Source organism: Rhyacophila brunnea, unplaced genomic scaffold, assembly GCF_057557595.1.
Source record: "Rhyacophila brunnea isolate RB1 unplaced genomic scaffold, BYU_Rbru_1.0 scaffold_11, whole genome shotgun sequence".
Lineage (NCBI taxonomy): Eukaryota > Metazoa > Arthropoda > Insecta > Trichoptera > Rhyacophilidae > Rhyacophila > Rhyacophila brunnea.
This window is the reverse complement of record NW_028232763.1, coordinates 13,034,506-13,096,476: the sequence shown is the minus strand read 5'-3', so window position 1 is coordinate 13,096,476 and position 61,971 is coordinate 13,034,506. Positions and strand designations below refer to the sequence as shown.

General features: G+C 33.8%; 3 protein-coding genes across 3 annotated transcripts; 1 reads left to right on the top strand and 2 right to left on the bottom strand.

The window, feature by feature from the left end:
- Positions 1–2,176: 2,176 nt before the first annotated feature.
- Positions 2,177–4,771, top strand: TBC1D23 (TBC1 domain family member 23). The gene is made up of 2 exons (XM_085958970.1): positions 2,177–2,377; positions 2,503–4,771. Exons 1-2 carry the CDS (start codon positions 2,349–2,351, stop codon positions 4,544–4,546), a joined length of 2,073 nt encoding a protein of 690 aa, XP_085815096.1. The 5' UTR covers positions 2,177–2,348; the 3' UTR covers positions 4,547–4,771.
- A 5,119-nt stretch (positions 4,772–9,890) lies between these two features.
- Ced-12 (engulfment and cell motility Ced-12) lies at positions 9,891–14,976 on the bottom strand. The gene has a single exon (XM_085958959.1). It carries the CDS (start codon positions 14,813–14,815, stop codon positions 12,614–12,616), a length of 2,202 nt encoding a protein of 733 aa, XP_085815085.1. The 5' UTR covers positions 14,816–14,976; the 3' UTR covers positions 9,891–12,613.
- A 2,032-nt stretch (positions 14,977–17,008) lies between these two features.
- LOC147078370 (cytochrome P450 4c3-like) lies at positions 17,009–39,791 on the bottom strand. The gene is made up of 9 exons (XM_085956895.1): positions 39,336–39,791; positions 25,288–25,403; positions 24,561–24,677; positions 22,372–22,531; positions 22,199–22,268; positions 21,184–21,502; positions 20,039–20,279; positions 18,883–19,062; positions 17,009–17,247 (listed from the first exon to the last, which is right to left on the bottom strand). Exons 1-9 carry the CDS (start codon positions 39,559–39,561, stop codon positions 17,081–17,083), a joined length of 1,596 nt encoding a protein of 531 aa, XP_085813021.1. The 5' UTR covers positions 39,562–39,791; the 3' UTR covers positions 17,009–17,080.
- Between the last annotated feature and the right edge of the window lie 22,180 nt (positions 39,792–61,971).

The following is a 61,971-nucleotide window of genomic DNA, read 5'->3' as shown; positions in this document are numbered from 1 at the left end:
CGTGTCAAAACATTGACCCAGTATTCTGGTTACGGAAACTCGTCTGCATGTCGAACCCAAGGAGAGGGGAAGGTGGGGATATTTCGGAATTATTTATATCTTCAAGAGGATCACCAAAACCAGCCACCAGGACAGTTATAGGGAATTGGATAACGTCAGTACTGTTGGAAGTAGGAGTACAAGAACCACCAGGCAGTGTCCGCTCAGTGGTGGCTTCCTTAAACTGTAAATATACCCAATAGATGATATCTTAAAGAGAGGTAACTGGCGTAGTGAGTCGACATTTCACGACAACTACCAGAGAACGATGGATACACCACCATCAGAAGGGGAATTTTCCATTTATCGTGTCCGGGATCACACCGCTCCTTTCCAAAACGTTGCAGCGGAAACCGCCCTGTCATTGGCCTTCAACAGGTCCTCCTCAACACACTCAATCCCAATTCGAGGGCAAACCAACATATGCTTCGCATCCTGCACCTCCCCACACTCGCATGAGACATCCTCGCCAGTTAAGACACCCCACTTCTTGAGGTTTGTCTTGCACCTTGTGACACCGACTCTTAGTCTGTTCAGTGCCTCCAGACATCGAAGGGAAGTTCGTGTCCCGGCGAGGGTTCCTCTGTTGGCTCTATCCAAGGATTGCAGAGTCTTTCTTTCCATTTCTGGATACGACTCTCTTCTGGGAGGCAATCCACTTCCGTTGTCCTTTTAAGGAAGCTTTTTCTGGACTTGAGCCTTGAGGTCTCTGCTTGATGTCCATGGAGTGGGTGTCTGGGATCATGCGTCTGCTTCCTTCTTTTGACATTCGCCGCTACTTCTCTTCGTATATCGGGAGGAGCTATGCCTATGATGGGGTATATTTTATCAACGAAGGTCGGTCGCAGGCATCCCGATATGATGCGACCTGTCTCGTTGATTGATACATCCACATGTTTGGCATGCACAGATGCGCTCCATACTGGTGCCGCATATTCTGCGGCTGAGAAGCATAGGCTTAAGGCAGACGTGCGCAGGGTATGTGGTTGCGCTCCCCAAGATGACCCGGTTAGTTTCTTTATAATATTGTTCCTCGCGCACACTTTGAGTTTTGTATTAATGCAGTGTTGCTTGAACGTCAGTGTGCGGTCGAGGAGTACACCCAGGTATCTCGGCGTTGGGCAGTGGTCGAGTTTATCGTCTCTCCACGTAACACGTAGTTCTCTTTTGGCCTCTTTGTTCCGAAGATGAAATGCACATACTTGTGTTTTCCGTGGGTTCGGTTTGAGGTGGTTGCTCTCGTAGTACACTGAGAGTTTCTCCAGCGTGACGGATAGTTCATTTTCAACATCTTCGAAAGTCTTGCCTTGAGCTGCTACGGCCGTATCATCCGCGTAAATAAACTGCCTTGTACTCGATGGTGTTGGCTGGTCGTTTGTATAAATATTATATAGGGCTGGAGCCAGCACACTTCTTTGAGGCAGGCCGTTTTTTTGGGATCGCCATCGGCTATTTTTACCATGTAATGTTACGAAAAAACGTCTATTTTGCAGAAATGTCCCTATGAGCGTCGTCAACCCATTAACTTCTCTATTCAACCATATACATGGAAAGTCACGATGGTCTATACCTCGTCAATGAATCATTGTTACATACAGGAATTTGGCATACCCAACACCAGGTGATAACAAACAGACATCTCAAGGACTTCAAATTCAAATTCGAATAATGAAAGGAGTTTTACCTACCAATAAAACTCTTATTATTTATGTTGATTTTAAAGTCCAGGTAACTTCTACCTGATTCCTTGAGTCATATCATAATAAAGACAAAAGGATCCCAAGCTCCATAGGTACATAAAAAATTGACGCGCGGGAAGTATACTAGTCTATGCGCGCGGGTATGACCAGTAAATAAAAACGGAGGAATGACCAACGACAAGGAAAAGGAAAATAAATTAGTAGAATATAACCTCACGCGAAGAAGAAAGAGCAAACCCTATCTCAAGGACTTCAAAGTCAACATGAATAATAAGAGTTTTATTGGTAGGTAAAACTCCTTTCATTATTTACTTAAAAGTTTTAGGTATGTTCTCGCTATTCAATCAGCTTAAAAGTGCAAGGAATTGACTTGGGTTTTTTTACAAATGTAAGGAAAATGTTTTTAAATACCAGGAAAGTCAATTTATAAGACTGGCAGTTCTGATCTGGCCATACTTATCAAAAATGACGTTTTGACATTGTCAGTATTGTATTGTCATATTAATTATTTTATCTTGCAATAACTATTTATTTTAACTTATCGACGAGTCTTACAAAAGAGCATACTTATAGAACTATAATATAATCGAGACAAAAATAAACAAAATCATGCCGTTAGAAGAAGATGACTCTACTTGGTTGGTATACAATATAATATCAATGACAAATCAAAATAACACTCGAAATAGATCCATGCCTAATTTCATTTATAATAAATACATTTAGTATAAATATGTTATCGTGATTGTTGTCAATGTTTTAGGATAATAGAACTGGAATCAGTTCTATTGGACGATTGCTCTGCCAGTGATATTTATGCTGTCTGCAAGGGAAAATCAATTCCTGAAAATATTCGAGCTGACGTGTGGCAAGTGTGCCTAAATGTGCAAGAGAAAGGAAACCAAATGCTGAGTTTCGATGAAATATTCGATCTACCCAATCAGCACACTCTGAGAGAGGATGTCACTAAATTCGTGGAAAAACTAGGCAATGACGAGGACGATAAAGTTTCGGTGACTTCCGACTTAGAATCCGTACTGACGTTCTACTGCAAGTCGCGAGGGGTGAAGTACGCCGCGGAAAATGGTTGGATTGAATTGCTTCTGCCTCTGCTCAACTTAAAACTGCCCCGTTCGGATACATACAACCTATTTGAAAAACTTCTGGACTCATACGTGCCAAAAGATTGTAACAAAAATGGTACCCCTTTTCACATATTATGGCTGCTGCTTCAGTATCATGATCCCGAGCTGTGCTCCTTTTTAGACACCAAAAGAATTACGCCCGAGCAATATTGTCTTGTGTGGTTTCAGAGCCTATTTGCGGGAACTTGTGCATTGCCGGTTGTGCAAGCCATGTGGGATCTGTATTTCCAGCAAGCCGATCCTTTCTTTGTTTTTTTCTTGGCCCTAATCATGATTGTCAATGCCCGCGAGCATATTTTGGCCATGAAAAGCGATACTAAAGCGGTCATCATAGAACATTTGATAAACATGCCGTGCGCTCTGGAAGCGGAAGACGTGAATGACTTTTGTGCATTGGCACAGTATTACGCGCACAAAACTCCGACATCTTTTCAGGCGGATATTTCTACTTCCCTCTTTGGAGTGGACGCTTTGAATATGCAATCCAAAATCGTATCGCAAGCGCTATGTTTACCGGTGTCCGTTCATGAATTGGTGGAAAATGCCACCATGGAAATGTCACCCGATTCCGAAGGCGTGCGCTTCTTTTTGGTGGATTGCCGTCCTGCGGATCAATATAACGCCGGTCATCTTTCGACTGCATTTCACTTAGACTGCAATCTCATGCTCCAGGAACCATCTGCATTCGCGACAGCCGTTCAAGGCCTTCTCAGTGCCCAGAGGCAAGCCCTTGCTGCTCATTCGCTTGCGGCCGGAGAGCATTTGTGCTTTCTGGGTTCAGGAACGGTAGAAGAAGATAGCTACACTCATATGGTTGTTGCGTCATTCCTTAAGCGCAATATCCGTCACGTTTCTATGCTGGACGGAGGATACACGGCAATTCATGACTATTTTGGGAATCACATGGTTGACTGTTTAGAAGAGCACGATTCGTCCCGTTGTTTAGTTTGCGCTCCCAATCGAAAGTTGGAATCGACGGAGAGGCCTGTTCAAAAGGTAAACACTCCATCGGTAGATCTATTCAGCAAACTGTCAGCAGCGATGCGGACCAAATCACAAGAGGTGAAGGGGCGGTTAATTGACTATATCGTTAATCCAAATGCCAATTCCCCACTTTTAGAAAGGCACGTTTCTAAAAATGACAAAAATGGAAAACGATATCGCAATGTTGCTCCAGTTTTTAGCATAGACGATGAAAACGACGCAGTGCTGGAATACGAAGAGGTGACCACCGAGGAAGACAGCTCCCAGGAATCAGTATGTTTAAGCGTTTGGTTGAAAGGTTCTAATATAGTCAATTATTTCAAATGTCAAGAAGTCATGATGAACGGCTTCATGTACGATGCCTACTTAGTTATCACCGCCGGCCATTTGATAATACTGCGCGACGACGAGAGACGAAAAGGCTACGCGCAGATTATAGTTCGACGGTCCCTCTCGTCGATTGTTAAAATCACTGCCAAAAAGCGGCATCCAGAATTGATCACCATCAAATATGGAGTACCCGACGGGGACACTCTGGTAATTAAAGATATGGACAGGTTCCTTATACCCAATGCCAGCGAAGCGACAAAAATTGTATCAAATCAAATTATCAAATATTTAGATCAGCGATATTCAAATTCTAGCCTTAATTGTTTGGCAGACAAAATGAGCCCGTAAGGTATTTATATTATAATGGCATTTTTAAAAATTATTAAACATTCTTTTCAAGTCATATATTTGAAATTTGTTTTTTGTGCAATGACTATGGTATGGTTTCCAGTTTTGTTGAAATTAGATTCATGTCTATTATGTATTATGTAGATTAAACTATTTTTTCCATTACATTATATTATTCATCATTTATAAATTATGAGTCATCCAAATTCAGACTCATATCTCTACAAAATAAAATATATAGTAATTCATAAATAATAATTAAATCAATTAGTATATTCAGGGTTATAGAAAATGACCTTCATTGTTTTTTTTATAGATAATTAGGACAAAAAATAATTTTCATTTGGCTAAATATGGATGTGTGATGAAATATAGAGAAATGAGTTTGAATATGAGTAATCAATCATTGATTTGCAGCTACAATGGCTGTTTTTAATTTAATACAATGCTTTTAATCAAAAACACAATATTCTTCATTTTAATTATCAAATATAATATTAGCTGTAATATGTATATAATATATTATTCACTTTCCCACATAGTACCTCAGAGGTAAAAGAAAGATTATTTTTTGCTTGCTTTTGGTTGTCTTAAAAATTGTGTGGTCCACAAAATATCCACTCTGAAATAGTGGTTGTTAAAAATAAGGTTGACATAACGCTGATTTAGATAATAAGGTTGAATAATTTTTTACATTAACTGTATTATGTGAATAGTTATTTAATAGATGCCTACTTAATAATAATATATGTTTTTGTTAAAATTGTAATTCCATGCAGTCTCTCGAATAACTTGACGTCTAAATTTTGAAGTCTTGCCATTGAATTGATTTACTTTTTATTTAGTTATGCTTAATAATAGTACTACATATTTATCTATTGTTTCTAACTTGATGCCTTGTCTGGTATTTCTCATAATTATGTGTTTAATTTTTTTTTCATTGTCTCGACAGTTTCCAAAATATCTTTATCTTTATCTGTAATTCCTAGAATATTCATAAAATATAATTTTTATTGAAAATCAAACTTAAAGCAAGATTAATCATTTTTTTTAATGTGATATGTTGAGTTATTACCTACCTTATTTGTATGATATAAATTGAAGGCAAGATAAGATATTTTTTAAAGTGAATGATGAGTTATCATTTCTTTAGAAAAGTTTTCCGACATTATTCATTTCCAACATAAATGGTCAATTATTGTGTAATAAACCATAATTATTTTACAGTATTATAATAATAATAATATTTGCAAATGAAGAAACAAAAAAATTAATTATAATAAAACGTGATAACTTGACTTATGACGTTTTTTTTGAGAACCTTCGATATGATAAAAATGCACTAACTTTACATGGGCATGTTACTTATCATTGTCGTGGTTGTGAACTGACATACATTTTAAAAATGGTTTTATTTAATTAAAAGACCAAAATGCTATGATCTGTTTTTATTGAAAAATATTTTTTATTAAAATCATTGTAAAAAATAGCATTTACAAACACCCGTATGAGGCGTTTATTTTCAAAAACTATTTTTAATTTTAAGTAGCAACCCTAAATAACACAAAATACCTTTTTGAGAAATTAAACCCAAATCAGTTAATTATAATCATCATCATCAGTCTGAATCTATCCACTGCTGGATGAAGGCCTCTCCAAACTGATTACAATACTAAACTTACGTATTATTTACAAGTGGGTAAATTATTTGGAAACTTATTAAAAACTTTATTTTGAAAAGCATGCTTTATTTTTGCCGATCTCAACAAAATATCCGGCATCTAGAGATTGAGGAAATCAATCTAGGAAGTAAGGAATAAGATGTCGTTTACCACATATATTTTAAATGTGGTCTTATTATGGAAAATAGACGCCTCATATTGTACAATAATTGTGAAATAGGTCAGTTCACCTCCAAGGTAATTCTGTTGTAACAAATAATACTGATTTTGTGAAATTGTTCAATGAATACAGAATCTGTATGACAAGAATTGTGATAAAAGGTGTGATTAAGTATTGTTGATTACTTTGATAATTGATGCAATAGTAAATGGTTTTGATATTATTTCAGTTTCATGCCATTTTAATTTCTAACTACTTCGCATCTCAGTGCTTAGAACACGGCTAGTCATCTGAAACTAATGCGTTTAAAAAGTATTAATGCCAGGTGGGAGGTGGCGTTTTTAATGTACAAAATATTAAATTATGTTTCCTTCTTCCAGTTACCTGTCTAACAATTATTATACATTAATTATCATGTTCCGAGCATTCTAGATATTACCATTGACTATATACGATGTATGTTAATATATTTTGACTAACTCCTGTTTCATAGTGCAATCTGCTTCATTTATTATAATATAGTATTTATAATTTAAGTAGAGAATATATTTACCAGTTTTATAAAATGATTGAACCTTTGTTCATTAATAATAGTTATATAAATTGACACGATGGTAAAGCGATTACGCATCAGGCTTATAATGAGGTGCTGAAGATTAAACAAGTACACGTGACATAATTGAACAATGAGTTTAGAGCAGTTTTCACACACTTCTTGGTCGTTCCTCGTGACTACCTTGAAATATTGTCATCTTTTGAGTAACCAAGACTTTCCACCCCTCTCGATTCTCTGCTTCTCTCAGGGCTGCCCCCAGTCAGCTCCAGTATGCTGACGCTCTTCCTCTGCTTCGCCTTCCCTGGAGGTTATCCAAAACCAACAGTCTCTCCAGGTTATCCAAACACAACACACCAATTATACATGTAAAACAATATTGTAATGTGCAACTGCTTTGTATGAAAACTTAGCAATTTTACCTAATATTTTATTTTATCTTATGGGCGTGGTGTGGTTTATAAAATATTGGTCATTATTTGCTTAACAACTAGACGTGCGTCGTTCATGCACAACTGACTTGAAACATGCGAGTCAGAGGCTGCCCGTGAAACAATCGTACACCAAGTTTTATACACATGCTTCATGACTGATTCAGATGTCAAGGCTCAAAACTACGTTTCCATCCAACCAACGTCTTTCGTGAATGCTCTGAAGTTGGGAGCGAGTCATTTGGTACTTTGTGAATGCTGTGAAAGCAAGAGTGATTTGGACGGTACATAGTGAACCCTCTGAAGACAGAAACTAGTCCGAAGGTTCTCCATGAATGTGGCGAAGAGAATTTTTATTATTTGTGTCTCAAATGACCTAATCAGTAACGAGACATGAAATGTAATTGACGCAAAAACTTATGTTCAAATTTAAGTGACTTGTTTCCCATGACTAAAAATTGAAAATATTAACTTACGAAAAGTTTTTTTCTTGTAATATTAATGGATCATTTGAAAACGAAATCTTGTTTCCAGTGATATATTTAACTTTGAAATCAATTTACCTAACTCGCTCACCGGTGTACTTGTATTTGTTCAATCCTCAGCACCTCAAATATTTGATATACCTACCACATTGAAAATATGGGATGGGGGGCAAGCAAGACAAACCGATATGGACATGAGAAGTGATGTAAACACTGCTTGCAATATAGTGATCAGACAATACGCAGATTAAGCCTAACTTAATTGATTGTGCACATTGTTTTCACTGTGGTACCACATTGTCTTTGATTAAAAATGACAACTAATATATTTTTTTCTATTCGTATTGATTCCAAAAATATTTTTTTTAGTAACCATATTATTTTGTTAGATAAGCATCGTTTGCCAGAGGCTACGCTATCCATGGAAGAATAGACACATTGAATAATGATTAGTTATGAATAGTTTCATATATTATGTATTTATGTAAATTGACCTAAAATAAAATTTTATTGATTGAATTTGTATTTTGTTTTACCATTTGACCACCGAAAGAATTCATTCCATTCGTTTTTGTAACATACCTACCTTTGAAACAACAGAATGATAATTTTTTTTTTAAATATTAACATAACAGACCACGATAGCATTGATTACGCAGTATTTTTCAACCTTATTGAGTTAGTGACACACTTTAAAACTAACGACGCAATGGGAAACACTGAATTACAGCAATGAAGCACATTACATAAACACCCAGAAAGCTAGAGAAAATCACCTAGATGTATTGTAATCTCACCGGTAGTCAAATCCAGAACCCTTAGTATGAGAAGCCAGTGCCTTGCACATTGACTATGAAAAGAAATTTGAACACTTTTAAAATAAACCCTTGTGAATATAGTGCAAGCGGCGCCCTACTATAGACATTTTGTTTGGATTAGTTATTGTAATTATTTTAGCCTTGTAATACTAATTTCTTGCTCTCGCTCAGGCGATGTGAAGATTCTCAACGAAGGTTCAGCGAGCTTATGCCGGGGATCTGCGAGAATTTGTGAAAGCTTGGGAGAAAAAAATGCAATTCGAAACCTTTGTTTTAATTGAGTAGAAAAAAATTATCAGTATTCACAATGATTGAAATTTCACACGACTCTTTCTTCGACCATGTCCGATCCTAATAGGATCATATGGGCCTCCACAGAGTAGAGGTTTGTATTAACAGATTTTGTTTTTACGAGAAATGGATGTCAGCCATTTGCTCAACCTATTAAGTCCATACCCTGACCCACACACATATTGAAAAACAATATGTGTACTTGCCAGACCCAGGATTCGAACCTGGGACCCACGGCATGATAGTCCAACGCTTATAGTTAATAATACGCGACTAGTTAATAATAAAGCATTTTCATAGTTTAGCTTGGTTAGATATTTGTTGTAGGGTTTTAGGGTTCCTCCGACCAAAAAAGTTGGGGATTCACTGGCATTGAAGAAGTTTTTTTTTTATTTTAACTGAGAATTAGGTGCCGATTATTCATTACAGCAGAGGCTGTCGGCTGGGAGTAGCCTTATCAGTATTGCTTTGAAGCTCATGAAATAGAGATTCCAATGTTGTAGAGCTAATAGCTGTGGGTGTCGATAGCCTGGTGATTACGGCTTCATTCCGTCACTCAATTGATCATGAGATATAAAATTGAATGTCTACTTTGACATATAGAAAAAATAATATATACCAACTTGTGTTTATTTAAATAGGAAGTGACATCTTTTGAAATCATGCAAACCTCATGATTATTGCAGCTTACTCTACGCATATAAAATCTAAACAAACACGTTGATAATGTCACAAATAATATTCAAAGTTGATCGGGTGAACTTTTTGATAAACTCATTTTTTACAGCATTCACTGTGGCCCAGTGGGTAAAAAGTCTTTGAAGCTATAGATCGTAGGATTGATCCCGCATCTGATCAAATAAAAGTTCATCTTGTTTTTTTTAGTAAAATACCCATTTAAAAGAAGAAAAATACAATATGTTCAATAAATTTTATTGGTAAAATACTGAAGATGAAAGAAAATTCAACTTCAAATCAGTAAGGGTCCTCTTAGTAATATTTTTAGGGTACCCATCGCCTACCTCCCTCTTCACCACAGTGGGAGATTATGGAAGGTAGATGAAAAACACGTAATTTTCTTTCAGTTTAATGATTAAAATATATTTCACTTTTAGATTTACCAGTAAAAAAATAATTGCGATAGATCATGTTATTAATAAAAAAAAATACATTGCAGTGATTTGGTAACGAAGTATAAACTCATAAAAATATCAAAATAATAGTTTTATTATGCAGACAGAATATTAAAAATGTCATAGTTAATATTGTAGAATTAAAATAAATAAAACGCATAACCATATTCTAACATTCCATATCTAGTTACATAGATACTAAATATCGATATTACTTCTATGAGAAGGCGATTTGATATTATAACCATGACTATTAGCATGCATGCAGATTTAAGGCCAAATGCATAGACATAGATAACTGGATTTAAACATTGCTTACTTACGTCACCAAAATTGATGACATAGTGAAAAGTAAGAAAAATAAGCTACGGTTTTAATTATAAGTATTCTTATTAGAACGTCTAAGTGATCATAACTTGACATCTCTGCATTTGGCCATTAAGTTTTTCTAGAACTAGGGACAACACATTATTTAACTTAGATATTTCATGAGGAATGTTAAATAATAATTTTATTAAAAAGATGACATCACTAGATATGCCAGTCACGGCAATACTTGATTATATTTAACAATAAAATAATATACTTCGATTAAATCTAAATAATTTTAAGAGGCCCATTTAAGAAACCTGTAAATTTCATTGTTTTGGTAATACATTTTTGGTACAATATAATAAAATGGTCGACATTGCACGCAGCGATTTTATATTACGATACATATTATTCAATTAATAGCCCGAGGCATTTAATTCTCGAGATATTTTCAATATAACAAAGTATTACTTACGTTTTAAATATCACTAGGTATATATTTAGTCACAATAATCGAGATTTTTTGAGCATGTTGACAGTAATTTTCAGCCAGTTTAGAGATTATTTTAAAGACATCATCTCCGGCGAAAACTACATACAAAAATAAAATGTATTTTTATGCTCCGTAGGAATTATGTTTGTATATTACTTAAATAAGAAAAATAATTATGAGTGTACCTACATACAATTATTACTTACAACTGTTTACAATATTTTTCTCACCATAGTTGCTTTGAGATTTAAAGTTTAGTCTTTGTAAATGTTTACAGATATAGAAATAGTTTTTACATTGTTTTACATGTGTCTATTTTCAAAAACCGATAAGTCCATGGTGTTTCTGGTCTCATGCGTAACTGGTCGGTTTTTTCCATTGAATTTTATTGCAAATTAAAACATGCCCACCAGACCAAAGAATTTGGTATCTATACTTACCTATAGGAATTTTATATGCATTTCGTGTTAGAACTTTTGAAGGCAGTTTGATTTTCAAATCGAAGAATTGTACGTGTAGTTAATATAAGTTCATTCTTTAATTGACAGGCCCAAAACTAAAATGGCGGCTTCCATTCTCGTTCAAAGTATGTTGCTGTATTTAGATAAACTATGTACCTATGCATTTTTACTTTAAAAATAATTGTCGAGGAAGTATCATTGCATGAAATTTTATATTCAAATGTCTACTTTGATACAGAAATGTTATGTGATATGCATGAAATGTCAAATAGAAGTTAAATTTAATTATACATTATCCAATCCGACGAATTTAAGTATTTATTGTTTATTTTGGCAATAACTGCATATTATAGAATCATGCGTGGAATTAACTAATCGGGTGTATACGAAACTATTGTGGAATGTCATAGAAAAAGTGTGTAATTCTCTTCAAATGAATATGCAATGCAAAGTCACTTTGTAGTTAATTTAATCAGTGAACCAGAGGTCTTTATTTAGTTCAATTTCATACATTTGGGCTCGATCTTTATAGAAGGTTTTTTCAACATCATTTTTATAAACCAAAGTGGTTGTGATAAGTTATTATTGTATTTTGTATGAGTTTCGGGGGAATTTAGAAGTTAAAGATCACAATATATGTATGAAATTAGACATAAACTGTGTACATATTATTAGTTACATTTTGACTACTGTCGAACAAGAACTTGTCCACGTGTTAAAACTGCGAACTTACAATCTCCTCCAGTGTTCACACTTCCGTTTTCAAATGAACGCCTCCAAATTTATGCTCCCGTGTTGTACAGAACTGTCAATTATAAAAATATGTCTAAAACGATCCGGAGTGATGTTAGAATTATTATTAGTAAACTCTTGGTTTATTGCGAAGAAGAAAAAGAGTAGCATTTAAAAGGAGAGCCGATACATTATTTAAACATACCTGTAGCACGCATTGCCGCCATGACAGGTACGTCACTAGAAGTCTTCCACATGCAACAACAGCGACTTCCTGTTATCGGACAATATATGTGTGAATTATTGATTTTTGAAAATAGATGCATCACATATAAAAACGCAGCCAAAAATACAATACTGTACAGTAAGACGAGACAGTATTACTTATGCATATTTACAAAGCATACTAAATATTTTGTCGTAGGGTAAATTTCAAATCACTTCGCTTGGTTGCGATCTGCAGCCAAACGAGAAATGTCTATAATTAGATATTATAATAATGTAGAGTCGATTGGATTATTTTAAATCATAGTAAAAATCATAGTTATCCGGTTCTGGCGGTATCGGGGGGGGTTCCTGGGGGATGTCGATGCCTTCCGCATCTAATAGTCTCAGCTTGATATCCATGGATAGCAACGTTTCTAGATCACGTTCGCACATCTTGCTGGACATCTTGTTTCCGAGAAGAGCATTGATCCCGTCCGTCCAATAATCGAAGACCTGCTCATCAGGAGCGACGAAGTCCAGAGATGTCATGCCCACTGAGTCGATGGTCACAGAGAACGCCAGCTGGTGGGTGGTCTTTCGCCCTCTCAGGTCTTTCATATGCGGACACTCTTTGCCGGTCATCAGACCTTTGCAGTCGGCAACGAGAAGTTTGCTTCCCAACTCTTCCAGACTGGGGTTGCTCTTCTCGTCGCAGTCGCCATAGTGAAGGATTTTATGATTGGGCGACAGGCGGACAAACCAAAACTTATCCTTTATCCGCTGGCCTCTTGCGGAATATTTGGTGAATCTCGTTCCGTTGATGAGCGAGCCAAGGCGCTGCTGCTTTATAAGATCCATTATCTCCGGGGTAATTTGCTCCTTCAGTTCCACGATGGGCCTCGCGTGAGACTCCCACTCTTCCCTGTTGGTCCTCTCTTGTTGCCAGATTTGCGTGATCTCCGCGTATGTCAGCTGCTGAATCTTCTGACGAAATTTGTCCAGAGCCAGAGGCAATGAAGAGAGGGCTCGCATTATTTGCTCCCTCACCACGCTGAACACTTTGACGAAGTCCTCCGTAGTCGCCCGCATCTCTTTCCACGTCTTATTGAGCAGAACGATGCAGATGCAGAAGAATTCTTCGAATGGATTGTCGTGGGTGAAGAACATGGGATGGTAGGTCTGGCCCTGCTCGCTGGGGGACTCTTTGATTCTCAAAATGTCGCACATGAGCTTCACGAGCTCAATACTGGTCCGCCCGAAGGGACACTCGTGCTCGTCGGCTCGGCAACTGTTCTCCAGGACCACCTTGGTGTACGACTCCGTGTGGTTCCTGGCAAAGTAGATCATACAGTCCAGGGCCAGCGTTCCCGGAGAGTGCTCGTCAAAGTCTGAAACGGGATTCACATCGTCGGAGAAGCCCAACTTTTTGTAGTCCTTGGCGAATCCCGGCTGCCGTCTGGCTGTTACATCCGAGCCGGCGTTAGTCCCGTCGATTTCGAACGCAATGCGCATCAGCTCGTTGATCTTCGCCAGGGCGTCCTGATCCTGGGGATCTATCTTCACAATTCTCTGCTCGAGCAGACTCAGGCAGAGCGTCTGCAGGACATAGAGCTGATGAGCCATTTCAGTACCCACATTCGCCGGAGCCTGAATCACCTGACACCAGATGACGTTCCTCACTTGCTTCGAGCAGAGGGTGGCGCACATGATTTTGCGTTTCGTCAAATCAGCTTTGAGAAAGAGCGCATTTATGAGGGCGATGGCGTTCTGCTTGATCACCTGATTGTTGTCGGATGACGTCTGGAGATGCATCACTAGGTTTGGAACGGTTATCTCTTTCTCAACTTGGGAACTCCTACCGGTACCGTTCAACACGACGTTTTCTAATATTGACAGACACGCCTGCACAACCGTCGAATCTTGGGAGACGGACTGATTGTTTATGAATCCGGCGACTCTCCCGATGAACTGAGCTTCCAGTATGTCCCAAGATATCACTCCGTGATCCATCAGCTCGACGAACGAGACCAGGGCATGAGCGAGGGCGGCACCTTTAAATTTTCCGCCTTCTATGTTGGAAATGATAAGAGAGAGACCTTTTTTGTTGATGAATTCCAACGCGAATGTTATATCTTTGCTCAGTTGAGATAGCTTTTGGAGAGAATTTGTTTTATCATCGTTGTTGTTAGAGTTCACCTTCGACAATATCTCTTCGACGGCTCTCGTGGGCGACTGTTCGAGTATGAGAACTGATCCGTTTTTGATTTCGTTTCTGTTTTTTTCGGTGATGTAGTTCTTGTTGTTGATGTCCGAGAACTGTAACGCGTAATCCTCGGGGTTCGGGAGGCCCCACTGATTGCAGATCTCCTGGATGATACCCGAAAGAGGTTGCCGCTGGTTGAATTCTTTCAGCTGAGGCAACTTCTCCCGGTCGTTGATCATCTGAACGGCGATCTTCACTATGTTAGAGTCCTTCATGGTGCTCGTGTTTTTGGTGGATTTTGTATTCATTTATTTATTTTGAAAGAAGCATGGAGTCAACGGTTAGTTTCATTCGGCGAAACGAGAATGCAGTCGCAGTCACTAACTGCAAAATGCAATCATTCGAGACTCGACACAATTATTTTGACAGCGAGCGTAAATAAAAATTATAAAGACAACTTAGACAACACCCGGTCAAAATGTATTGCCAGTACTCGAAATTTGATTACGCATTCTACTAAAAAACAATACTCCTCAAATTACTATTTTATATTATAAAAATAATAATATTCTACAGCCGATGAAAAATTCAGTTTTGCCTTTTGTCAGTTAATGCCTCAAAATATTAAATAATTAAAACAGTATTTAATAGCTACAGTCGTAATAACCATCGATAAATTTTTTATAATATTGTACCTACTCTACAAATTTTTATTTTCTATTATTATAAAAGAAGGTAGTTTATATTATTTCATTATTTAATTTATTATGAATAGAGTAAGTTATTTCTTTAATATAATAAAAGATATTTATATAGTGTCGTATGTATTAACACCGTTAATTTTATTACTTACCTACGATTAATTTAAGCAGTGGAAAAACAAGAGGTGGGCAAGAGGGGTAGTCGCCCTAGGCGCAACCTGGGCTAGAGCTAAGAACTGGAAATTATGTTTAAAATTTTAGTTTGTCTTTATGTCGAGTTTCAGTGACAATTTAATTTTCAGTTCAGCCAATCATACTTATTTATAAAACAGTTTCGGTAACTTCGGCTGAACGTAGTGTTCAGCAAAATAAAATTAATAAAGCACCTTTAAATCACAAATGAAATAAAAGCATTCATCGGACTTAAGAATGTTATACCTACTCATCATCATCATTTATGGCATTACAACCCTTGGCGGGTCTTCATTCAGCCTCCTTCAAAAACTTCCTCCATCCTGGACGAGCCAGCGCCGACACTCTCCAGTTGCTTTGACTTTGAGAGAGCATTCTTATACAGTATACAGGTTTATGTGGTATTGCAACATCATAATCTATAACATCATTATTATAGAGGGTTGCAAAATTGAGTGATGAGAGAAAAAAGGTTCATGATGATGACAACGAATAACAAGTGTATCGCAATAAATATTATATCATCAAGAAAATTCTATAAAACACAACACTATTTACGGTGATTTACATGACGTGGTAAATAAACTACGAAGCTATCTGAAGGTGTCTCTGAATAAAATTGAATAATTTCCGTGCAACTTACAAATATTTGCGTCCTATTTTTACATATTTACATTTTTTATCTCCATACTGACAATTTCACCTAAGGTGCCCCTGTATTCTATTTTGATTTTAACCTGATAGCTCTTAAACAGTGACGTCCCTAGATAAAATGCCGCCCCTAGGCAGCGCCAAAATGCCGCCCCATTTTTATACAGTATTTTTATCATCCTTTCATGAGTGCAGTATCTAAGAAATATTGTGCTGTATGGATCCATTACTAACAAAATATCAGACTAATTATTTGCAAATCTGCCCGTGTCGTTTCTGGTCATCAATGACATCAAAGGGCAACGGCAGTAAACTAGATATCGCGAACCCGAAAAAACCAGTGAGCTGAATTTGATAATGAAAAGATATTTTCGTTATTACTAAGTTAACACACATTTACTGCTGACCAGATAATTACTAATTAATTACCACATATAATATCATGTTAATTATATCTAATGGCCACCTAATGCAAACGCGCCAGACGCGTTGTCAGCACTAAATGGGTTAAGGTAGCTATTTCTATATATTCCAAATGATTCTCCTCGATTTGCCGCCCTTCGAGTAACTGCCGCCCCCAAGCGACGATTAATCTGCCTACCCCCACGGGACGTCAGTGCCCATCCAAAATAACTGCCTCTTGTGATGCATTAGTCATCCATCATAGATTTTAAATTCCTAAATAGGATTATTAATATGTTTTATTATTATTATTTAATTTTATGGTGAGTGCTGCTTTGTGGTGGTGGTATGCAACACACGGAGGTACTTTAAATAATATAATTTTAACGTAAGATTCACTGTGTAGGTACTTATATTATATTTGAATTTAATACATACAAAAAACTTAGTAGGTATTTTACCATTTCCTGGATTCTCGCCAGGGTGCTACTAATATAATATACAGGATACAGTTGGTGAATGTTAGAGGTATGACTATTGTTTTTTTTTTTTTTTATAAAAATGAAACGCGTTGTTTTTTTATCAAATCCATTATTTTTATTAATAAATATATTTCTAAGTAAATATCTAAGTAGGTACACGTGGTGATATAGTGACTCTTAATCCATCTTTCGGCCTTAAAATAAGTTCTCCTAGGAGTGTGAGGTCTTCGCGACGATCAACAGATTCAATTTTATATTTTCTGAGCACTGTCGACAAGACCATCTTTTCCTCGAGTATTGCAAAACGTTGCCCTGTAACAGAAAATATAATATGTATTGCATGGCCCCCTCATACAGAAGTAGGCCCCCAGGCTAGGATGTTTGGCGGGCCCCTCTACCTATCGCTAAGGGTAAAGGCAGTGTGATGCGCTGAAGAAGCGTTTTCCAAATGGTGTACGCGGTAAAATTAAGGTGTATTTTTAGCGATTTTATGATTTTATGTGCGACATCATACATCCATTCGAATTATGAGTTGTCGAGTATCGGCACAGAGTTACAAATTGCAACGTACAACCAAATATTTTAAATTATTAATATTATTGAAGTAAAATAGCGCAGAAGACTTTTTTTAATATTTGAGCAAATTTGCGATTTGTGTTTATCTCACTTATATGGTCGACTCATCACGCAGGGCCCTTCCTGAGTCCGGGCCCCCAAGCTAGAGCCCTGTCAGCCCCCCCCCCTTGTGGGGGCCATGATGTATTGTTATCAATAATAAAAAATATATTTATTTATTCCCGAGTCATTGACTTTTAAAACCTTCTTGGGCTCTACAATTCTTGGCCGGTCATGGTCTTCTCCAGAAACCTTATAAATATCTCAGCTATCCAGTTTTTTTTTACATGTACATAGTCTGCTCTGTATATAGTTCTTCTGACATTTTTATATGCCAACAACGATATTGTTCGGATCTCCTCTCAAAGTATTCATCTTTATCTCATCCTACGTGCTGACATGGCAGCATTTTTATATAGGTATTATATGTTTATAACTGAATGCAGGAAAGTTATAAATTTTATATTTAAAGTTTTTTTTAGTTGGGGATGACCATGTTTTTTAGAAGCTTCTAGAGATGGCTGTATTTGTGACAAGGTACTCGAGATAAACAAACTGTAACTTTGTATTAAAGTATTAATTATTAATAGGAGTGCCAATAGGTATGTTTATTATTAATTGTATTATAATTACAGTTAAAAATTATTATTCTTCCTTATTACACTGCCAATATACATATTTTTAAAACAGATTAATCAATACAGAAATATACCTATGGTTCGTTCTTTTTCTTTCTTGTGTCACAATCGTTAAAATCATAAATGTACATACAAGCCTGGTCTTACAGTGATTGGAGCAATTGGGCCATTTGCGCTTTTAGAACCACAGAAGACACCGAACGTTAAAAAAATAATCGCATGAGAAAAGTCATGAATTTAAAATTTAATCGTAAAATATTTAACAAAAAAATCGTAGAATACTTGAGAAAATTCAGCTTCCTAACCTGACAAAACGGAAGATTGACTGACTGAGCCAAATATTTTGCTGTTTTGGAAGTTTATCTGTTATTTATAATAATTGTAAGTAATGTAACCATTCATAGGTTATGATTTTTCTCCTAAAACATTAAACATATTATTTTGAGCGAGTGAGTAGTTTTGTTATATCAAAATGTCTAGTAAATAAATCGACAAAATAAATAGTTTATTTAAGAAAACTGCTAAAAAAACATATTTTTTTTTGAGATATTAGGTACCTTGTACACAGAGGCTTTGTGCAATGTTCCAATCTGGCGATGCACTCGCTTGTACCGACCCTGGGTTTATACTGGTCACAGTATCCCCATTATAAAAATAGAGAAGTAGGTATTTAATTATTTTTTTAATTATTTACCAATGCAGTTACGAGGTCCTGCGCTAAATGGAATGTATGCGTAAGGGTGTCTTCCTCGGATATTTTCCGGTTGGAACCGATCCGGGTCGAATATTTCTGGATTTGGGAAGACTTTGGCATCTCGGTGAAGCATATATGTTATTATCAAGGCTGTTGTCCCTGCTGGTACCAGATATTCACCTACAATGATAACACAGATAATGAGATTGATATTAAATATTCATGTTAGTTATATTGTGGTTCATGAAAGATCTATTGATATGTGCTTTCATTGATACTCTTATTAATCGAACAATATAATGTAAAATTTAATATATTTTATCGCTAGACCCAGAGCTGTTAGCTAAGCTAATGGTAATTAACCGGTCAGCAGTGAAAGTATAAGTATCTAATGGCCACACGCCAGGCGTGTCTTTAGCAGTGAAAGAAATCATAACCATAATTTTCTAGGTATTCAAGCTCATTAGTAAATCGTAAAACATTTCTTATGTTAGAATATATCAATAGCTATTCTAATATTTTTTTAGAATAACTGACTCCTAGCATCGGCAAAAAATAATAGGATAAAGAATATATTAATAATTAAAATTAAAAGATAAATACAATATAGCTTTGCAACCCTGATTTTTAAAAGAGTTCCAGTTCCAGCTTCTCCAAAATGAAAAGTTTGAGTTCAAAATTAATTTAGAAGTTCTCGGAGTTCGCTACTTCAGTTTTGGTGTCATTTATATACATAAATATATTCGCTTCATACGAAACAGACAAGGAATATGAAACGTCACTAAACAAAGGTTTTTACGAGGATTTGTTGTAAAACACTCGCTTAACTCTCTAATTCCAGAGTCCACATAGACATATACCGCATGTTATAATATCTACTGTGCAAAATAACCACACAAATACACCTATTAAGCTGGTGATATTTTGACTTAATGCTGATACCTAGGATGTTATTATTCTTGCTAGAGTCGGTCTTTTATAAGCTGGCGTGCGGTTTCCCCCCCCGCTTCAGCATCCATCTCGTTCCCTTCCATTGAACACTTGCAACAGTTGAACGCGATGGCATAATGCTTTCCGTGTGACGTGTACGCCAGTTTATATTTATCTAGTACGCTATTAGCAGTGAGGTGTAAATTAATGAAGTTATAGTAATTACCAATTTGTACGTCTTCTTTGAGGTACCGAGCGATTAACGGTACGCTGGGAAACAAGCGCAGAGCCTCTTTGATGCAACACTCTAAATACTTCATCTCGAAGAGTTCATTCATCGTAGGCTTTCGTTCAGTATCTTCGCCAAATATAGAGTCCATTTCATCCATGACTCTCTGTTGGATATCCGGGTGACAGCCTAACAGAAATAGACACCAGCTAAGGCCGGCTGATGTTGTATCGTGACCCTATGGATAAGTAAACATGCATATTGGAGTATTTGTAAATTAATTATTGACCACATCAACATTGGCTATCGAGGTAAGAATAATCTTGATCTGAATATATACATTTCATAATTAACTATTTCTTTTATTCAACGAATAATTGAAAAATATATAAATTCTTGTGAATTATTGGAGAAATCCACGACGTCGGTTAGTAATCGAAGTAACTTTGATTTAAGAAACAAAAATCGATTGCCAAAGTAGTTTGATTTGGAAGAGTGCTGATGAGTAGGTATTAAAATTGTATGAGTGATGAAAAGGTATTACAATTAGTATGTCACTGCGTAGCATAGTGGTAATGCACGATGGGCCGTAAACTCGGGAGATGCAGGGTTCGATTCCCCGCCGGGGTGGCTTACTTTTTTCACAATAAGATTTTTTCTACTGGTTATAATATATTCTCTCAGAAAGTGTTTTTCAAAATTATGTATATACATTTCACTTTCCTTTCTTTCAATAAAATTATATACCTATCTAATATTATGTAAATTTAAACAACCTTCCGCTCCATACAGTTTTCCAATTAATAAAATATGGGGGATCTTACTAACCGAGGCCATCCATAAAGATTTTCGCACGATTTTGGATATTTTTGACCCCATGGTCACATCTTTTGAAAAAATACATATTTATTTTAATCTAGTTAAATGACGTTAAGTATGTACCTACATTTTTAACCTGCATTCGTAAAAAAATCACAATATCTTATTACCTATCTGAATTTTTAAAAATAGAGTTTACACTTTGTTGATTTGGTGACGTGTCACATTGCTACAAACCCCTAAGGTCTAACCCATTTGTCCCAAATCATTACATTATATTATATTATCACACCAATCTACTTTATTATACACAAGGTTCTTACCTCAAACATGAAGGTATCAACTTCTTCCCTAATATCATCATTACTAAGGACCGTTCCATCTTCTGAAGCTTCAATCAGCAAGTCCAAAAAGGCGAGTTTTTTCTTGGCGTTGAGATCTTCTTCGAAGTCGGCGGTCTCATCGTTGTTGTTGGCCTTTTCGATCTGAATCTCCTCCTTTCGCTCGCGGATTACTTTGTAGGAGAAGTCATGAAGGATTTTCAGGCAATGTTGATGCCTGACGTAGCCATGGGTTAGTTTAAAAATCCAATTTGGTTGGAGATATATCTTTGACTGTCTGTTTAGTACAATACCTCCTATTCTGAATAAAACAAGAAAAAAAAATAGTGAGTATTTTTATTAGATGTACATAGGACGAAATGTGGATTGATACGAAATTGGCGGTCTCGTGTGGTGACAAGTGAGAAGTGGACTCGTTCACGTTCTCATAAGTCAATAGCTGATAAAATAACATTAAAATGATACCTACTTAACTAATTTTATTTAGTAAAACGCTTGACAAGAAGTGAGTTCCAGCACTTTTAAAAAAAGCCACTGGGTGTAAGTATTTAGTAATTAAGTACTATAATGTAAGTAATGTGTATGTTATGTATTTAGTAAGTACGTTAAAGCAATATCACAAAAAAATATTCAAAACCCTAAAAATACTTCATACACTCCTCATCACTATGATCAAGTGAACATAATTTGATTGACGTATCATGATTGCCTTTCATATGCTACTGTCTGTATGTTTCAAACAATCAATTTGAGAGATATTTCAATCAAAAGGTTGGTACGTTATAATTCACGAGGGAGAGCCGACATAATAATTTTATCTCTCGTAAAACGTAACGCAAGAGTTGCTCCATTTTCCGAGCGAGTGAGCAGATAAATTTGCTAGGCGAACGCCCGAAGCGAATGGCATACTAGGCAACAGGCAATGCGCATATGTTCAATAGATTGCCTATGTAAAATAAAGCTAGGCGCAAGGAGAGATAATAGTTTGTTTACTTACTCGTAGATTGCTTTGACGTATTCGGAATCGCTGTTACTCTGCGCGTTCAATTTTCGACCCATGGCGGTCTCTAGAAAAACGAAAAATAAAATAAAATTCAATGCATCTATTTCATACGAATACGTATAACTTATAAGGTATAATATAATTTAACTTTTAACATGTTCACTTACCGCAAATTATATCAAGTGTACAGAGTGTGACGTACGGGAAAATGTTGAATGGTCCTTTGCCGACTTCGACGCTCATTTTCTTCACCAAAACGTCGCTGTGGTCGTGAAAGATGTCGACGAAGTTATCCAATATTTTGAAATGAAATGCAGGCGTCAAGATCTGTTAATTGACGGAAACACAAAAAAACTGTTATATTATCTCTTTGAAATTTATTGACGTCCCGAGAAGAAAACTGTATGACTGTAAACTGAATATTATGTCAGGGAACTCGGAAATAATGGGAACTTCTTCATTCTGACAACTGCTCTCGTTTTATCCACTGACGCACATTTAATATTGGTGCATTTTCGTAGGACACTCACACATTCAAAGCCCTGCGTCAAAATGTTAAACATAGCCTATCGGAATTCTAATTATTAATCTGTTCTGTGGAATATGTATCTATATTACATTAGGTATTGATTTTATCATTTCAGGCACGCACACAGAATGGCACTGACTTCTGAATTTACCTTGCCTACTAATAATACCCTGGCATTGCTTGAATCGCGGAATACCGCACATGCCGGGTACATTCCCTTTACCCAGACACTCCAAAATTTGATTATAGCGATGCACATGTCACGCCAGAATATTAAAACAATTATTGGATGGCTCAGATGGTTGCATTAATTCATGAGGGTCTTCCACTGACACAGGCCTTCGTGTCGTAGAAAGCCGAGATGAGAGGGCTATTCGATAACCAAATCATCCGTGTCACGATCCTCCGCCATGAGGTCCTGACGAAGAAGAAGAAGTGATTTTCCATTAATTTAAATAATGTGTACTTTTTTCGTTTCTGGGGGGGGTCCGGACCTAAAAACTCCCCCTTGCGCGCACGCCTGTATTTTAGAATAATATTATATGATCGGTAGCCACAGGCGTAGAAAGGCACAAGAGCCCCTGAAAATGTCTATAAATTTTTGATTATGTTAAATTCTAATTTGATTATTTTTCATAATATAACTTATCGGTTTATGATTTTAGTAGCTAAGTAAATTTTGTATTTTTGTATCATTTGAGAATGTCCACATGAGTGAATGAAGTCGGTTGTATTATTTATAAAATGATGTGTATTTTATTATTTATTATATTATTGTCTTTTATGTAAAATAATATTTTCTTCGGATTAATAATTTCACGTACAATCTATCTACAAATAAATACCAATGTACGATTTTTTCATTTTGTGTAGGCGCCCAACCTTTGTTAAGTTATAGTTTTATTTGTTATGTAACTACACATACGTATTTAAACAAATACATATACTTTTTTGTACGTGTAGGTAATGATTTTTTGTGCATTCTTTCACTTGGTCGTTATTCTTTAATCTAAGTCTTGATCGGTCATTATATAATATATAATATATTACACCCCGTTTCCCTTAACAATATATTGATACTTCACTCTTCATTTTGATTGACTGACTGATTTTCATAATATATACACAGTGACGTCACGTGGGGGTAGGCAGATTGAGCGTCGCTTGGGGGCGGCAAATCGAGGAGAATCATTAGGTATATATAGAAATATGTACCTAAACTTAGGAATAACGAGAATATCTTTTCATTAAAAAAATGAGCTCACTGTTTGGAAACAAAATGTATTAATTAACATGAAAGGTTTAACAGGAATGTAATTTTTTTGTCGAGTTTGCGATGTCTAGTTTACTTTCGTTGCTCTTGGACGTCACGTCCTTGATGACCAGCAATGACACGTGCAGATTTGCGAATTATATTTTTATTATAGGTAGGTATAATACATAATAACCTAATAAATTTATCCAAATATTTTTGCCAGTCACTTGCGAGTTTTGAAAGTTGTCAGAAGTATTTTTAAATGTATTTGAAACGGTGGACCCGCAATATTATCTACTGAAGTAGAGATGGCATTTAAATTAAATTTAGCGGTATTTTGTTACTAATGTATCTATACAACACATTTCTTAGATATTGGAGTCATGAAATGATGGTAAAAAATACTGTATAAAAATGGGGCGGCATATTGGCGCTGCTTAGGGGCGGCATTTTGTTTAGGGACGTCACTGTATATACATATTCAATTTAAAATGGATATCTTAATTAGTTAATCAATTATAATGTGTTCAATTCAATGTATTATATTATATTCAACTATTTTTAAAACCTACCTTTCGTCTGGATTTCCATTTAGGCCCGGAACTTGTCAACAAACCAGTGCCGAGCCATGGTCGCAGATAGAGATATTCTTGGCTTTTATTTATATGTTTGGTACTGCTTAAAATAGGCTGAAATGAAAAAAGCAAACATATTATAATATATTAATGCGAGTATTTTGAATAAACTTAAGAAACATTATATTGTCAATAGTCGATCCGGTGTAAGAAGTCAGATAACTGAATCGGACATGTATGTCTCTGTCTTTTAACGAATTCAACCCACATAAATAATCAGTCAACCATGTATTTCAAGTATGAATCCACTAGGTACAATATTTTATACTGATTTTTTTTTAAAATTAATTGTATTAATGTCATTATTTGAAGAAATCACAAGAAGAATACAAATCCAACATATTACAATTAAAATGTCAACGACGCTTATAAAATGTTCCATCGTATTGATAAATAAATGTTGATATGAGATATCACGTCAATATTGTAATTAATTCTATTGGTCACTTCTGCGAGAGAAATATTATATAATTAGATTGTCATAGAATAAAAAAAAGTAATTAGTTAAAATTTTTATTGTTATATTTAATAATATGTTTTTTGAGAACACGAGTTTACTCATTTAATTTTGAAAATAGTAATGTAGAATTTATAATCGCACATTTAATACCTGGTCTCGTGTGCAATACAATTATTAGTAATCATAAGCGTTGTGGTAACTCACCTCAACAGTCGAAGCATCCGAGACTAAAATATAAGGCTTTATCCCCATCCATCCCTTGTTTAATCCCTGTTGTACCCCCCACATACTTCTCACCCCCGTTATTCTTTGGTACACCTCTGGAACAAAGAGAAAAATACTAAGTAATTAAATTGTGTGTAAGCATAGTCGTTTTCCAATGTTACCATTAACATTTTGCAGTGTGGTCACATATAAATTTAGATAAATCAAATAATGGCATCTAACCCGATGTCAACATCAATTGAATATTAGCAACAAGGAATTTAAATTTGCACATCAGGATGTAATTTAGTTTAGTAATTGAGTGTTTTATTATTATAACTAAATAAGGCACTAATTTTCGGAAGGTAGTGGACAAATCTAGACAGGTTTATTTTCAAACACCGTCAAATCCATTTCAACCAATCACGGCATTGCTAAAGCAGATGCCATATTAATGAATGCCATATAATATAAGATAATCAGATAGATGGCGTGCTTATTTTGTTGCTAGTAAACATAAACTTTATAGGAAGAAGAAATGAAAATATAGCATTTTTAGATAAAGTAATAAATAAATATACCAATGACATTTTTAACAACGCTAATGCATATTGCAGTTATGCATAATTTAATTAATATACACCCTTCTTACGATGTAGGTGGAGGTTATTTTTCAACCCCATACCGTATTATACAATGTCGGTATGTGGCAATATTTAAGACCACGAGTTAACAGTTATCAAAATAAAACAACAACGCTGCAAAGACGTGAACATAAATTAAAAATTTTACACCCTTATTATCGTGTATGCAACCACAAAAAACTCGTCTAACGGCTAGCTTTACGTACACATAATGAAGACATTTTTTTCTAATGGGTGTTAACCAGTGAGGTCCCGTGGGGGGAAGGGGGGTAGGTAGGTCATAATATGCTGCTTAGAGGAAGCACATTAAAAAAGGGTGGCGAATACAAATATTACAACTTTTGACAACAATGGCGGTTTTCCTTAAACAGACGATGCAGTCGCTTCGTTAGAAAGTATCGACATCTTGATTGAAAAAATAATCGAAACGTGAAAAATCGTGACAAAATATTATTATATAACTGTTCTTATACATATTGTAATGGCAGTTTATCGCATAGGAAAAATTTGGTGCCTTCAAACCTGTCGCCGCACCACAGACCTACACATACTTAAAACCACCGCCTTTTGAGATTAGGTTTAGTGAACATGCTTTAACCATCAGTAGATGGTGTGTTTGTGAATTTAAAAATTTTTGATGTATTCGTCTATTTAATATAGCCAACGGATTTGCAGAAATTTTGAAATTAAAAATGAAAGGGAACGTCTACGGGTAGTCTACTTAAGGGCGGCACTTTACCTAGGAACGTCACTTTCGATAAGCTGTCAGGGAAACGCATTTTATCTGAAAATAATGTAAGTTACCTCGGCTTCAGTTATAATATGCTTTATGTGACTTTCTTGAATCACTTTATATAAATACTGCACTAGTGACGCATTAATTAATTTTGATTTCATACAATGGATGCCTGTCTGGAAATGTTTTTCGTTTGAGTTATTAAATAAATTATTTCTAAGAATAAATAATCGAATATTATTATAGTTCTAAAATAAAAATGTTTTAAGCCGATTGCAAATAGATATATTGCAACATAAGTAACATTTCACATGACAGAATTTTTCAACTCTTTCAACATCTTCAGGCGGATGTAAGTAATCAAATCAACTGAGTTTTGCATATTAAACTTAAATTTTATGACATTTAGCATTTAGGCAAGTTTATGGTGTGGAAATCACATACCCGAGAGATGTCAGTAATTTTATTATAAATTTCATTAATTTGTAAAAACAGTGCTACATACTTTAACCTCATGTTACTCTCGGGTATTTTTGTATTATTTGTATGTTACATTAATTTCAGGCAGACTTGAAAATGGGTCGATTGTTTGGCATCCGAAATAATTTATTTGTATTATTTTGCTAAATGGACTATTTAAAAACATGTAAAATTATACAAACTGAGGAAAATTCATTTTAAAGTGATGTGTTTTTTTATAGTATCAAAAGTGTTCCATTCTAAGAAAATCAGATTGTTGTTTTTACGAGAGATGCGTGTTTGCCACTTGTTTGACCCATTAGGTCCATACCCTGGATTCAAACGTATATTAAAAAACAGCATGTGAATTTGACACATACAAAAAAAAAATATTCACGTGTAAAACCGGTTAAATGGATTTGTATTTTTATCCATTATTTTAGCGTTAATTTTCAAGTGTATAGTTTTCAATAAAGGACAACGGTGGGGTGTTTAGAAGAAAAATAAATCTTAAGGACAGAGTTTTGAAATAAAAAAACTGTCCTCTATTCTAATAGGACGCGTTTAGAATTTTGAGAATCGAGAAATCGTCAATGTGTATCTTGAAAACTCGTGTAAATTGTAAAAATCGCCAGATAAAAAAATGCCGTAAGAACTAAAAAAGTCATTGAGTTCTTGAGAAGTTTTTGCTATCAAAGATTTATCGAATATGTTCTCAAACGGATTCGGCGGCAGACATATGGGCCAGAAGAGACAACAAAAAGAAATCAAGATATATTTCGAGAATGCAAGAGATTCTTGAGAAATCAATTAACCAATCTCGAATTCATGAGAAAAAAATCTTAAATCTCGAGAATTGAAAAAAGTCATGAAATCACAAGCACACATTGTCACCGTACTTACCATTGATCATCAGTTGCTTACTGCATATTTTATTAATTTTTATTGAGGGAGGGAGGGGGTGTCACTAAACTTTGATTTGTATGTAAGTAAACACTGTAGTAAAAATCAGAAAAGAATAATAATTCATTGTTAGAAAATGTGAATTTTCAATGTTGTCAGTGTAAATACTCTTAAAATACCTACAATGGATGAAAGTTGCATTAATCTAACAATACAACAATAAATTCCAATTTCATGGTGTTAATATTGGTAAATGCATGGTGAAATCAGAGAGATTCATACTTTTATAAGTTTAAATACATTTTTACCATAGACACAATAGTTACTGTTGACGGATTTACGCTGTGGTGTGTCCGCCCCCCTAGGCGACGATTTCTTATAAGGAAAACTGGACTGGCTATTATTTATTAGTGAATCAATTTGATATCGAAGTAACAACAAACTATTATTATCCTATCGTAGGTAGTGGTTTCCATAATATAGCAATCGTGATTCAGCAAAACTTCATCCTAAATATGCATCGGCGTCTATCGAGAATGACCAAACAGAAAATTGCTTTCGATGCACCGGTGTTATTGATATAGATTCGTTTACTAATAAGAAAGAATGGACATTGTGATAATACAATATTAAACCACCATGACATATATTTATATTTCATGGCAAATACAGCAAATTCATTTCAAGAAAATCATACGAGTACGTTTTTCTTCTCATATTATTTGTTTTTATCTTCAAGCTTCTCAGCTGTCAATGTAAATGTATCAATATTCAATACATAATATAGAAATAATAATTTTGTTTCCAAGCTATTAATAAGCTACATGAAAAAAATTGTAATATGAAAGAAAATGTGATGATTGTTAATCTACATATAAACAAACGAATCCGAAAATTTGTACGTAAACAGTTCACCGTAGGACACTTATTCGTGCGCCTCAGTACGTGAAACATGAGTTCGTGTAACATTTAATCAAATGACGAGTTCTCATTGAACATTTCACCGTAGAGTATATTTGTACGTATGCTACAACATGTGACGAAATTTATGAGATGTCTTTACTAGGTTAGGTTAGGGTTAATCTAATTGGAACATTACTATTTGCAAACTATCGCCACATTTTGTAAGATACGTACAAATGTATTCCATGGTGAAATGTTCAACGAAGAACTCGTCATTTGATAAAATGTTATACGAACTCATGTTTCACGTACTGCGGCGCACGAATAAGTGTCCCACGATGAACTGCATACGTACAAATTACATGTAACCATAAACAAAGAAGATGAGAGACAATTTCTGATGAGAGAAAATAATTTGTGCAGTCCTCGTAGTCCATTGGTTAAAGCACTGCACTTTACTTCTCATTCACAGGCTCCAGATTCGATTCTCGGTAAGGTCACAATATATTCATGTGACACTCACGGTGGCCGCACGGCTTAAGCGTCGGCCTATAGCGTCGTGGGTCCCAGGTTCGAATCCTGGGTCTGGCAAGTACACATGTTGTTTTTAAATTTGCGTATGAGTCAGAGAATGGACCCAATAAGTTGAGCAAGTGGCTGACATCAATTTCTTTTAAAAAACAAAATCTGTTAATACAAACCTCCACTCTGTAAAGGTTCATAATATGATCTTATTAGGATCGGATATGGTCGGAAAAAATATTTATGTGATTTTATAAAACTCGTAGATCTGATCATTTCACTTATACTATTAGAATACTGTCATTGAGCCGCATAGTGTTAAAAATAATAGAGTTAAATGGTAATCTAATTGTATTTATTTTGTAATTAATTTAATTGCATTTTCAAACTCAATTAAAAATAATTATACTTAAAATAAATCTGTTGCCATATTTGGCCAAAATAAAAAAGCTACATTTGGCGGGGGTAGCATGCCAATGGCAACTACAAAAAGGAGTCGCAAAAAAGGTTGGAAACCAATAAAATGTATCTTAACATTATACAATACACCCAGTACATTGATTTCTGATAACTATAAATAATTGACAGTAACTCTAGCATCAGCTAATTCACAATGTCTATAAGACATTGTTTGGAAAAAACAAATATATGAGAATATACATGAAATTACAGAACGTGTAAAAAACCAAAAATGACACATGATACAAAGGCTAGATCAGGCAGCCGATATAGAATGTATGACGTATAAATGAGGACATTCGGGTGCATTACAGTAAAGCCCACATAGATCAACTAAGAAGTAATCGGATTCGAAAAATGCGGAGTTCAGAAGATATGGTAATATGGGAAAAATTCTTGCGCCAGTAGAAAGAATGTAAGAATCCAAGAGCACACACATGATGTTGCACGAAAGATCCGTTGGTGGTCGTTTTCCCGCCAAAAATTGAGCGATAGCTGGATTCAAAAATTATAAGAATCCAAATAAAAATAGACTTACCTGTCAATAACACGTATAAAAAGAAGCGTGTCCGGAAACTTGTACGTACGCAGTTTACCGTATCACATTTCACCGTGAAATGTTGTATCGGAAATATATTGCTGTATATTAAAGACCGTCCAACCTCTTTGGGTCGTATGGTACTGATATAAAATTCATGTCTAAATAAAACACGGTTCTTGTCGGTTTACACTTTACAGGAAGCCAGCAGCAAACAAATTTTAAAAATAGCCGATATACTGGATTATTTGTGAGGTTGGGCTAGGTTAGGTTAGGTTTTCATTCTTAAATTCGTGAATTTTGCCAAAGTCAGTTATGAAAATTAAATTAATGTAAATATTGAATCAAATAAGATTGGAGACCGTATAGCATACGGTCATTTCTGTCCGAAAAGAAAGCTTACGGCGAACTATGCCACGGTGATATGTTTTACGTACAATTTACATGTAACCAAAAAGAAGACGTTCTAACATATTATTATTCGTCTTCCTTTCCCGATGCTTCGAGCTCGTCGCAAAGTAGAGTTCGAATAAATATATTGGTAAACTGATTTGGATAGGTCATGCGTACCGTGTGAACAATAATGACACGGAAAAGAGAGTAGGTAATGTCGAATCCAGTAGTGCGCACGAGAAGAGGCAAGCGAAATACTTGAGATTGAAACGTTAGACCTATCGAAAACTTGATATAGGGACAGTGGAGAGAGTTGTTAGTCTGTTTGAAGGAAACTAGGACCTATCCAAGAGCTGTCGCAAGGCTATTCTAACATATATATAACATAATATATTCTAACAATAATTAACTTCAAAATCAATAGTGTCGTATTCAGTGAGTTAATTATCACCGGAAGATAACTGCCAGGCGTGATGGCCGGTCATGACTATGGAATCCAATCCCGAGCCAAAATTCTGATCCCGGGATTTCGGGATTACAAGTTGACAATCCCGGGATCCCGGGAGTGGTCCCGGGATGGGTATTTTTTTCCATTGTTAATATAAAATTTTTATATTTACAAATAACATTAAGAAAATTGGTCAAAAATAAATCTAGTATAATTTATACTATTTAAGACATTTATTTTTAATATTGTATACGTTCAATCTTGGAAATACACAAGTTTAATGGAGTAAATAATATTGTTATATAAATAATAATGTGAATTTAATATGAGATTGCTGTTTCTGATAGTAAAGACATAATGAATGGATTAGAGAGATTTAAAATAATAAAACAAATAATCATGGTGTACTTATGGTCTTTCCGCTTCATAAATCTAATTAGCCAGCCATATATGAAACTGCCGTAAAACGTATGATATCATGGCGGAATTACTTTGTTAAAAGTGCGAAGCATTGTTTTTCCAATCTTTCTCATTCTTAATAATTTATGTGAAAAAATAAAATGAATCGGCGACCTACACATGGGTATAAATCAAACTTCATTCAAACTCAGTTTATTTATAATGTAGTTATTCTTTATTAAAAGTATTTTTTTGTTATATTTTCGTTTTTATTTTATTTTCCATAAAAATTGATAAAACAAATCAATCCCGAAATCCCGGGATTATGTTTATCAATCCCGGGATTAATAGGTATCGAAAATAGCTCGGGATCCCGGGATTGGAATCCCTAGTCATGACCGCTTTAACAGCGAGCTGTCAAATATCGTTGAATAGTACTGCACAATATTTTTAACACGTCATACTTGATTCTAATCGAATGCGTTTGTAATTAAGTAAGACGTAATGGAGTGTGTTCAGTGTTTTCAATTCTTATAGATTGTAGATAAACGCCTTGTTTATGGAATTGATGCGAGTGATGTCCGTTTTAATTTGGAGGAGTAAAAATAAAGGAAACATGTTACCTTAGATTATAGAAAAACATGTTACTGTGTTAACTATTGAGAATAGTCCTACTGATGATGATGGTGGTGATATCATAAGAACAATTTTGTTTAAAACCATTGATATACTACTGGATGAATCATATGCTTCTTAAAATGACGCCCGATTTTCAGCGAGTCGGCCTTTGTTAAAACTTACTGACTAAGCCCGATCTAGCTTGCATCTTACTCTAACTAATAGTCAGCGCATGACGACTTGCTCTGTCTGCTTTGCGTTGCAGCCACCCTTAGGTTCACTATTCCAAGAACGCAAATTTAGTTTTACAGCCAGGGCAATACGGGTGAAATTCGAAAAACCATGTTAGCGGTCTTAACGCATTATACCTACAAGGAAATATTATAAGACGATATTCGTAATATCCTTTTGTGGTACATTTTTAAAATGACACTTGTATGGGAACTGCTCATCTAGTAGTATATCAATGTTTAAAACACACAAACGCAACATAATATTATATTACATAGTTATTAATATTCATCACTTATACTTATATGTATGGATGCATATTCAATTTCATAGATACTCAAAAAAGAAAATAATGAAATAATATAAAATTTAAATAATATGACATCTTGCGTAAGTCACGAAATTACAAAGATGGAGTTTGGTTATTATTTTATTTTTGATGCCATCACCAAGTTAATGTTGATTTATTTTTGTTAGAAAAGCTTCGCCAATACTGGAATGCATTTTAAGATGAAGCATGCTAAGTTGCGTGACATCTAACTTTCTTTATTTTGTGAATTAATAATGTAATAAATGCTTTAATGTTTAGGTAATGCCAGTGGCGTATGTTTATGTTTTGGATTTCTTTGTAACAATCTGAAAAGAGCTCGAAATATCATAGTTGGTCTAGTACCTACAGTCCTAGAGGCTACAAGTCTCTGAAGCGGTGGTGCCAAAAAAATACACAATATTTGCTTGATTCAGACTAAGAAAACCTATGATTTAGGTCAGTGTGCGCCAACCTTTTTACACCTGCGGACCGGTAAAAAAAGGAAATCTTTTTCGCGGACCACAAATACTGAAATAAAAATGGTTTTTTAAGTAATATTTTTTTAATCTTATATTGTGACAGATGGACATAACTATAACTAACTAATATACATATATTATAACAGTCTGATACAATTAAAATTTAACAAAAACAATGGGTTTTTTTCAACAAACTAATGCGAGACCCGCTGTTGCTTCTTTGGTAATATATTGGATATTCTTGGCTGCAGTGCTGTCTCTGATAGACAAAGTGCTGCATTCACGTCCAATCTATTCCTTTGTTTCGATTTTATTGACGACGGCCCGGTACCATTTGATCCACGGACCGGGGGTTGGGGACCACTGATTTAGGTGACTAGCCAAAAATGATCCCTAGTAAAAAATGCTCCTTAATATAATCTTCACTCACTTACACTAATAGTTTTAGAACGATAATGATAAATTATTTTTTCGTTATTTACTGTTAAAAAATCTATCACAACTCCGTCCCCAATATCATTAGGTATTCTGCCCTTCCAAGGAAGAAGGCAGTAACTGACTCTCACATACTTTCGAGATAAATGACATGTGTTTTTTTTAATTTTAGTACTGTGAATTAATAAATAACAGTGATATTTTTTAAAGTAGGATGTTAAAATACAGATAAAGTAAACAAGCAGTCACTGCAATAAATAGGTGCAATGACTGCCTCTTTGCTAAGAAATGTGTAGATATTATTTTAGCAGATGTCCATTTTTTCACTAAAGATTTTAACGGTATTTTAGTGATAATACTGATTTTAAAGTGAACAGAATATACTAAAGGCTTTGCGTTGTATTGCAATCACATATGTGTGATTTTCACTGATGATATCTACTACTATTTAACGAATACTGCCACCACTACTACTACTAGTGTAGTACTACACTACCGCCATTTGGTTAAAATGAAAAAAACACATGTAAAATAAAATTTTATCAAAGCTGGGTGTTTCTGTGATTGTTTTACAGTTATTACTACTAATACAGCCATGCCTCATGTCCTGTTATGACCGAGAAATATGATATGATATTTTAAAAATAAAAAAAACTTAAGTGTCCATTATGATTGTCTTGCTAAAATGTCGATTGACCTACAAAAATGCATAACACTAGATACCAAAATACCAATATATGAAATAAAATTATCATGCATCTACTATAAATGTATTTAATTATCACAACACAATCACTGTTGAAGTTTTAATTACATTTTAATAACCTCATTTAAATAACACGTTAATTATATCGAATGGCCAACTGCTCCAAACCGCGCTAGTCGCGGTGTTAGCACTAAATGAGAAACTATTTTTATTATTCACATGAATAATTCGACAAAATTTAGGAGTGTCTCATCCAAAATTAATTATATCACATCAGAAACGTAATAATATATATGTTTCCTACGTAAAATTATAAATGAGATGAATTATAACTTTTTGTGTCTTATCTTCTTTTGAGAATGTCCACAGAGTAGAGGTTTGTATTAACAGATTTTTGATTTTACGAGAAATGGATGTTGGCTATTAAGTCCATACTCTGACTCCTAATTGAAAAACAATATTTGTATTTGCCAGACCAAGGATTCGAACCTATTACCCACGCCATTATAAGCCGACGCGTGAGCCGCTCGGCCATCGAGGGAGTGTACTATTCGTGTAATCAAAAAATAGTTTAAATACAATATCTAGCGCACGTCACTTTGTAGTACTAAAATTTGGAGAGATTTTGACGTCGCTTAGGGGTCGAGGTTAGTAAATATTGTTAATTTTTATTGATTGTGATAATTACGAAAAATGGGGGCCAATATTAACGGAATCTTTAATGGCATATTAGTTGCAGATTATTGGCGGATTATATTATTTTTATTAGCTCGTATTCTTGATTGTCCAGTACAAATTTTTCTTGTTTGTCCAAGATTTTTATTGGACGATTGAAGATTTTTAAACTAACTTCCCGACTAGCTAGACATTTGAAACTTTTAGAATATATCAGAACACGACGACAATGCATTCTTTTAATACTTTTATCCATCTTTCAGCAGAATTTAATTCATTTTCAGTTAATTCTGTTTTGCATGGAAAGCTATTTCGGGAAAAATTCGTAAAAAGTAAAACACTATTATTGGTTGCTAAGGGGATGGTCCTAGCAACTAAATTATTGATATATACGTGCGTTACTATGGAAACAAATATGAAATGTCAAAATGACATCTCAGTATTCTATATTTATTCAGTATTTCTATCAAGAACAATTATTTATTAATACATATAATTGTCAAGTTTATATGATTCAACAGAAAATTTAAAAACGTGGTATATAATAAAGTTCTTTTTTATCTTGTAATTATTTGTAATAATTTTGTCGATATGTTTCAACAAAAAAATAATACGTAGGTATAAACAACTATTATAATATAGGTACCTATTTATAAATTGTTTTGTTTGGTAAAAATGAAAAAAAATCTGTCTCTCAATAATCGCATCCTACTTATAATAAGCGAATTTAATCGTAGGTATATTATGTATATAATTATGAGGAAAACATACAAGGAAGTCAAAAGATTTTGATATGTATATGCATATTATTATCTTATAAGCAGTCGTAAACATTTGAATGAAACATGATTTAGTACACCCACGTTATGTTGTAATAATTAATTATATACCCTACTTATTTGTAATATATATTATGTAAGATGTGTAAGGCAAAATATTAGAGGTTCAATTCTAAACAGTGTTGCCAACCGTACTATAATTATAGTTTATATATTATAGTTTTGGTCCGCGTGCTATGTACGATATTAAAAAGTTTATAGTATGCCCAAAGTATTATAATTTTGAATATCGGAGAAAGCTATATTTTTATCTTAAAGATTTAATTTTGAAATTACAAAATACGCCAAAAGTACTCAAAATTTCGATATTTCCTTACTATAATTTCGTAATAAAATTAAATCAGGCATGCTGTGAAAAAAAAGTTGCTGTTTGATTGAAAATGAAATTTCTTGAATTCTAAGAGGTACACACCTAAATAAAAAGTGCCTCAAAATATCATAAATTCTCAGTTTTTTGTGGGATACCAAAAACCTATACATTTTCAACAGGTAACAATATTTTTTTTCTGAAATACTATAATTTCTTGATACGATGACAAAAAGATGGCAACACTATTCTCAAGCAAAAAAGTGCACAATGAACAGTTGAGTATATTATGGTGTCAACTTAAATGCATTCAAAAGATATATTTTTGAAATATCAAAACAAAATGCCAATGTCAGTATAAAAATAAATGTGCATACTTCATTACTTAAAAAATCACGTGTCTTAATTTTTAATGTATCATATCAATTTATCGAATAAATACAGTAGTTGACAGTATAATTATACTATAATAATTTAATTTTACATTAATTAGTTAGTGTATTTGTAGGTGACAAGTAATACATTGAAATCAAGAAGGTACATACCTAAAGTTATCTAATTTTCTCGTTAATTGATGCTGCCACCGTACCATCGACATGAAAATAAAATATAATTGAAGTGAAAATATTTTAAATTTGTAATAATAATTGCATGAATAAACAGATATTTACCTAAATAATACTATTGTCTATGAATGATTTTATAGTATAGTCATACAATTAAGTAATACATTTATATTTAAATAAAAATATGCCCATTTAACATTATTTCAGAAATGTGTATAATATATAAGCAAATCACATTCATATAGTATCTATAAATAAAAATCTATTGAGTCACAAAAATTAGGAAATATATTTAAATGTTTAAAGACCTGTTACAACAATCGCCTTGGAATTTTATGTAAAATCGTCGTTTGGCAAATCAAAATTTTACATGAAAAACCGGTCAGCGGTAGAATAAATTAAAGCCAAAGGATTATACGTAGACTTGGGTTCTAAATGAGCTTAAGACATTGGGGTCATTAGAAGATTTGCCATTTTTCATAATAATGAAGAAAAAAAAATGTCGAATTTAAATAATATGTACATAATATATAGCAGTGTTCCAATGTACTGTCAAGTGGCAATACGAAAGATATATTATTAAATACCACTTTAACGTGAGTATATAACTAACATTGTGTAAATAAAATAGAGCAAAATATGTACTGGATTATGTCACACAATTTGGTTACGATCAGGACCGGTTTTGTTCACTTCAAAGAATATTGTCGACTGATGACCGAAACATGTCTTGATTATAATTAAATTATGTGAATTTTGTTTTATTGAATACGTGTGCATTTCCGTGATTTTCCCAAGTACATGTTTGTCCTTTAGAATAAAATTGTTGTATTTACGATAAATATTTTACTAGTAACTAGCGATGATGTTCTATCAAAAGTCGATGAATAAAAATGTTAATTTTCCATTATTTTTTTTGATATATAAATATACAACTTCTACACATATTAAATAATCATCACTTGATACATAGGGAAATAATAATATTTTAAAATTAAGGGTGTTATTACGAAATGTTAAAAAGGTTTTCTAATATATTTTGCAAACTAAACGTGTGGGTAGTACAAACCCACTCAAGGAAAAAAATCGACGATTGTTCATCATTTAATTTGGTGAATATTTTGTTTCTGATTGTAATATAATAATATCCTATCATTGAAATTGTTACTAAAATAACCTTGACACTACGAGGAAAATTGTTTAAATAATTATTCCATCTGTAACTAATATTATTTAAAAGTCTGTACCTACACGCTCATTTAAAATATTACCAAATATAAAATAAAGTTATTTTATATTCATATTACGAATATTAACTCCAATAATATTATTAATGCAATGAAGCAATCAGAATTTATTAAAAATATTATTATCAATATTTATGACGATAATATAATGTTTCTAATAGTTATATTATATTCGTTAGACACAATTAAAACATGTAGACCTTCGTTTTGTATATGATGTATAAATAGTCAAATTATACGATGATGTGACATTTGAGTCAATAGAAAGCTTTACCTATTGCTTTGTTTTTATATTGAAATATCATGTTATTACGCTAAAACGTAAATGAAAAACCTATGACTGTTTCATTAAGGCGAAGTCTTCACTGAGCCTTTTTTAAAGAGGCACCTAGCGGAAAAATAGGAAGCTTGCAATTTGAGACATTTTTTTGATAATTTACAATTTCAACTGTATTAATGAATAAATATTTATCTGAAAACATTAAAAATAAAAATATTTTTTATTTTAAGTCAAAGACAAACTTACAATTGTAAAAAATGTAATAAAATGTGAATTTGTTCTATCGGTCCGCACCCTATTATTAAATATATTTTATGGTCATATTTATTATTAAAATTTAGTTTATTAAGTTTTCTAAGCATCACCTAAGCGATTTTTGACAAATTCATAGTTTTATTATTTTTTATATCTATTTTAAAAAACATCGATTTTTATAAAAAATATAAATGTGTATAACTTGAAATCCTTTTTATTTATATCAAATCAATTATTTTTATAAATATAAATAAAATATTTATATTAATATAAATAAAAAGGATTTCAAGTTATACACATTTATATTTTTTATAAAAATCGATGTTTTTTAAAATAGATATAAAAAATATTAAAACTATGAATTTGTCAAAAATAGCTTAAGTGATGCTTAGAAAACTTAGTAAACTAAATTTTAATAATAAATATGACCATAAAATATATGTTTTAATAGGGTGCGGACCGATAGAACAAATTCACATTTTATTACATTTTTTACAATTGTAAGTTTGTCTTTGACTTAAAATAAAAAATATTTTTATTTTTTATGTTTTCGGATACATATTTATTCATTAATACAGTTGAAATTGTAAATTATCAAAAAAATGTCTCAAATTGCAAGCTTCGTATTTTTCCGCTAGGTGCCTCTTTAAAAAAGGCTCAGTGAAGACTTCGCCTTAACTATTAAATTAAGCTCACCGTCATGATCGCAAATAAATTCAATAGAATTTCCAATGACAGGAGGAGCCCATGGTCCGGGAATTTTTCCCATGAGCTGCATAAGCCGCCATCTCTTCCAGTTGTAATATGCCAACGACAATATAATCACAATAATTGACAATGTCACAGTAGGGGAAAGTCCCGGGAACACTTTTAAACACAGACTTTCAATAGCATTAAAAAATTGCCATACTATAAACACCATCTTAATTAATTATTTATTTAAAAAAAATATTAAAACATTTCACTAATTGTTTCTTTATTTAAAATGTTTTTGTTGTTGTTTTGTTTGGTGCACTCTTTTGGTAGTGTTGTGATTCAGCGCTACGCGATCGATTGCTTTTCCACGCGCCTCTTTCGCTGGAGGTTTTCTCTGCACTGCACTACGGTGAGGCTTCGACGGATATCGAAGCCTTCTCAATCAACACGCGTCTGAAGGATGTACGCTGGGCGGTTGAGACACGGCGGTCGACTTGTGTGTGACCCCCTACTACTTCTGAATGGTTTCAAACGTCATTGTCTCGAATATAATTAGGGTTTTAAAGTGAAAACTTTAATGAGCTACCGATTTAGATAATATTGCAGCGAATTTGCGAAGTATGTAAGTACCTGAGAGAAAACTTATCGACGAAGCAAGAATATATTTAATAACTATCGTTCAACTATTATCAACTATACGTGAATATGAACAGGTATAGGAAATTTCTATTCTTACATTTTGGCACGTAGACTCAAATATATAGACCAATACTTCTGAAACTTGACAGTAAATAAATAATAATTCGTTCATCCCTTTCCTTACCTACTTTTTGTACCATGTTTTATTATAAGAAAATCATAATATGGGTCTCCACAGACTGGATGAAAAATGGATGTTAGCCACTTGCTCAACATATTAGGTCCATACTCTGACTCATAAACAAATTGAAAAACAATATATGTACTTGCCAGACCCAGGATTCGAACCTGGGACTAGGGAATAGGGACTGGGTGTAACATAAGGTCCATACTCTGGGTTAATGTGAAATTTTACTCCCACGATAGCCGAACGTTGTAATGTGTTGGTTTACATTGTTTACATGTGTCGTGGCTCGAGCCCCAAGTCTGGCATATGGAAATTATCTCCAGTTTAAAGAACACAAAAATAATGGAATGTGCATTACCTTCTGGGTGTGGGTGTAAGACGGTACGATTTTAGAGCGTGGAGAAGTGTGGGATAAATTTAAACGGATGTTAGATAATACGTTATTTCAAATATTTACCTCTTTATCATAATATTCATTAAAGTTTGTCACTTAAACGCAAAGTGCATTCGATATTGGCAATATTTAGTCGGGCTTCGTATTTCTTGCGTTTAACGTCTTGTCCCTCATTTAGTCACAAACCAAAACTAGATTAAAAGTTTTTACGTTTCCACATTTCTATCTTTTGATTTTTGCCAATCCCGGGATTCGAACCCTCAATCTTGGGAGTTTTGCGACTGTAATTGGGCTTCGCGATCTATTATGGTGTTTAATAAATGACAAAAAGGAATTATTTACGAAGAGCTAGCTGTCGACATATTATTTAATATAATTGTTTGTAATAAATAAATTGAGTGTTTACATCGCTGTAAATAGGTGAAATAATATAAAAATAAACTATACAGGGTCCAGGCAAATATAAGACATCACCAATTTTAATATAAATATATAATATTTCTTGAAAACAATTCCAGAATTGGTATAAGTATTCAATAAAAGCATTGTTATTAAAATTCGCGATGTTTTTTAATAGATGGTTTTGAAGGCACAAGGACACGTTAATTGCAATTCAACTTATTGCATTTATCATTATCAACCAGTCAAATGAATTCATGTAAGGAATCAACTCATGTGTTATATGTTACAAGCTACAAGCACATGATCTACCACAGTGGTACGATGTACGAACTGTTTATTTTATCGTACCATTATCGAAATATTGTTATCGTGCACACAATCTACCATTAAAGAAATAATAGCAAGTACCTACATACATACTGAGGAAGTTTCAAACGAGTTTCCATTATCAAATCATTTTCACAACAACATTAAACATTGGAGAAAGCGGTCGGCAAAATGGCATTTCTAAAACTATGCGATCCATTATGCTTGATAGTATCTATTGGTCATCAATTAAACATGGTGCACAATTTATTCTTAATTGTCACAACAGTATCCAAACATATCGGAGAGTTTATGAATTTAAAAAATCGTTTCGATAATAATTGGAAGAAGACAGAGATATGAAAATTAATATTGTCCCTTTATAAGAGATTCTACGATACTTTGAGAGCATAGAACAGACAATTCTGATTAATGAAATACTTTAAAGCAACTTTTGGCTAATGAATTAATGATGGTCAGTATAAACTTTAACGTATATTATGAGACAGGCGTTAATATTAAAAATAACATAATCTTTATACCATATTTCTACACTTACCCAGAAGAAAAGTCACTTCCCGTTATTGTAGTGTTCCCTGGTTATATGTATTATATGGATCCATTATTTGGAACCGTTATAAAGATTCCTACAAAGCACGCCTAGATTTTTTTTTCGAAATTTTAAAACATTTCCGAACAACTATTTCCCTTTCGATAATTCTTCAAACGATTATTTTCTGACCGGTTTTTTTCAAGGTTTTTCACTCTTTTGAAGTTCGTAGGTCACGTATGCAATTAAAACATTTTGCTTGCTCTCTCGTCAGGATTAGAGGGATAGGTTCTAATCCTGACGTGCTGATGAATTTGGGTTTATATGTACACGTCATTTACATACGGAGCCATGACTTCTTCTAGATCAGTACTGTTTTCTCGTGTCAGGCTTATCGGACAACATTAGCGAGGATTGCGAGACTAATCAATGCGCTCCTCAAAGACGTAAACAATTTTAGTGATGTGCTTATTGTATTTTCTTCTTCTCTCTTTTGAGGGTTATGTTTTTTATATTACCATTTAATTGGTTATTTTTAAATTTAAATATCATTTTTGAACGTCTTCAATTACGTGATGCACAATATAAATAAATTAGAGGTTTCTTGATATATTTCATCAGAACAATTTTCGAAGTCATAGAAGACAATGTCTTGCCAACTAGGTGTCACTCGGAGATCTATCACCTGCTTGCGGAGCTAAGAGTATAGCAATATATTATTGTGAGACGCTTACTATGAATTATGGGTGGTTCATGTCGCAATCTTAGAAGAAACGCAGCCGTAGGGAGAATAATTTGAAGGCCCAAAATAGAGACAGTTTGATGGCATGCTAAGGCACTGAATGATTTTAAAACCCCCGAGCAGCGCTCGAAATGAAAAATTTTACTAACCGGAACGCTCGATAATTTTACGAAAATATCAACTATATTATACTATACTACATTAATTGTAAATGTGATTTATAAAAAAACGTGTGTTATTTTTTTAATAAGTATATGAATTATCTAGCTCAGACAGTCAAATTAATATTTCCACGAGACGGAGTGATAATTTAGTGGATTTTATGAACCGGAACGGCGCTCCGGTGCATTCCGGTCCATTTCGAGCCCTGCCCCCGAGTTAAACAAAATAAAAACCATAAATTATATCAATAGATCCGTTTCACATTGACATATCCTTTAACTACAAATAATCATTACTGAAGATGGCAGTGATGATGAGAAATAATATTTTTTATGGTATTTTTTTTCGTGTGAACGTACGTATCTGTTTATGTTTGATGTTAGCTGCATGGATTTTTTTATTCTTTAGATAGGTAATATTTTATCTTCAAATTTGTGATACATACGCATCGTTTTAAGATTTCGATATATGTAATTTATTAATTGTATGACTAGTTTGAATCATTTCAAGGCCCCCTTTTAAATCTTCTGACAAGTCTATTGCATCATCTTCGTCAAAAAATCGCCACTTACAATACTGAGGTTTCAAAACTGGAGAATTTCAGCTCATGATAGACAGGCGTGGGTAGATATCCTGACCGCCAAGGTCCCATACAGGATTGAGGATCTTGGTCGCATTGTGTGTTTGTCGATTGTGGAATCAATTATACCAAAAAAATTAGTAAAAAAATCTATGTAGATTTAGTGACTGATGATAGTTCACCGTCTAAACAAGATTAAAGCTTAGCTACTCCTTACAAAATTAGAAATACCGAGCGATACAACAGCTGTCTTTATTGTGTGGGAAAGTTTAGACTGTTATTGTAATAATTTTAATTGGATATTTATTTGTATGGATAAAATGGCTCCTACAGCAAAATAAATTCGTATGTGCATAAAATTTCGGATGTCACCTGCGATTTAATTAATTTGGTAATTACTATTAACAAAATAGAGAGGTATTTGTAATTTGTATTCAAAATTAAACTATTTGTTTATCTTCAGGTAAATAAGTTTAATAGTGGCGGTATATGATTCCATGTAATAAATAGCAGTTCTATTAACATATTTAATGTTTTGTTATCTTGTTAGTGGTACCGTAGTACATAATGTATAATTTATAGCATTTAAAAATATCCACTTATAATATATTCTAATAGATTCAAGGTCTGTACTATTCCATTTAAGTCGTTTTTTGACGACCCGGGTTTCGCCTTTCGGCATCTTCAGGCGTCGTGTACACTCACCAAATGCAAACACACACTGACAACGAACACCCTTATATAATAAATCAATACAATAAAGTAGGTAAAAACTCCATTACCTACCTATTTAGTCAGAAATTGCAACAAAAAATACAATACACAAATTATGAATAGCTGAAGTGTCAGTAAAAAACCTAATTAGTAAAAACCCTATCTTATTAATAACAATACACTGGACAGTATATTATTATAATAAATCGTCAAACCTAATAATAGGAAAGAATTTTGACCCTGAAATACGAAGATGCCGAAAGGCGAAACCCGGGTCGTCAAAAAACGACTTAAATGGAATAGTACAGAGCTTGAATCCATTAGAATTTAAATTCAAATTCCATCAAGTACCTTCGGTCGAAAGTATTAATATATCCACTTATAATTAAACGAATCAATACTAATAATGGATCTTCGGAATGGAATAAGAATATATCAATCCATGGCTCGAAGTAATCATTCGCGAAATTCTCTTGAATAGCATTCCGTCCCGTCAATGAATGAATGTAAAATTGGGTTCTTGTTAATAAATTTTACGTATATTTTTAAAATTGATATATTTTTGGGACTTTGCAAGAAAGAAAATGCATTTTTGCCTTATTTTTAAATAGAGAATTTTGCAGTAACTATTATTTAAATTGCTCTTTATTCCTGTAATATTTATTCTTACCGTAGTGACATCTATCGCGGATCACGTTTTAAGAGATAGCACACAAAGAAAAGACAGAGAATAATATAACTTAGTTTTAGAGTATATTTCTTGTAATTAAGTTTTTTCTCCTATGGCGCCAACAAGACATACCTGCTCTAAACGCCAGTAGATATAGATACATTAAGATTTTTTTTATTATATTTGTCTGTTTAAGATAGTTGAGAAAAAAGAGGAGGGATAGATCGAGGATTCTAAGTAAAAGGGCATAGAATCAACGGTTGGAAAGTGAAAGATGTGAGGAGATACTTTTATTGTCTAGAAGTCTTCTTGTGGATACATATTACTATAGATTCCAGCTTATAGTATTATGAATTACAATATTAGTAGCAACATTATGGCAATTTGTTTCAGCCGATAAACTCTTAAATGTAATAAATATAGGCAAAATAAAATTGGTCGTTGCGCTACTTGTACCTCACTTTTTAATTTATTTCGCATAAGGCACATATTTCCGTGGCACTGTCATGAGTTTACCAGATGCTACAGCATGAGAGACGCCCTTTCCAATATTGAACGTTCCCTTATTGGTTCACTTAAACACGCGCGAAATCAACCAAGCCTTAAATAATATGAAACACGGACTTGGCGCTTTTTGTAATAGATCGAGACTTTAAATATTTTTTTTCGTAGGGTTATGTCACGTTTTGGAATTAATAAATCAATACATATTGTGTAAAATTATACAAAGAATACGTGCGTATTTTTTTCTCGATTTTGACCAAATGTGGACTTATCGCTTTTTGGAATTAGACGCCTCATATTGTTTGTTGTATGTGATTTAGTTTACACCCTGCAATACAAACGAATGATTCAATGAAATCAATTTTGAATACAGACCATTTAATGAAGAGTAATCAACACATTACTTGGTTTGCATTCGATTTTATTGTGCTAGCCAGAACGAATTCTAACAATCTATCAAAACCAGTTTTTAGACGAAACCTGTAATGGTATTGTACTAGAAAAGCAATAATTATTTTCTATTGGAATTGTGGCTAGTGGCTGTCAAAAAAGAAATGTTTCTCCCATGAACTTTTTTAGTAAAACCAGATAAGTAGAGAGAATCTCAGCAGTTTTCACTACCTATTGACATAGTGTTTTGGCTGGATGCATTTAATTCGTATATTGAACGAAGATCGATGTTATTCAAACTATTTGGATGCGTAAGATTTTAACCAGAAAATAAAATTAAAGATTCTTTTTGGTACCTACATAAACTTAGCGAGCACTGTCTGTGGCTGAGGTGGTAGAGCTGTCTTCTACGAAGCTGTGAGTCACGAGACGGATCCTCCGGTTGAGAAAATAAATTTTAATATTATATAAATCAAAGAATAGTTTATAAAAATACATAGGTAAATAAGCCTCAGCTGATATTTCGTAGTTTAATAAAAAAAAACTGTGTTTGAACCAGTGCAAGGACCGAATTAATTGGATGAATGGATAACAACAATTCTTGGTAGAAAATTTTACTATAACAACTAATATGCTGAAGCAAAAAAATAGTGGGCCGAATTAGTACTAGAATGATTATGTTAATTATGAATATGTCTCAAAATCAAACATTTATTCATTTATTTAGAAAAAAACGATTATTTTTTGGCTACATTAACAATTAAAACTAGAAATTGGTTGTTTCGGTAATTAAAAGCTATTTTTGACTCAATTATAATTAAATTAAATTATAAATATCTAATGAAGTATCAATGTTCATAAACCTGTTAGAATGGCTCATAACCTCGTGTGCAGTCAAAAGCATAGCTCAATAATGAAGTATAAACGCTTCTTTATATATATAACAGCGTGAAAAGGTGCCTTTACTCGATCAGAGAAAATCGAGAAAATCACTTATCCCCTCTCCGACCTAGCTGACCCGCTCACCGGCTATTAATTCTGCGGTTTATTGTTGCTATTCTATGCTTGTCTATGTTATTTGTTGATCATTGAGATCAACAAATTATGCGTTGTTTGTGGAACATTGCAGACATTAATTTAATATTGATTGTTGTCAAATGTCTGTCAATAGCGCTGCCATCATTATCATATATTTGATAGATACGATTTGATACTTACGTGCTTCTATTTGATAATCTACTTTTGAGTCAATAAGAGTTGTATATAAATACATGCGATATGATTGTATTTCAAATATATTTACCTAACCTATTTTTTCTGTATTTCTTTTGTATTCGGATGGTGGTTATTATTTTTATATGTTTATTTAGACATGAATTTGATCTCAATACTATAAGGCCATCTGATTCCTATACAATAGCTTACGGTGAATTGTCAGTCAACTGCATACGTAAAAATTCTCGAACACGCTGAACAGAAACATATTTTACGGATGCAAAAATGCAGCAGGGATTTTGCTGACAACAATAATATCATCTATAAACAATATTTACGTAAGTATATAAAAAAATATGAGCAAACCTACATATATGTTTATTATTTTATTTGATAATATGTATTCTTGGTATCATTATTATTTTTCCTTCTTCAACCCTTGACCACCCCCAAAAATTTCTCTCTCCTAGACGATCTAGAACTGCAAGTTTACATTTCCTTTGATCGAGAATTTTCAAATCTACCATAGTATAGTCAGCCACCAGGACATGTGTACCTATATTGCCTATCTTTCCGGTAGCGCTTTAGCCTCCAGCATTCTATGCACCTGGCCAATCAGACGGATTTATATATGCATTGTAATCATTTTACTCCCATAAAAATAACCTGTTGTTACATCTAACGGAATGACCGAAGTAGATAAAATAGTATATATTTGTAACGAAAACACGTTAACCTTTTAAATCAATTAACATAATATATATATTCAGTGCATATATGAAAAAAGCGATCAAAGTGCTTCGATTTTTGCTGCAGCGTCTTGCAACCCGTGTAGATTGGCACCATAGTTTGATCAACCTTGGAATATATACTTTGCTGATCTATTAACAACGTATCAAGTGCAATACAATTTTCTATAAATATATTGTATGCCATATATTGACTGTTACCACTACAATAACATATTGTTATTTCCATTTTTTGTCAGGTAAATGTAGGTACGGTACATGACAGATATACGATTCACCGGATTTGAAAATATCAGATAAAATTTTAGTGTTTTTTTTTGTAAATTTAATTTTAGCAGTTTTTTTATAACATGCATCCGTTTACACTGCCAGGTATCAACAACCAGCAAATCTGGCACACTTATTTGTATGGTTGCAGTGCACGCAGATACGTTTTCCAATCATGGTTATTGACTCCAATGATAACCATACGCTGTGAGCTGCATTGCTTATATTGTTTGTGTGGGTCGTTCACGTACACGCGTGTACCACGGTACGGAGTTCAGAATGCTTACAGTTAGCACTCATGACTAAGGATCCAATATATTTAGCGCATCGCATCAGTTCCTGCGTGAATTCTCTATACCCAAACAGATTGCATTTTCCCGTGGTGTGCAGCTATATCCACTGTAAGATGTCCAACTACAAACCGTTGTGGCTACAAAAGTAGGTACTCACCTACTTATCCTGTGCGCGTGGCTTTAAAACAAATTGATTACATACTTATTTATTAAAAATAATCATGCTGCATTCAGGGAGATGATTTAGCATTATCTATGATTGCTATTAAATTACTTCTTTAATACATTTCTCCAGTTCCTATATCTTCATGAAAAATTTCAATCGTACTATTGGCCTACCACTTTTATTTATAGTCATTATGCATTTTGGTTCTGAAGTAGTAACTCTGTCGTTATTTTGGGTGTCCTATTGTCTGGATTTCTTTCAATATTACCGACGATGTATGTATGACAAGAAGTTTCAGGACTTCACAGTTTGGAAGAGAATACATCGAATATGAACCGGAGTAACAATGCCTATATGAAGAAGTGGGGATACTCCGATGATCCTTCAAACTGCGAATGAGACGCCGTGGAAATTGCGGAATATGTGATGGCCGGTCCGTTCGCCCAACCAGCTGCACCGTCAACGATATATTTGAAGCCAATGAGGCAATCATCACGGTGGCCAAGGCCTGTTTGGGAACAGTATAGGCATCAGAGTAATAATATAAAGAGTGTGTGTATTGTTCGGCAACATGAAGCCGTGTTTTTCGCGTATAACGCACAGTAGAACCTCAATTTTATTATTATTAACTTAAATATGAAACGTTATATCATCAGGTTGCTTCTCAGTACGGCTACCAAATTTAAACACAACATAGCTAAACATATTTTATACTAAATTAACTAAAAATATTTCTTTATTCTTCTTCTTTCGACCATGTCCGATCCTAATAGGATCATATGGACCTCCACAGAGTAGAGGTTTGTATTAAAAGATTTTGTTTTTTACGAGAAATGGATGTCAGCCACTTGCTCAACCTATTAGGTCCATACCCTGACTCACACACAAATTGAAAAACAATATGTGTACTTGCTAGCCCCAGGATTCGAACCTGGGACCCACGGCGTTATAGTCCAACGCTTAAGCCGCGCGGCCACCGTGGATGTCCAATAATTACCACTCACTTTATATTTAATATAAAAACAATAAATTTCAACAACACGCGCTCGCAGTTTTTAAATGAATGTAATCATTCAAATCGTTTCCAAAAAATATTTAATTCAGTCGTAGAACGGCTATATTGCGGAGATATAAGCATGCCGAATGCTTTCTCATTCGCACTTATGGTTCGTTTTCGTTCAAGTCTTGGTACAGGCCTAAAAACATGTTTTATTTGCGAGAGGAAGAATCCAGATTCAACCAGATCTCGTTAACTGCAATTATAAAGATTAATAAATTAATAAGAATTAAACTCCAGAAGTAAAAAAAAACACTTGTCACATATATTAAGAATAAAAGAAACAGCTGTAATGTACAACAAACTTAATGTGGGTATATGTGGGTGCAAAAGTACGTGTATGATACTCGTACTATCGCCCACCATTTTGAGGTCAATCTATTTTTTGACATCGTGTAGCTTTTATGTTGACCATATTGTCACGATTCTAAAAATGTAAATTTGTAATTACCAAAACTGAAGACCACTTTCTCTGAATTTAGAAAAAAAATACTTACCTATCTTATGAGTATTTTTAGTATTCATATTATGTTAATGAAGATTACGCCATGTTTTGTAAATTTGACATTCCTATTTAGTACTATATCCATGGTGATAACAAATAGATTGGTTAGTTATATTATTGATAGCTAGGATATTTTGTTAAAAAATGTGTAAGTATACTAAACTAATTTTATTTGAATAAAAGTTACACCAGCGTCTACAACACTGTCAATTAAACAAAAGAATCATATTCTTAATAAAATCGACCAGCATGAAATTAAAAATTAATTCCTGAAATAAAACTTCATTTATTTTTATAATATGATTTTATTATTTCTTGTAGTCGACTATTTTTCATTACGATCCGTTATTAATCGTTCAAGAATGCACAAATTATGTGTTGCAAAAATGCAATGAATACATTTTACCCAGTTATCTAGATTCTAACCCGTTACTATACAGGTAATACATGTAACTAATTAAACTCTATTCCATAGTAGATGATAACACATTATCATCTTCAACATAATATGTCGTATTCCGAGAGAAAGATGGACATCACAATAATACTAACTTAGTTTTAATAATTTTGAAAAACACTTTCTGAGTATACCAATAGAAAAAATCTTTTTTGAAAAAAGTAAGCCACCCCGACGGAGAATCGAACCCCGTATCTCCCGGGTTTACGCCCCATCCGTCGCATTTAACCAATATGCTACGGCGTGACATACTAATTGCGACAAATTTTAACTATTGGTAAATTTTAATACCTACTCATCAGCGTTCTTCCAAATCAAGCTACCCCGTCGGGGTGGTTAACTTTTTTCAAAAAAGATTTTTTCTATTGGTTATAATATACTCTCTCAGAAATTGTTTTTCAACATTATGTATTTTCAATAATTAGAATGATACATTCTTAAAATCTTGTGAATTATTCGTTGAATAAAAAAAATAGTTAATTAGTGAATATTATTCACTACGTTGTATTCATTGCTGCTTTGAGAGATGATTCTAATCATAGGCGGATCTACCTTAAGGATTCGTAGGGACAATCCCCACATCATTATCATGTTAAAAATACACGTCCGATATTTTTTATCATTGTCATAATCTACCTACCTTTTTAATTACATCATCATCAGGAGCGCGACAACCCGGTGTGGGTCCTGACCTCCTCCAACAGGCCTCTCCCTCCACCTGTCCCCATCCAGTGTGGCCGGTTTCCAATTTGGTACCCCCAGAATACGGCAGTCACTGGCAGCTCCATCTAACCAGCGAATCTTTGGCCTGCCTCTTCTTCTACGTCCTATTGGATTGCTGGACATCACTCTCTTTGCCGGTTCATTGTCATTCATACGGTGCACATGACCTAGCCATCGCAGTCTCCCAATCTTAATTGATTGAACTGCGCTGCAATATTCGTACAGCCCGTAGAGCTCAGTAGTATATCTTCTCATCCAATTGGTGCCATCCCTGATCGGTCCATATATACGGCGGAGAATTTTTCTTTCAAAGATGTTCAGGGCTTGTTCATTTCGCAGAGTTAATGTCCAGGTTTCCGATGCGTAGGTGAGCACTGGCTTTACAAGTGTCTTGTAAAGAGTGCTTTTAGTTCGGCGAGATAGTAAGCGGGATTTAAAATGTCTTAACAGACCAAAGTAGCATTTATTCGCAGACATGATTCTCTTGTTGATTTCTTCTGTAATATCATTATGTCGAGTTACAAGAGATCCAAGGTAGGTATATAAAACTGTCGACCGTATCAAACTTGTATGCACCAATATCTAACTTTGGTGCGACTTCTCGTGGTGTGACATAGACAGGCATGTATTTAGTTTTTGCCTCGTTTATTTGTAAACCCATTCTTTTGGCAGAGGCTTCTAGTGCTGTGAATGCCCTTTTCAGCGCCAATTCTGATATGGCAATGATGTCGATATCATCACAGGCTTAGTAAATATCGTGCCGCTGCCACGGGCATCAATCTTTGCATCCCGTATCGCCTTTTCTAGCGCAATATTGAAAAGATTGCCTTAGGCCATTTAGTGATATAAATGGCTCGGATATTTCCGCTTGAAGCTTTACCCGGCATTGTACTGGTGTCATTGTCATCTCTACAAGTTTAATTATTTTCGTCGGAATTTCAAATTCTCGCATTGCTTCGTATAACCGGTATCTATTAATGCTATCATAAGCTGCCTTAAAATCGATGAACAGGTGATACGTGTTAATATTGAATTCAGTGGTCTTTTCTAGAATCTGCCTTAGAGTGAATATTTGAGTAACACATGATCTCCCTCGTCGAAAGCCTCCTTGGTATTGCCCGAGTATTCCTTCTACAATGGATTCCAGCCGCTGGCATATCAGAATCGTCAACAGTTTATATGAGTGTCACCCCTCTGTAGTTACTACATTCTAGTTCGTCTCCTTTCTTGTGCAGGGGACAAATCAGCCCATCCTTCCACTCTTCTGGCATCTTTTTTGAAGTCCATACTTGGTGGATTAGGCTATGTAAATGTTTGAGCAGGCTTTCTCCCCCACATTTTATTAATTCACTCTGTAGGTTATCAATTCCAGGCAATTTGTTTGTTTTTAACCTTGACATGGCACCTTTTACCTCATTTAATGTTGGTGGTTCTTCGTTATCATCCATACCACTTTGTACTGATTCCTGGTCATGAGTATTAATGTTAGTGTTGCCGGCATCATTATGGGGGGTATTTGAATGTTGATCAAAGAAACCCACCCACCGGGCAAGAATACGGTGCTTTTCTGTGAGTATCATGCCATTGTCATCCTTGCACATTGTGATACGAGGCTTGAAACCCTTCCCAACGTTATTTATCTTTCTATAGAATAGCCGACTTTCTTGGGCTTTATAGTGTTCTTGTAGTAGGATCATTTCCTTTTTTAAATAATCACGTTTCTTTTTCTTGTGTAGTTTCTTTTCGTCACGCCGGCGCTTTTTCTACTCATCGTCTGATGCCCTTGTTTTCTTCTGTAGCATCATTAAGTAAGCCTCATTCTTTCTCGTAGTGACAATTAAAAATAAGTAATTACATGATTTACTATTTAATTTCTAAACCCGTCGCAATTTTATAGAGCTATTTACAAATAAATAAAGCAATGATTGTAAATCGTGCAATATAATAATGATGATTACGCGGTATTAAAATAATTGATTAAATTAAATACGCCCTATTTCATGGTGACACCTATTTATAAATTAAGAAAACTATGGCGTCTATTTTTCGCTGACCGGGGTGCACTCAGTCCCATCCCATTGCCTCGGTACAGATCTCATTCTACAAATGATTCGCATCCTCATTCGCATTCACATGCATTAAGGGGAGTGAATCAAATAACCCCTAGGTGAGTAAAAAAGCTTGGCGTATGTTGTTGTTCAAAAATGATAATGGTAAGTCTATAATAATTATTATTGTTAATTAAGTTAATATTTTTAAGCGCGCTTTTTAGATGAGGTTAAGTAACGACTCAGATAATCGTATTTTTTTTATTAATAACCATGTCCTTGCTTTTTCGTACAAGGTGGTTGTTAGTAATTTTGAACAATCACAAACACCAAGGCTTTGAGAAAATCACATAAATATTGTGTCCTCACCGGGAATCAAACCCAGAACTCTAGGGTGGAAGGCGAGCGCCTTACGCACTGCACCACGAGAGTCGCCCAGATAATCGTGTAATTTAATATGAATGAAAAAATATTCATTTCCTCATTAATAAAATCATATTATTATAAGTAGCTTGGTACATAATGTATAATATCAGAAAGTAGGTAAGTATGTATATTTAATAATAATTAATGGGCTTAAGCCAACCACCTAGAAAGTCGTCGAACCGCCACTGAAGAAGCACATGAAGCGCCTAGTTTTAAAAGCCCCTAAAACGGTTTTTGAAAATTTTTGAGTTAGATATGTTGTTAGATGGATATTTTTGTGACCTATATGATGGCCAAAGATTGAACTTTAAAAAACGCCAAAATTCGTCAATACGTATCAGTCAAAAATTAGGGTAAATTTCAAAACACGCTAAAATGGTTGGGTGTGCTTTTCAAATACCGCTAAAGTGGAAAGCCAAAATACTCTTTAGAATGTAACGAATTAAAAAATAAATACACAAAGTTCACAGATTTAAACTTCTTCTTATTGCGCCATCCCCTAGCGGAGGTCGGCCACCATCAAGGCGGTCTTATCTTTGTCGTCTGCTACCCGGAACAGTTCGGTGGAGCACGGAGGTTCTTAAGTCACGAAATGCGGCGCCGTCCTCTGATACGTTTCCCATTGATCTTTCCTTGAATGAAAAGTTATGATTATGATATAATATGATTATATAGAAATGATTTTTTCTCATTTTTCTCAAAACTACTTAAAATTGTTTTATAGGCTTTTGAAACTAGGCGCTTCACATAAGCAGATTCTTTAGCCAAAAATCATTTCCTCTGGTTAATTTTACTCTTTCCCTTGCGATTGAATCAAACAAGAATGCCAAGGAATTCAAGTTTTTATTTCATTAAATTCGAAACGATTACGTACTTGGATTTAAATAAAATAAATATAATATACTTACCGTTCTGAACAATAGGTAACTCCCTCTTTATATTGACATAACGTCTCCACCAAAAAGAAATATTCGATTGAGGAATCTTTTTTGGATTGTTGCAGCATGGCAAATAGGAATTCATCTGGCGACATGACAGGAAAGCATCAGCTGTGAGGAACTCCCTCGTAGTTGCGGATTTACTGGACGGGCTTCCACGCCGATATAGCATATATTATAGTGCATAGGTGGAACTTTAAAGAGTTCTCACTTTGCCAGTGTAGTGATATTTAGATAACGAATCACATCGTGGAGTTTTGTATTGTGTATACTCACTTATAATACCATATTATGTGATTTTAATTAATAATTATGTAATTTGTTTTCTGATATATTTTTATCTTTTTACTGAATTGTTGTCTTCCGATATTATTATATCTTCAATAATAATTATTATTAGTTAAATCATGTAATTCTTCTTCTTCTTTGAACGTTTTCGTCCTCTAGTTGGAGCATATATACACCACACGACGCCTCCTACAATCCTTGTCTCTCGCCAGACTTCTTGCGTCATTCCAGGTCATGCCAGGATCTCATAACTTTACAGTATACTCTTTGTGAATAGTATTTAATCCAGGACGCGGTGGCTTGTAAAACAGGCAAGCGAGATTAAATTTCTCTTCAGGTATCCACAGCACGTAACCGAGCCAGGTCCAGCGTTGCTTCTTCATTCTCTGTATGATGAAAGGCTGCTTGATACTCGTATGTTATATTATCTAATCGTTACTCCGAAAGTAAGGTGATTCTGGGAAAGAGATAATAATATGGTATGTTTTTTTTTCGTGGGGTTTTGAATACAGTTAGTGCGTCTGGCATTCACTATTTAAACCCGCCACTGAATATGTCGAAATACAAGTTTATTCATATAACTAACTTTTACATTAGAAGCTACCCTCATTTAAATAAAGAATATACCCCCAACCCCAATAATATAATAGGGCAGACATTGTTTAAAAAATAGTTGAGCTAATACGTTACCTCCTTAACCAGAGTTTATCTGTTTATCACCATATAATTTATATGTAGATAGTTGGCTTTATGTATCCATTATATTTAGTATCAAATCGTTATGTATTATACTATGTTTTCATGATATTTTAAAGATCCGATGGAAGACACACATCTTCAAAGCTTCTATGCTGATATACAAAAATGTAGCTTACCATTCAGAAAACTGTAGGAGGTAGTTAAGCAGGCCCAAAACCATATTAACTACAAAACGTAGAATGGTATTATAAAATGAACTCTCATTTTTTTATCACTATCGAATTTTAATACAACAATTACCTCTATTTCATAGAAAAGTCCCAATATATTCACTGGAATAGATAGAAGCGTAGCATTTCTTGGTGATGTATGGTAATACATTAAGTTAAAAATATAGATCTTAGCATTGACTTAAAATTTAATTTAATAGGTAGTACCTACATATAATTAGCTGTTGCCAATCCGTGGTATTATTGCAATGATAGCATCGCTTGAAGATTTTATTACAAGCTAATAATGGTAAACCGGTTGGATTAGGTGAAACTAGTTTTTTTTTATTGTTAGTGAAGTTGTCCTAGAAGAGATTTTTGATGGTTTCGTTATTATTTTCTCTTTGAATATTCTTCAAATTGGTATGTATTTATTGCATACGTTCATGTTTCGAAAACATCGTTATATTTTAATACTATTTAAAAAAAAATGGCGGTATATTAGTACCGGTCGACGTATAATAGTGCATTGAAATTAAGACTGCGATTACCACGGTCAGCGGTAAGTACTGAGAGAATTGAATCAGCTTGAAGAGGCTTTCGTCTAGCAGTGGTATGGTTACTTATTATCTTTCTCTTTCTTGATATAGCTTCTCGTTGGTGGTGCAAGGATCACTACATTCAAAATGTTCATTGTCTTCCGCAACTCGGTTTCACATGAATTATTACACTGCTATAAGGAAATGTTTGGTACAAAAACAATTTATTCGACGTCACTTATCATTAGACAGCCCATTGTTGGTAAAACTACTGTCCGGGGTCCACGGTATCACAATATGGTATAAGTTGACGGTTAAATTTAAGTTGTATGTAAAAAATTTCACCGTGGGACAGTTCGCCGTGAGCTTTATTATCGGAAAAAGAGGGTGTGTATTGTTCGGCAAAATGAAGCCGTGTTTCTCGCGTATACCGCACAGTAGAACCTCAATTTTATTATTATTAACTTAAGTATGAAACGTTATATCAACAGGTTGCTTCTTAGTACGGCTACCAAATCTAAACACAACATAGCTAAACATATTCTATACTAAATTAACTAAAAATAATTACCACTTATTTTATATTTAATACAAAAACAATAAATTTCAGCAACACGTGCTCGCAGTTTTTAAATGAATGTAATCATTCAAATCGTTTCCAAAAAATATTTAATTCAGTCGTAGAACGGCTATATTGCGGAGATATAAGCATGCCGAATGCTTTCTCATTCGCACTTATGGTTCGTTTTCGTTCAAATCTTGGTATAGGCCTAAAAACATGTTTTATTTGCCAGAGGAAGAATCCAGATTCAACCAGATCTCGTTAACTGCAATTATAAAGATTAACAAATTAATAAGAATTAAACACCAGAAGTAAAAAAAAACACCTGTCACATATATATAGAATAAAAGAAACAGCTGTAATGTACAACAAACTTAATATTTATTATGTAGTATTGTGAGACATTATGAATGTGGGTGCAAAAGTACGTGTATGATACTATCGCCCACCATATTGAGGTCAATCTATTTTTTGACCTCGTGTAGCTTTTATATTGACCATACTGTCACGATTCCAAAAATGTAAATTTGTAATTACGAAAACTGAAGACCACTTTCTTTGATTTTAGAAAAAAGATACTTACCTATCTTATGAGTATTTTTAGTATTCATATTATGTTTATGAAGATTACGCCATGTTTGGTAAATTTGACATTCCTATTTAGTACCATATCCATGGTGATAACAAATATATTGGTTAGTTATATTATTGATAGCTAGATATTTTGTTAAAAAATGTGTAAGTATACTAAACTAATTATATTTGAATAAAAGTTACACCAGCGTGAACAACACTGACAATTAAACAAAAGAATCATATTCTTAATAAAATCGACCAGCATGAAAATAAAAATTAATTCCTGAAATAAAACTTCATTTATTTTTATAATATGATTTTATTATAGACAATTTTTTATGACGATCCGTTATTAGTCGTTCAAGAATGCACAAATTATATGTTGCAAAAATGCAATGAATAAATTTTACCCAGTTATCTGTATTCAAACCCGTTACTATACAGGTAATACATGTAACTAATTAAACTCTATTCTATAGTAAATGATAATACATTATCATCTTCAACATAATATGTCGTATTCCGAGAGAAAGATGGACACCACAATAATATACTTAGTGAATATTATTCACAACTTTGTATTCATTGCTGCTTTGAGAGATGATTCTGTGCATAGGCGGCTCTACCTTAAGGATTCCTAGTGACCATCCCCACATTATTATCATGTCAAAAATACACGTCCGATATTTTTATCATTGTCATAATACCTTACATGATTAACAATTTAATTTCTAAACCTGTCGCAATTTTATAGAGCTATTTACAAATAAATAAAGCAATGATTGTAAATTTTGTAATAACATAATGATGATTACGCGATATTAAAATAATTGACGCTCTATTTCACGGTGACACCTATGTATGAATTAAGAAAACTATGGCGTCTATTTTTCGCTGACCGGGGTCTACTTATTCCCATCCCGTCGCCGCGGTACAAATCTCATTCTACAAAGGATGTGAATGCATTAGCGTTAGTATACGCATACTGGGGAGCGATTCAAATAACCTTTAGGTGAGTAAAAACGCTCGCTGTATGTCGTTGTTAAAAAATGATTATGTTAAGTCTATAATAATAATCATTATTAATTATTGTGTTAATATTTTTCTGCACACGTTTTAGGTGTGGTTAAGTAACGACAGATTATTTATTATGAAAAATTAGTAATTTCCTCATTAATACAATTTAATTATAAGTAGCTTGGTATATAATTAATATATAATATAAGAAAGTAGGTAAGTATGCATATTTAATAATAATTCATGCTAAAGCCAACCACCTAGAAAGTCGCCGAGCCGCCACTGATTCTATGCTTTAGTTTTAGTAGAATCACATAAGCAGATTCTTCAGACAAAAATAGTTTTCTCTGGTTTATTTAATACTTCTATGATTTTACTCTTTCCCTATGCAATGAAACGAGAAGGTCAAGGAATTCGAGTTTTATTTAATTTAATTCGAAACGATTACGTACTAGGCTTTACATAAAATAAATATAACTATCGTTCTGAACAAAAGGTAACTCCCTCTTTATAAATTGACATGACGTCTATACCAAAGACAAGTCTTTGATTGAGGAATCTTTTTGGATTGTAGTAGAGGACCCAATTAAAATTGAGGGCGAACAGGAATACATCGCAGTCATCGTAATTGCAGATTTACTGGACGGGTTTCTACACAGAAATAACATATATTATGGTGAATAGGTGGAACTTTAAAGAGTTCTCACTTTGCCAGCGGGGGTCTAGGATCATAAGGGCGAAACTACAAAAATGCCTGTTTTGAGTTAAATAATGCATTGTCTTACTAGAACGGAGTTCTATTATATGTATAAAGATGAAACTCGTACGTTTAGCGGTTTGCCAGATATTACTCGGCGTATCTATAAATCCATATGGAATTTTAATGTCATATAGGCGAATATCCTCTTACGCCTATGTGACTCTGACATTAATGCCGATTGATCAAGGATACTTCGGCGTAAGGGGCGTTTCACTTTTATGTCACTGACATACAGTTTAGTTAATGGAAATTTCGTAATTTTTCGTTTGGCGTAAGTTGTCAATTTGACTTAAGTAAACACTTGCTATCGGTTCATATTTGCATTTCAACAATGTTTTGAAGAGGTTATGATTGTGGAGATGTTAAAACAGAATCAACGTACAAGCATGCAAAGTAAGTTCTTATTTATGTATATTTACTACAGTATTATGGCAGTATTAAAGTTTTTTTTAAGTTATGTTATTTCGACTTCTAATCGGTCAAATTATTTTAAAATGTAATCTGATTAAATATTGACATACTTACAGCATCATCATAAATCATGTTTTCGCAGATCGAAATAAAGAATTGGAAGATGAATAACTGAATGTTTTGAACTCAAATCATGTAACAGATAATACACCGACTAATGATCATAACTTAAAGGAGAATAACTCTGATAAACACTTAACCTTAAGGGGACGCTCTACAGAATTGCCCTTGAGAATTGAAAATATGATTTTTTTACATGTGGTCCGGAATTGTTGCTCTACTGGTAATATGCAAAGGTCGCCGACAATGCTTTGGTCTAAAGTAATAATAATGATCTCTTATTTAATTTAAATCATAACACTGTCAAAGTGTATAAAATATGGGGTGACCAAAAAATGATATCTTCTAATATACGTAAATGTTACTAAATTCAATTTGTTAATCAGGTGTTTGGTGGAAAACATTGCAACCAATATGATGGATAGCCACGATATAAACTTAATAATAATATATTAATACCGTTTTAACCTGAAATTGTCCGAGAGGATGTTGAAATACATATCTACCTACATTTTTATTTCATGTGCTATCCAAAAAACATTATTAATGAATAGTATTTATTTTGAATATGTAAGACCTATTACATAACTATTAAAAAAAAATAGGTACATATTGTTTAATTCTAATGCATATTTAAAAAAAAATAATATAGTGATGTCTGTTTATTATAAAAGAAAGTGACTTTTTATTAAAAGAAATGAAAATATAATTAATTATATTTTCATTCCTTTTAAAATGGAATTCTACCAAGTAAATGCTAACTCAATTAATGACTTTTTATTACTTACCCGATTAGTTTAATTAATTTAGTCTGACACTTTTACAAACAAGTAACGCAACTTTACTTTTAGTTGGTAGGTACAATAATTATTAATTAATAAAAGCCAATGCAAGAAATAATTTATACTCATAAAAAATGATTATTAACGTGGTCACCCATAGATTTTTTTTATTAAAAGCTAGCGATCGCAGACAAAGACAAGACAAGGCAAGACAAAAAAAACTGCCGACTTTATCGAATCAATCACCCAGGGCTGTCGAAGACGTCTTACTTGTTTTTATGATAAATTGTTTTTAATTGTGTGCAATTTGGCGGGAAAATATAATATATACAGTTGCTTACCATTCGGTTATCCCATGAGCTGGGTTTTGTTTACTCTTTTGCTGACATCCTACAGTTTTATCTGATATTATAAAAGTCACACAGTACAACAGTGTTTAAATCTAATATGTAATTGCACCGGTTTAATTAAAAACTATAACGAAATTAACATTTTAATGATTTACAGATTTTCCTATGTTATATCAACTTAATAGCAATTTTAATGAGACCAGATACATATTACGATATATCCAAAATACACATCATCAGATAATATGTGAAATATTTTGATAAGCAAAAAAATAAGAACAATACAAAAATAACATAACATAATCAGCTAGTCTTTTCATAATTATTTTAGATGAATGTTGTATGCCGTTTGACGCTTGGAAGTATGTAATTATTCCATCTGTACAGTAAGCTATTTTTAACTTTAAATTTGTAACTCTTTAAAACGTAAAATTAGATTGATATTATTTTGACAGCCCTGTATTCGTTCGGCCGGTTTCAGGTAACGTCGCATACATGTTATGTTTGAAGGGAATAATAATAATGATGTTCGTTCGACCGAGAATTGTAATTAATAATTATTGCGTTTCTTAAAATAAATCCCCGATGGTTAGAGGTTTTTGAGGTTAGACTGAATTAAAATGACGTCCTTTCAACGCTGAGGTTTATTTCTGACTAAACTATGAATGACCTTGTTCCTGTTCAGCTGAGTCTTAATGTATTGTTCATTATTTGTTCAGATATGGCTTTATCTACTAGCTTATTGTATTACAAATACGATTTTTTTTCTCAGACATGCAAATTATCATCTCAGGAGTTATTTCGTGGTTTCAAAAGCTCAAGGGAATATTTTCGAGAGTTTCTCCCTAATACGTTACCAGGATTGCCTAGAAAATGACTATAATGCAGAATATTCACTCACCATAAAAGACAGAATTGAACTCTATAAGGTATTATGTAATTAATATTTACTCATCTGCCTTTTGTATTAAAAATACTATTTCTTTTCTTAGTCGTGCACAACATCCCAGGAGTTAATTCGTGGTGAAACAGGATTTTTTGAAGAGATTGTACCTGAGCCATTATGAACAGGACATTCGGAATAATTATTGTCAGTGGAAAATATATTAGAACCTACGCATGAACCACCATTATATGCTAAATTTAACCATGGTATTTACTGTATAATATTATATTATGAAAATAGATAAAAGTGAGTTAATTCATCGACTTCCTGTAGAAAAAACTCATCATCTCAGG

Coding starts and splice junctions, on each gene's coding strand:
- TBC1D23 (XM_085958970.1), top strand. CDS start 2,349: ATGCCGTTAGAAGAAGATGACTCTACTTG. Junction 2,378..2,502: donor GAAGAAGATGACTCTACTTG/GTTGGTATACAA, acceptor TCAATGTTTTAG/GATAATAGAACTGGAATCAG.
- Ced-12 (XM_085958959.1), bottom strand. CDS start 14,815: ATGAATACAAAATCCACCAAAAACACGAGCACCATGAAGGACTCTAAC.
- LOC147078370 (XM_085956895.1), bottom strand. CDS start 39,561: ATGGTGTTTATAGTATGGCAATTTTTTAATGCTATTGAAAGTCTGTGT. Junction 22,532..24,560: donor AATGGAAATCCAGACGAAAG/GTAGGTTTTAAA, acceptor GTCAATTAACAG/ATCTTGACGCCTGCATTTCA. Junction 17,248..18,882: donor AGGACCTCGTAACTGCATTG/GTAAATAATTAA, acceptor TTTCTGTTACAG/GGCAACGTTTTGCAATACTC.